Source organism: Panthera leo, chromosome B1, assembly GCF_018350215.1.
Source record: "Panthera leo isolate Ple1 chromosome B1, P.leo_Ple1_pat1.1, whole genome shotgun sequence".
Taxonomy (NCBI): domain Eukaryota; kingdom Metazoa; phylum Chordata; class Mammalia; order Carnivora; family Felidae; genus Panthera; species Panthera leo.
The window spans coordinates 112,311,503-112,383,242 of NC_056682.1; the positions used below are offsets into that span (position 1 = coordinate 112,311,503).

The 71,740-nt window shown below is 43.7% G+C and overlaps 1 protein-coding gene and 1 long non-coding RNA gene across 3 annotated transcripts; both read left to right on the forward strand.

Annotated features, from left to right (window-relative positions):
• Positions 1 to 17,445: 17,445 nt before the first annotated feature.
• PITX2 (paired like homeodomain 2) lies at positions 17,446 to 37,199 on the forward strand. 2 transcript variants are annotated; one of them, XM_042935680.1, is made up of 4 exons: positions 17,446 to 17,661; positions 21,446 to 21,501; positions 33,295 to 33,500; positions 35,970 to 37,199. In XM_042935680.1, exons 2-4 carry the CDS (start codon positions 21,456 to 21,458, stop codon positions 36,531 to 36,533), a joined length of 816 nt encoding a protein of 271 aa, XP_042791614.1. In that variant the 5' UTR covers positions 17,446 to 17,661; positions 21,446 to 21,455; the 3' UTR covers positions 36,534 to 37,199. The 2 variants fall into 2 exon arrangements, with proteins under 2 accessions (XP_042791614.1, XP_042791613.1); XM_042935679.1 differs by lacking the exons at positions 17,446 to 17,661; positions 21,446 to 21,501 and adding an exon at positions 32,227 to 32,434.
• A 3,043-nt stretch (positions 37,200 to 40,242) lies between these two features.
• Positions 40,243 to 49,797, forward strand: LOC122217949. The gene is made up of 2 exons (XR_006201776.1): positions 40,243 to 40,335; positions 49,624 to 49,797. It is a non-coding gene; the product is annotated as an uncharacterized LOC122217949 (long non-coding RNA).
• Positions 49,798 to 71,740: the final 21,943 nt, after the last annotated feature.

Consider the following 71,740-nt stretch of genomic DNA (forward strand, 5'->3'; position numbering starts at 1 on the left):
CTGCGGCTGTTATAACAATTTATCGCAAACTGGGTGGCTTAAACAGAAATGTATTCTCTCATAGTTTTTAGAAGCCAGAAGTCAGAAACCAAGGTGCTGGCAGGGCCGCACTCCCTCCCGAGGCTCTAGGGGAGAATCCTTCCTTGCCTTCTCCAGCTTCTGGTAGCTGTCTGCATTCCTTGGCTTCCTTGGCTTCTGGTCACACTGCTGCAATCTCTGTCTCCATGTTCACATTGCCCTCACATCAAATTCTCCTCTAGGTCTTCTCCTCTTCACTCAGTCTCAGATTTTTTTTCTGCCTTTCTCATAAAACCACTTTATTAGATTTAAGGCCTGCCCAGATAATCCAGGATGATTTCATCATCTCAAGATTTTTAATTTAAGGGGCGCGCCTGGGTGGCTCAGTCGGTTAAGCGTCTGACTTCGGCTCAGGTCGTGATTTCACGGTTCGTGGGTTCAAGCGCCACATCAGCTCTGTGCTGACAGCTCAGAGCCTGGAGCCTGCTTTGGAATCTGCGTCTCCCTCTCCCCCTGCCCCTCCCCTGCTCGTGTTCCGTTTCTTTGTCAAAAATAAACATTAAAAAAAAAATTTTTTTTAACGTTTAACTTAACTACATCTGCAAAGACCCTTTTCCCAAATAAATTACCTTCACAGGTTCCAGGGATTAGGATGTAGCCATATATTTTAGGGTACTACCATTCAACATACCATCAGAAGAACAAGTAAACAAAATGGGAACATAAATGGAGGAGTACGCTATTTTAGAACCTCACTCCACCCCACCCATCAAGGAAAATACTAAAATGAGAGGTTGTATAGGGATGCCTCATAGAGCATACCAGAAAAGAACAATGGGTACCTGTCCCAGCAATTTTGACAGCCGGGTGTGTGATCTTAGATGATTCATTTATGCTTTCAGAGCCTCAGTTTTCTTTCTTTTTTTTTTTTTTTCAACGTTTTTAATTTATTTTTGGGACAGAGAGAGACAGAGCATGAACGGGGGAGGGGCAGAGAGAGAGGGAGACACAGAATCGGAAGCAGGCTCCAGGCTCTGAGCCATCAGCCCAGAGCCTGACGCGGGGCTTGAACTCACGGACCGCGAGATGGTGACCTGGCTGAAGTCGGACGCTTAACCGACTGCGCCACCCAGGCGCCCCTCAGAGCCTCAGTTTTCTAATCCGTAAAAGAGGGGTTGTGTGGGATGTTCTTTGAGGACTCTTCCAATCTCACCGTGTTCTATACAAAGTCAATCCTACCCAAAAGGGGGGGAAAAAAAAAAAAAAAAAGGAAAGAAGAAAGAAACTTGGCAAAACTAATCTGAAGAAGCAAAGCGGCCTTGTTTGCCACCAGGCATACCCGATTTTCTTCTGTGCTGTAGGGAGACTCTGTGCCAGAAAAGCAAGCGCACGGGTTTCTGGAGACTTGGTTCCATCTGAAATTTGTGCCAACTCTATGAGATCTTGAAAAAGTCATTTAAGGGGCGCCTGGCTGGCCCCGCCTCGGGCTCTGTGCTGACAGCTCAGAGCCTGGAGCCTCTTTCAGATTCTGTGTCTCCCTCTCTCTGGCCCTCCCCCCCGTTCATGCTATGTCTTTCTCTGTCTCAAAAATAAATAAACATCAAAAAAAATAAAAAAAAAAAGAAAAAGAAAAAGAAAAAGTCATTTAACCTTCCAGAACCCGTCTGGCTTTTGTGGAAAATAGGAAAACCGCAAGAATGCCACGGGGAAATAGTGTAGACCCACGTGGAGAAGGTATGGAAGGCAGCTGCCTGGTACACGTCGTTTCTTTCTGTTTGCCCTGCCCAGGGGAGAGTAAATAGATCTGATCTTAACCAAAGTTGCAAAGTGTTTGAACTTCACTTTTCACCTGCTTCCCTGCACTTTTCTTTTCCCTCTTACTGGTAACCCTTCCAGGCAAGGAATTTGTCATTTATAGATGTTTATTGATAAAACTGAAATGATTCATAACCAAAATGCCACCTGTGGCAGCCTTCCAATTATTTTGTCTCTAACTGTGGAATGCATGCCACAAGATATTTGGATGTGAGCAACCAGGTGACAGAAGACCAGGGAGCAGGAGCAGAGATGCTGCTACTAAAGTCCTCGGACGTGAAACTCGGCCCCTCTGCTGACTCAAAAAAGGACTCTTCAGATATTTTAGAATTTGCATGCTAGGACTGAATGCAAGTGCACGTAGACTCCCCTCTTTCTTACAAAGTCAGGCTGAAAACTAGAAACTCATTCTAATCTGCTGTGATTTAAATAAAATAATGAGAGCACATATGCTTAAGAATAAGAAGTCTATTCCATTGTCATGTTCACCTTCCCCAAATTTACTTATCGTGACTACTTCTTCTTCACCCAAGATATCAAGATGTATGATGAATGTTTTCGGAAATAAATTTGTGTTGTGTTAATATTCTATGAGTTTTTTTTTTTTAATGTTTATTTGTTTTTGAGAGAGAGAGAGAATGACAGGGTTGGGGCAGAGAGAGAGGGAGACACGGAACTCAAAGCGGGCCCCAGGCTCCATGCTGTCAGACAAAGCCTGACATGGGGTTCGAACTCACCAGCCATGAAATCATGACCTGAGCTGCAGTCGGACGCTCAACTGACTGAGCCACCCAGGCGCCCCTGTTTGAAGAGGTTTTATTGTCCAAACCTTCCCCACAGCTCTGATTCAAGAGTACAACAAATCAGATTTCTTGTTTCTTTTCATATAAATACATTTCAAAAGAAAGTGGCAAACGATACTGAATGTAATCCAGACCGGCTAATGTTCATGTGGAACATTATATTCAGAGGTAGATCATTTTTTTCATAAAATCTAAATTTGTTGTATTTCCAATACAGTTTCAATACAGTGGCATAATTAGCCAGACCTTTTGACATAGAGCATTAAGATGAATGAAAAGGGATTAGTTTTTACCTTCCCAGGGCCAAAACAATCTAGTAATTGGAATTAGCACATGAGATGTCATCTAAGAATATTCCAACACATCATTTTTTTTAAATTGTTTTTTTAACGTTTATTTATTTTTGAGACAGAGAGAGACAGAGCATGAACAGGGGAGGGGCAGAGAGAGAGGGAGACACAGAATCTGAAGCAGGCTCCAGACTCTGAGCTGTCAGCACAGAGCCCGACACGGGGCTCGAACCCACGGACCGTGAGATCATGACCTGAGCCGAAGTCGGACGCTTAACCGACCAAGCCACCCAGGCGCCCCCCAACACGTCATTTTATGCTACTAAGACCATGTCACTTATTTTTTTTAATTGGTCTGAGACAAAGAGGTTTTCATTAACTCTTACCAACACTCTTCCGAAGAAGAGTCAGCTTCAAATAAAGCCATATACTTTTTTAATTATGTGTAACTGTGTCAAGGTGTTCTTGGGGAGAAAAAATATAAAGCTTCCTCATAACCCTTACTAAGAATCTTACCATGGGGACTTTGCTCTTACTTAAATTAAGAGTCAATCCTTTATTAAATATATCCTAACTGGCTATCACTATTATAGGAAAATCACCTCTATGAATGAGGAGATTAGGGGTAGGAGAGGCAGGGAGAGTCTGAAGTGAATTGCTTGTTCTGTTACAATTCAGCAACACTTCAGAGATTGCTTTGCAAAAATATAAGGTGTTACTTTAAAATTTTAAGCATCATCCTCTATCAAATGTAGTGTGCAGTTAAACTTTGTGCTAGAGCTTACGGATTTTGTGAGTTCACTAAGGAATGAGATATCTTTGATAAATAAATTAGAAGTATTTAAAGAATTTATATTTCAGTTCTCTATATGAGTCAGAGTTTTCCCAGTTTGGTTATTACTTATCTCATTTTTTATTTGTTTTTGTAGTTAAAATTATAAGCAGATAGGACTTACAAGAAATGTTGATACATAGCATATGTATATATGTGCATAAATATTTATCCATACATTTATACAGGGTGACCTATCTAAAATCATAATGCTTTACATGGACCTCCTACTAGGAATGTTTATATATTAGTTTCTCTATATGTGAAAAACAGAATATAGACAGAGAGAATATGCTCATAATTATGTGACTGTTTTAAACTCTTTCTTAATTAAAAATGGTGAAAAATCAAATGAAACAAAGCACCAGCATAAAGTTGAGGCATTTTACTTCTAAGTGGATAGCCCTGATTTAGCTTATGACAACTTATTTGTTATAAGCTTTGTCTTAGTTAGTATAAACTCAAATATAAAGAATAAAAATCTGGCAAGAATAAAAACCTTAACAAAAGCCCTTGTTGATAATAATAATGGGGGCACCTGGGTGGCTCAGTCGGTTAAGCGTCCGACTCGGTTAAGTGTTGGACTTCAGCTCAAGTCATGATCTCGCAGTTGATGAATTCGAGCCCTGCGTGGGGCTCTGTGCTGACAACTCAGAGCCTGGAGCCTGCTTCTGATTCTGTGTCTCCCGCTCTCTGTGCCCTTCCCCCACCCACGCTCTGTCTCTTTCTTTCCCTCTCAAAAATAGATAAACATTTAACAAAAATAAAAAAGGAAAAGAAAAAAAAAGAATGAAAACCACCATCAGTGACTTCCAAAACAGTGAGGTATTTTTTCAGCTCAACAGTAATGTTTATCAACTAATACCTAATAGTAAAATAAATAAATAAATAAATAAATAAATGCGGCTATTATATCACAGACCCGTTGAATATCAGTTGTTTTGAAGGTCTAATTTATGTCAATTTCTTAGTTTTCAGATATCTGCTTATAATGTGAGGTAGGAAATCAGACATAATAAATCAATTAAAATCAATGAATTTTATCCAGATCAGTAATTCATCTTATTTTAGAGATAATTGAATTTTTTTCATTTCACAAAGAAATGTTTATTTTTGTTGTTTTCCCTCTATTCCTCAGCCCCACATATGTCTTTGTCCTTCACTATCTATAGGTCCTAGCCAGGTAGGCAGAAGCCAATGATCCAGTAACAAGTAGAATACAGAAATAAGTTCATAGGGGGCAGTAAAGACTCTTAGACATGGTAATAAGGAGATAATTTGAGGGCCCCACTGCTTCTACCACAGCATCATGGCTCAAGTTCCTCTGCCCTGGCAGACTCCTCATTCCTCATGGGCTATACTATATGGCCCCCAAATTTGGAACTTCTGGGATGTATCCTCTTTTGAGGAACTCTCACAAATACCCTTACCTATGGGAGACTCTGGTCTGCTGGTTTGGTGGTAAAGCAAAGTGACAACAGCCTTGAACCTGAACTAAACTCTCACCCCTGCCTTCCTTCAAATCCTGGGAGCCCTTTGAGGTCAGGATAAGCTCACTGATTGGCTTGTAGCTTTTCAGTGAAATAATCCTTGGAGGGACCTGGAAATAATGTACTTTCCCAGTGTTTACAAACCTCCAAAAGATATGTTTAAAGGAAAAAATATAAGATAGCAACATTTAAGCCAAATCACAAAATTTCTTACAATACAAATGATTATAATAAAATGACTGGGGAGGTGAGACGTTAACTTAACCTGTAGTTAGAAGTAAATTTTCAATTTAAAAATGCAATACTGTTTAAATTCAATGTGGGAAACAAAAGACTCAAAAAACACTCTCCTGGGACACCTGGGTGGCTCAGTGAGTTGAGCGTCGACTTCAGCTCAGGTCATGATCTGCTGGCTCACGAGTTCAAGCCCTGCATCAGGCTCTGTGCTGACAGCTAGGAGCCTGCTTTGGGTTCTGTGTCTCCCCCTCTCTCTGCTCCTCTCCCACTCACACTCGGTCTGTCTGTCTCTCTCTCTCTCTCAAAAATAAATAAACGTTAAAAAAAATTCTTTAAAAAAAAAAGTCTCCTAAAATTAATCTGCAAACCATCCTACTCTCATCTTCCCCCAACCAGGCACATCAGTATAACCATCTCTCTCTTCTTTGATTTTTCTGTGATCATTTCAATATAATTAAAAGATTCAGTCAGTCTTTTTTTTTAACTCAGCTTATGCCCATTAAAGATTTAGAAATATTGTTTCCATCATCCAGAACTCGGCTTAACAAATGACCACAAAGTGAACCTACTAAATTAACTGAATCATCTGGTTGAACCACAATCCTAGACCCTGACTCTGCTTTTTGTTCTCATTTTAATTCATTCATTCTTTTTCCTTTCTTGATTTTTTTTTTCTCTCTCTCTGTTCAACACATTCCCATGTACTTGGAGAAGGTGGAGAATGAGGAAAGCATCTATGATCTGTGTGCCCTTTCTAACACATAAGAAGAAAATAAATAAATCTTTCAAGATGAAAAACATTACTTTCATTTTTATTGACTTTTGTAGATCCTACTTGATTTTTGCAAATCAGAAACCAGTAGAATGACATTAATGCTTTGGGGAAAGAGGGAGGAGTTGTCAACGGTGGCAAAAAAGAATAAAGAGCTATAAGAATACAGTTTTAACTCCTACAACTCACAGTACCTCTCCTGTGGGAAAGGAAGAGAATACAGAATATTCTCCATAAATGCATCCTTGAGAGAAAAGACTAGATACTTCAGGGGAGAATACAGAGGGCAAACATAAAAAATAAAAAAATTTTTTTAAAAAGTAAGAATCCTATTGCTTTTGATTCATAAATTGCCTGCAGGGAAAGGGACTTTTTCACATATTCAGGTGGAAAAAAAAAAGTTGCCATATGTGAATTTGTGTATATTTACACTCAGATAAGGACAATGATGGAAAACCATACTTGTTCCAGGATTACTCCAGCAGGACATTTAAACATCTTTCAGTGAGTCAGTGATTTTAGTTTCTTGGAAGTTGGGCTTGGGAAACACACTAAATACACCTGTCTGAACAAAAAGGTAGTTATTATAACTTCAAGAGTGACATAAACAAATGATCCAACATCCTCCCAAGAGACAGTGTAAATATCAAAAGCGCTAATAAGTGGAGGCTGACCCCTCATGACAGAAGGTGTGGTATGTGTACAATTTCAAGATAAGAATGAAATCATGGCACTTAAACAGCAACAGCACTGTTAGCTACATGTAATATTTGAAAAATATGACAACCATCTCAATCTGCTCAAGTAGCTCTCATAGTAAGGGTGAAATTTTATCAACATTGGTTAACTTATGGTGTATTAGAAAACTAGCAAGGAGATAAATTGATGGATTAAAAGATAAACTACTCACAGGCAGACAAACAGAAGGACAGATAGAGTTACAATCAAATGTGGACTTTACTCAGACGGAAAGATAATAACTTGCCCCAAGAAGTGATGGGTCTGCTAGGAAAACCTTGAACACAGAATTTTCTGACTTAGTTTTTAATTTAGTTCTCACAGTGTCATGCTGCATAACAGAGAAAAACTCTAAAAGACTCTATGACACTGTTTTCTATCTGTTAAATGAGGCTAACGGTATTTTCATACAGTTTTTTGAGGGCAAAAGACATATGAAATATTTAAAAGACTCTGGAAGAGATGCCCTCTATTTTTTTTTAATGTTTATTTTTCTTTTTGAGAGTGAGCGCGAGCTGGGGAAGGGCAGAGAGAGAGAGGGACAGAGGATCTGATGCAGGCTCTGTGCTGACAGCAGAGAGCCCGATGAGGGACTCGAACTCATGAATGGTGAGATCATGACCCAAGCCAAAGTCAGACCCTTGACCAACTGAGCCACCCAGTCGCCCCAGAAATCCCTTCTATTAATTGGAGCTATTTGACATGACATCATTTTATTCAGTAATGGGAGTTCAGTCAATAGACAAGATATACAGAATGAATTATGAAGGGTCCTCAGGGGGCTCTTTGTTGAAAAGTGTAACTGACTATCTTCCTAGATTTCAACATAAGGTGAGAGAGGGGGTCACCCTCCAGATCCTTTCCAATTCTTATTGTATATTGATCCTAATTTCTCTTTTTTTAATTTTTTTTTTTTTTTTTTTTTTTTTTTTTTTGAGAGAGAGATAGAGACAGAGCATGAGCAGGGGAGGGGCAGAGAGAGAGGGAGACCCAGAATCCGAAGCAGGCTCCAGGCTCTGAGCTGTCAGCACAGAGCACGACACGGGGCACAAACTCATGAACCGTGAGATCTGGACTTGAGCCAAAGTCTGACGCTTAACCAACTGAGCCACCCAGGCACCCCTGGATCCTAATTTGTCCTGCACATTTAGAAAAGTGCTAACTATGAGATCCATGGGATAGAGATGGAAAATAAGACAGTGTGTGCCCTCAAACTTTACTTTCAAAAATACCATAGAATTCTCAAGAGATTGTGTGACAGCACAGATTGAGAGCCCTTTAAAATAGGGGTGCCTGGGTGGCTCAGTCAGTTAGGCATCCAACTCTTAATCTCAGCTCAGGTCATGATCTCCAGGTTTGTGAATTCCAGCCCCGCATCGGGCTCTGGGCCTACAGTGCGGAGCTTGCTTGGGATTCTCTCTCTCTCCCTCTCTCTCTCCGCCCCTCCCCTGCTCTCTTTTTCTTTCTCTCTCAATAAAAAAATAAACATTAAGAAAAAGTTTAAAATAGGGGCGCCTGGGTGGCTTAGTTGGTTAAGCGTCCGACTTCAGCTCAGGTCATGATCTCGTGGTTTGTGAGTTCAAGCCCCGTGTCAGGCTCTGTGCTGACAGCTCAAAGCCTGGAGCATGCTTCAGATTCTGTGTCTCCCTCTCTCACTGCCCCTCCCCTGCTCACATTCTGTCTGTCTGTCAGTTTGCCATTCTCTCTCTCTCAAGAATAAATAAACGTTAAAAAAAATTTTAGGGGCACCTGGGTGGCTCAGTCGGTTGAGCCTCCGACTTCGGCTCAGGTCATGATTTCATGGTCTGTGAGTTCGAGCCCCACATCAGGCTCTGTGTCGACAGCGCAGAGCCTGGAGCCTGCTTCCAATTCTGTGTCTCCCTCTCTCTCTGACCCTCCCCTGTTCATGCTCTGTCCCTCTGTCTCAAAAATAAATAAACATTAAAAAATTTTTTTTTTTAATTTTTTTAAAGAAAGTTTAAAATACACTCAACTACCATTTTTCATTATACGAACCACTCCTCATGCTACCTTACTCACATCACACAAAGAAATAAGAATTTTTGCCAGAAAACAGGAAACTGTATTGATTCTCCCATTTCTTCTTCTCCTGTGCTTCATAAAATTGGGAAGCTACACATCAACTTACATTTATCCTTCCCTTCTGGAAAAGGTCAAAATGAGCCAATTTTAAATCATTTTTGACAATGAGACAAACTTGAATTGGGAACAACCTTTTGGATCAGTAAGTAACTGGTCTGCTGTGATGAAAGGGACCTTGTAGAAGGTTCCCTGGCATTCTTCCCTGGCTCACATTCTACCATCAACAACTAGTATACGGTCCAGCATTGCTACCAACAGACTGTGTCCTTGGGATCATTATCTTTCCCCTTTGTCTCCTGACACTCATCCACCCAGGGTTTCTTCTTCAGCACGAGAAGTCATCTTCCTTAAAATTTCAAATGACTTTACTATAATAACAAAGGCATGAGGGTGCAAACTAGACAGGTAGGTAATGATAGGTAAAATTTCATTTCTCCTTTGAGTTCAGCGTGGTTTAGCACAATAACCAGATTCCTAACAGGTTTTCTACATTTTGCTCCTCACTCCATTTGCATGTTTTTACAATGTGGATGTCCTTGTCACTCAGTCCTTACTCGCATTTCTCTTCGGTTTCAAGATAAAACTACTCAAACCTCAATTTCAACATCTTATTCTCCCTGGGAGTATCTAGGAAAGAGTTCTTGTAAACTAGATTTCCGAGCTCTTATACTGGGCTTAGGTCAACCTGACAATCTGAGCATTAATTTTCCTACTGTTCAGAATGATCCCTGAATTTACCTTCTCTTTTCTAGAATGACCCGCCCAGGACAAATAGTAGAGCTTGGTTTTTCCGTTCTCTTTAATTCAATCATTTCCCTTTCCTTCTCTCTAGCAGGTAAAACATTTCTGACTTTCTCCATCCCCCATGTAATATATTTGCTTTTCTTATCTCTGCATTTTCCTCTCGTTTTTTTTCAAATCTTCCACATGGACATTCTATATTTCTTTCTCCAGAGGATTCTAACCCTGTAGTTATGGTCACCACCAGTTCAGTGCACTAGTTAATATTTGGAGGTAGACACATCTAGATTCAAATTCCGACTCTGCTACTTACCACCTATGTGATCTAAAGTAATTTCCCACTCATTCTGCACACCAGTGGTTAGAAGCTAGATGACCTCGGGCCCACGACATAATCACTCCAAACCTCACTGCCCCCGCATTTGTAAAATGACAGTTGCCTACCTCATAATGTTGTTGTAAGGAATGAATGTGATGATCAATACAAAACTGCTTGGCATAATTGCTGAATAAACTAAGCAGCCCATAAATATTAGTTATTATCGTTATCACTAACGTAGACCCATACTGTCTACACTTTGTGGTCACTTTGTTCTCAATACAAATGCTATTATTTCTTCAACCCAGACTTCGGCATACCTCATTAGCCAGAGGCTTTCTCTCATGGTCCATACAAAGTTTAGAGTAGAAAGCTGGGGGAGCTGGAAGGACTGCCAGACTTTTTACGCAGCCAGAGCCATTGAAACACATCTGAATTTGAGTTGTGATGAGTCCTCACTTGTCCCAGCTCTTCTGTACGTCACAGCTTATGAACACAGCAGCTTTCACCTCCGGACACCAAAACCTAAACACTGAGATTATGATAAGTAGGAGAGCTACAACTAAAAAACACCATGGAACCAGAGACCTTCTATAAAACCACATGGTGAAGACTACAAGGGGACAATCCATGTACACATCAAGTGCTTCAGGATCCCACTGTGTGTGTGTGTTTGGGGTGGGGGGAGGGGGGTGTCAGTGCTCCAATTAAAGAGAAATGCAGGATGGGAGATCTGAGCCCTGCATCAGTCACTTCACTGAATTCTGGCTTGTTCCAGCTGCAACTTCCAAGGTCCCCATCCTCCTCCATTGCTCTAAAATCCATTCCTCCAGAAATGAGAGCCCATCAGAGAGAATATTTTCTGTGAGAGAGGTGGTCCAGTTGCTGCAAACTCTTGCTAGAAATTCCAAGGAAGTTTACCAGGTAGATCTATAGGATGGTGTTGAATAAAGCATTTCAAGTACCGATTATTCTACAGGAAAGAGCTTAGCTTTTAGAGTTTGTTGTTTGTGGCAGTGGTAATGATGAAACCCAATGCACTTCCCTGAAAAGTAAAGGGAATACATAGAGTACTACAAATTATTTGTCGTAACAATCGAAATGGAAGTTCTGAAGTGAAAACCGGGAGGTCTATAAATTAAACTAAAAATTTTTATTTGAAAACCAAGATTATGCCGGCAGAAAGGCCATTTTAAAATCAGCACAGTAACTGGACTTTTCCTATAATGAATGTAGACTCAAACAATGATGTCTGTTAAGTGAAGTCTGTTAAAGACTTGCAAACCCTCGCAGATTATCTAAAACAAAAATAATACTATACTCCTGAACTTACAAGAGCAGTCAACCCAAAGGCTTTACCCAGTTCAGGGTGTCTCTCGATGGCTTTACTTTCCGAAATTGCAATCAGAAATTAAAAGAAATTCCGTGTAGCTACTTTTGATGGAAATTCAGATTAGTCAAACTACATAAAATATATAAAGCCGTTTGTGTCTCAATTCCTATTATAAATGAAGTAAAACCATTGTAGACTTTGGGGGTCTTTTTCTCACTGATGATCCCAAGGTATTTATTATCCTCCCCAACACCAATAACCATGTTGACATACCCTTTCCTGTCCAATTCTGCGTGTACTAAAACCATACGGTTATAAATAAAACTCCGAGTCATCACTTGCATTTGAATGAAATAATCCTGAAACGATTCTGTGTTTTACTGTGGCCTTACCTGTTTTGGTCCCTGTGGGCCTCCCACTTGAAATGATTCAGTGCAGAAGATGGCCAGAGCGGACTGAGGAATCCTGAAATTGGGGGTTCTGATTCCTGATGCAATCTCTATCCCAATCTACTGCATTAGTTCCTTGCTCTTTATTCCCAGTTTGGTAAAGAATGTAGGTGGAGATGCTGTGGGCACATTTGCACACATGTTCCAACTGATTTGGAAAAGGAATGGGCGAGAGAGGGGTATCCGAGTTAAAATCAGGCAGGCATTTCAGATTTCAAGAGACAACTGAAAAGGGAACATCTGTTAGACCCCTGAGTTGGAGGGCAGTCTGTGTTAGTCTTCCTAACTCTGAGTGTGTGCATGTTGTGGAGAGGGTGGAGTCTTCCATCCTCAAATTTGAAAAGATTGAGAGATTTTGGAAGGCCCAGATGTGCCAAAGGTCAGAAGGATCAATACACAGACCCTACCACAGGAAAGGTGGTGGGGAGAGACGCGGATGGAAAACCGCTGCAAAAGGGAAACCAATGAAAGGTAAGGAAGTTTCTGAATAATTAGAAAGTTAAGAAGAAGCAAACTCAGTAGCCAAGGGGGAAGGAGGTGGGGGTGGGGGATAAAAAAAAAAAAAAAAAAAAAAAAAGCAGTTGATGTGGTAATTAAGATTTTGGTGAGAGCCTGGGCAGGTCACCTCCTTTCTCAGATCAGAGCCCCATCAGAAATTCTTTCAAGTGTCCTTCTGCGTCGCCAAAGATGACAACAGCAAATCAATAAGTGCTTGAAATGAAAGGGGTTGTTGGCGAGCCCCCAGGCTACAGATTTCCCGCCGCCAGCCTTTTCTGAACTCCTAGCGTGCCTTTGCACCGCCTCTCTTAAGAAGAGCTACCTTTTATTCTTATTCTCAGGACGAAGGTAAGTGCTCAGTTAGCATATCTATTAAATGTCGGCGGTATTTCCAGCTCTCCGAGCGCGCTGAGAGCGCGCTGCCGCAGCTGGCCAGCCGGTCCGCTAGGCAGGAGGAGAGGGGAAGACTGGCCAGGCGGCCAGCGGGTCCACACACCTCCGGGGCTGGCCCAGCTTCTCCCAGGATTTAGCACTGCTGGGTTAGGGCTGAACAGTCTCTGCCAGAGCAAAGGGCCTGAGTGACCGCGGCCACCAGAGCGCTCCTTCTAACTCATTTATTTACAAGCAAGCACAAAATCATTACCCACAGGAAAGAACCAATGCTCCAAAATTAACGCTTGCAATCACCGGAAACTCTGTTCTGAGTTCCAGACACTGGTCTGTTACCCTTCCAATATTCATCCCTTCCCTAATATGTCTCGGTTTAACAATCTTTCCAGAGCCCAGCATCCCCGGGACGTTTTAATTAGGTAATTCATTAGTGAGTCAATACAGACATTTATATATTCTTTTAGCTCGAGTGGTTAAGTACTAATTTCGAAATGATTATAAAACACAGGAATAGGCAACGCATAGTAATTTTAATTTATATGCAAATCAATTGGTTCATCTTAATTCCTTAAAAAAAAAAAAAAACAAAAACAAAAACAATTATTGTATTGTAGCATCGGGGGTATGGATCAAAGCGCCCGAATGGACAATTCCGAAACCGGACCTGGACTGGGGAGGGAAATTCTAAAACCGCCAACAAATCAATAACGTTTGAGGCAGTTAAACATCTCTAGCCATTGGTATTTACATACTCGCTTGTTGTCAGATAAGGAGCTGGGGAAATTGCTTGCCTGGGTTGAGATCATAATCCAAAGTGAAGAAAGTAAATGATAGCACGCACCCCGTCAGGGCGGGCTCTAAAATAATACTGTACCTTTCCCAAATCCTGACTCTTGGGTGAGAGTGAGTTGGCGGAGGTCATCCTAAATTTGTCCTCGGTTTTGCCCGCTTTGCTCACAAAATTGTCTGTCCTCCCTATGCTTTGATTTTTGTTCTAACAGTTGTCACCCGTCTGAAAATACTAGAGGGAGGGGTATAATTCAGAATCTCACTAAAAATTCTACGAATCCATTTAGCCAACACCGCTCTTCTTATGCTGATTTGGGGGTGGGGGGGAGGGGACGCATATGTTTAATTCCCTGTGTCCTCCCACCATTAAATTAGATGACCAAAAAAGACAGAAAAAACGGCTGTGAGAAATTATGTAGTGCGTTGGCTTACTGGAAGGTTATTACCTTTAGATATAGTTTAAATGTTTGGAAAAGTAAAAAGGGGGTATTGTTCCGGAGGACAACAAAAAATTGAGATATTCTAGAACAGTGACTCTCACTGGGGATCACCGGGAGATCCACCGGAGTTGTTTACGTAAAAGTGTAACATCCTTGAAATTCACAGATACATAAGGTCAGTGTCTCCCCACCCCCGGCTCCCGGCCCAGGCGATCTGGCCCTTAAGGAGCTGGTACCTTTGATGCTACAATCTTGTTTACATCTGCCGGGCAGGGAATTGCTTGCTTTGCTCGGACGCTCCCTCCACCCCCTTCTAATTTGAAGTAATCGGAATCTAAATACAATCGCCACGGCCCACTCTTTCATTTCTGCTCTGACGAGGGAAAAACCTGAAATCCGTGTCTTAAATCAGCTCGGTGGTTTGTAGCCCCCCAGCACCCTGCCTCTCCGCTGCATGCCTAATGTATTCCCTAGTGGTTCTGAGCATTAATTAGTTGTTTAATAGGAGTATGACTAAAAATGTAAAAGAAGGATTAGGAGCGTGAAACGTATGTCCAGCTCCTTCCGCACACTCGAGGAGGGAATGAGAATCATTCTGTATCTTCTATTTCTCCAGGAGCCATTAGCATTTCCCACCAGCTGCTCACTTCAGCTGCACTGGCGCTGGGCGAGGCGAAGACCCAAAAGCTCAGCGCGATGTCTGAGGCGGCCGGGACTGGGGTTAACCAGCCTCTGGCGGACGAGACTCCAGACAGAAGGAGGGGGGTGGGGAGGGGAACGTGAGCTTCCCGGAGCCCCTTCATCCCAGCCCGGGTTTGCAAACCTCCGAATCTTGAAAGGGGGTGGGGGGTTGCACGCGCTTATCTGCGCGTCTCTCCAGCGCTGCCCCTTTCTCTTTTCTTCGTCTCTCTGCAAGTCTCTGAATCTTCCCGTCTCTGATTTTCTCACTCTTTTCCCACTTTTCCATGAGATTCCTCATCTTCGCCACCAGATGAAGGGAGGTCGTTCTGCTAGAAGCGTCTCCTAATCTCTATAAAATGAAAAGGAAAAATGGGGAGGACATTAACCCATTACTCAGGGGAGTGGGGAGACAGCAGAAATCGTTGATGGATACAGATGAAAATGTCTTTCTCAGACCACCTTCTCTGGTTTTCAGTGACTTTAGATTTCGGTTGTGGAACTTGTTGAAAGAATTTGATTTTCTTGATTCAGCAAGAGTTCAAAAACCAGAAATAAAAATTCTCAGGAACAGAGGGGAAATAAAGATAAAAACAGCACGTGAGCTGTTCCTCCTCTCTTCTCTCCCTTTAAGTAAAACGGTCTTGACTCTCCAACGGGTAGAGAGAGAAAGTTTGAGTTTTCATGGATGTTATGGAGAGGTTAGAGATGGCTTTAAAATGTAGATCTCTCAGTCAGTTTTCTTCGTGGCTGAAGAGGCTAGCCCTTTCCATAAAATGAGTCCATCTGTCGACTGTTAGCTATTTCAAAGTGAAGGGATTTAGCACTCAAAACAAATTGAGCAAGTTTGTTTGCCTGTTTTTACTGCTAACTCAAATGAATTCAAAACACGGAGTAATTCAAGAAAACACATAACACGTTCTAGACAGCCCCCAAATGCAGGGAAAGCCCAGCACCTATAGGGTGACCTGGGTTATTTTAAACGCCAAGCTTTTTAAAGATGTATGTATTTCACACATGCTCTCCCAACAAGTCATTTATTTCCCTAGAACTGAGAGAATTGGTATCCTGATTGAGGAAGAGCAATACAACTTTTAGAAGGAACTTTATTCTCTATTGAGGACAAAAGGGGAGGGCTTTTTCATGGCGCGCCTGGGCGAATTTTGTTCCTATGCAGAAATTAATATTGATGGGAAAACCAAACCGGAACCTATGACTGCTTTCCGACACTTTCCAAAAACATACATTAACAGGACGCCCTTGAAATTGAAAACAAACTTTGTCTAGTATGCCTGGCAGAAGCCTTCACACCTGGTCTTCCAGACGAATCATATTTATAGTCCTTACACCCAAAGGCAGGACGAAGCAAAAACACCCTGCTGGCTACCAAAATACACGCCTTGCTCCAGTCAAGAAATCGGAAAATCAGGGCTTAGAAGTAAGACACACTTTCCGAGTGAAAATGACTCCTCTAACTTCACGTGTTCTTCGATTTTTAAGAGCAAATGTGAATTTGAGAGTAGCTTCCCCTCCCACCCCCACCACCATGCCTTGCAATTTAATACCATGCTCGCCAGGAACCTTAACCTCGTCATTTTAAAAAATGAGATATCCGTGACCCGGGGTGAACTTGTTGAGTGTAGGTACAGCAGAGGAAATTCTAGACTCTATGAACGCCCGAACCTCGTCCAGAGCAATCCTTTCGTGTACACTGGTCAGTGCGCGACCGTGCCCACCTGCGCGCGGACAGCGGGTGCAGCGTGCTTGGTCCACCCGCCTTGACCTCGGGCGTGGTGTCCCGGCCGGCGGTGCTGGGCCAAGTCTCTGGGCCTTCCCCGGCTGACTAGTCTCGGTTGTCGCCTTCCCAGCCCTCTTCCCCACCATCCCCCCTCCCCGCTGGCCCCACTTTTCCAGATTACTCCTCAGTCATCCTCTCTCACCCCCACTCCGCCTACTTTCTCTCCAGCCTCCAGTGCGTCCCTCACATCACCACCACCCCCACTCCGCAATCTCTCGTTTCTGTGAACTCGTCTCTCAACCCTGCAGGCCTGAAAGAAGGTCACATACAGGCACTCTCGTACTCACACCCTACATGCCTCGCCCCAAACAAAACCCATGCACACAGTCCTTTGTTCCATTTCTTGGGCCACTTTCCCTGGCCCTTCCTCTTTCTCCGTCCTGGTTTGCTCCCCAAGAGTACGTTTCTGTCTCTCGGACGCTCCGGTCTCCTCCCCACCCCCACCCCCACCCCCACCCCACCTCTGATTTATTAGAGCTCCCGGTTCGGCGCAGATTCCTAGTTCTGCTCCATCCCACCCTCCCCTCCTATCCTCCCATCCACAGTGGGAGTGCTTGCGCCTGCTGCTCTTCTGCTCCAGTCTCAGCGCCCTGCCCGGTCCCCTAAACCCTCTTTCGCTCTCCGGGCTCTTCCTCCGGCCCCCGAGTCTCCGGCCTGCCGGCCTCACCTCCCTGCCCTGCCTCGCTTCTCGTCGCCCCTGCTCGCTCCCCCCGCGCTCGCCCGAACGCTGTGCTCGCTCCTTGAACGCCCGCCGCGCAGCCGGGCTCGGCCGCCCGCCCGCCCGCCACTGTGCAGTGGAGTTTGGTGGAATCTCTGCTGACGTCACGTCACTCCCCACACGGAGACCGAGCTGAGGGAAGAGAGAGGGATGAGAGCGAGGGAGGGGAGAGAGAGTGCGAGACCGAGCGAGAAAGCTGGAGAGGAGCAGAAAGAAACTGCCAGTGACGGCTAGGTTCCGGCGGCCGCCGCGCACCCGTGGACTCCCTCGGAACTTGGCACCCTCGGGAGCCCCGCAGTCCTCTCGGGCTTGGCTTTCCGGCGCTTGCGGTGCAGCCTGCGCCTCGGATCGCTGGAAGGCTCCCCGGGAAGCGGTGGGACGCGGAGACAGCAGCTCTCTCCCGGTAGCCGGTAAGTGGAGGTCGTCTCTTTCCGCAGGGATGTGAGATAATGCGAGTTTGGAAATTTGTTCCACTTTGGAGAATCTTCACCGTAGGTGATTTGTGGTTCTTGGGGCTGCCTTCCCCCCCCACCCCCCCGCCCCGAAGTAACTCAGTTGGCAAACAGACCTCGCAAAGCCCTGTTCCTCTCGTCCCCAGTCGCAGACACTAACAATCTATGGGGTTGCTGAAGTCGAGTGGGAAGCGAGACCACGGCTGGCATTTAAAACGAGGTATCTTCCCTTAAATCTCGGTGCCAACACTGCAGGGACAAATCCTCAGGCTGAGGATTAGCATTCTCAAGATAAAGGGCAGGGTACAAAGTTTCAGCTACTGGAAGATTAGCCCCTTTCCCATTGTTACCAATTGGAAAAAAGATTCCATCTTAACTGGCAGTTAGTGACCTCTCAGGCCCAAGCGAATTACCTGGGAACCAGGCCTGGATGCCAAGCTTACACAATTACTTCGGATTATAAATCCTTTAAATTGATCACCAGTCAACTCCAATCTTGCACTTCAGGAGATACATTTTAAATGGGTAGAGAGGAGAGGACTATTTTCCAACTGTCGAGTAAGAAAAAAATTATGATTCTAAATCTGAGAAATATGGTTCTCTTTTCATTCCAATTCAATGACTTTACTTTCCTAAATAATTCAGAAATCAAGCCACCATAGGGCAGTGTGATTTTTACTCCTTTTTGTGTGTGTATTATGTCTTAGTAAAGTAAACTAAATGAAAAAAAAAAACTTTTACTATTCTGAATTAAAATAACACAGGCATTCATATATTCTAAAATATTTTTATGAAAACTAATCTGACTTACAGAGATTTCCTTGCAGTTCTTAGGCCATTAGTAAGAATTAAAGGTGGTTTTAATATAAGTTTGGAAGAAATTTATCTAAAATTCAAATACCAATTATGTCAAGGAAACAAAGCACCGGCACAGAATAGATGAGGATTTTTACTAGTGTAACATAAAATAAGCGTACAAGGTTTTAATAATCAAACAGTCCCTAAAATGTGAATAGCTACTTCATTTATGGAATGTTTTACTTTACCTCAGCAAAACTACACTTAAATTATTCAGGTGCTTTGTTCCTCAAGTTGAGCATATTGTCTTCAAGTGTTCCTAAAGCATCAATATTAATTGGTTTAAAAGAAGGCTTAAACTGGTAAAATACAGAATTGTGTTAAGCAGTATTTTAATTTCCTTAAACGATTACCCACTGCAAATTAATTTAGTGGCTAATCTCCTTAATTTAGTTCATTTAAAACATATGTTCTTGTGCTGTTTATTTTTAAACTTTCCACTAAAGATTTTGTTACGGGGTAACAGAAAATGGAAAGGGGGGGAATGTAAAAGAATTTGGAATTATTAGAACTGTATTTTTTTCCTGCAATTTCCTCTTATGGCAATCATCAGAAATTACTTTTAAGAAAATTGTTTTATTTCTCAGGTTTTTACTGCCTGCTTTGGCCAGTGTGGTTCAGTATGCTTCATTAACTATGTGGTGCTTTTTAGCATACTCACAATAGAAAAGTCAAATTAGGCAAAACAAGATTGCCTGGCATATACGTTCAAACCAGGACTTGAACTTTTGGGGTGAGAACAACTTCCCATCAAGAAAAGTTGCGCATCTTAATTTGTGAGATTAGTGGTGGAGGCTGGCCCCTAAATCCTGCAGCCAAATTTGCCTAGTAAGACTTGTCTTGCTTGACAGGGCAAGTTTAAGGATCAGCAGGCAGGAATTGGAGGTTATTTTTAAAAACTATCTCCCTCAGTTATTTAGATTCAGTTCATCCAGTAGGCCTGGTAATTATATGAAGAAAAAAAAATGCAGGTCTCACGGCTCATTTTGACTGCAAAATAAATCCCCAAGTCACAAGGACACTTAGGAGTGAGCTAAGGAACACGCCTTGACCTTCTTTTCAATCCTTAGAGCAGAGTTCTTGATTTGTTTTGTATTGCTTTGTTTGGCCTTCAGCACTGAAGCTTGGGAGTGGAGGGGTGGGGGGGAGAATGTGTAATAATTGGCTGACTTTAATATTGAGCGACCCCATCTTTTTCTTTTGTATATTTCATTTCTTAAAAAAATGAAAACTATTTGCAGTTACCATCTGCAATGCTTCGCCTACCCGCTAATAATGCAGCCAGTTCAGATGTTTAAAAAAAAAAAAAAAAAAAAAAAAAGATTATCGAATTGATGGTGACATGCAAATTTCCCCCGAAATTATCATAAGTAAACATTTGAAGTCTGGACTAATAAAATCCCATCTGTGTTACTTCATATCGAGTTAGTAGAAAGCTGTGATAATGAATTTTGTAATATCTCACGAACAGACATCTCAATCAGGGACTAATCCTGTGATTTTACTGCAGAATCACTAAATCTGGAGCCGCCAAACTGCTACTTCTGGGTCCCCGGGCCTGCAAGGATCGGCAGAGCCCCCGCCCACGTCCCAGCTAGCGGGTGGGGGGGAACCCCTGGACACCCACGCCGCGGCGCCGGGCAGCCCCTCCTCTAAGCGGCGACCTTGGCCAGAGGCTCCCGGGGCTCGGCTTGTTCCAGCAGAGGCCAAGGATCGGGGAAACACTACCCAGACTAGAGCCAGACCCGCAGCTCCCTGCCCCGCCTCTGCTCTTGCGCCAAAGGGGCAACGCCCGCTCCTCCCCTCTACCCTGGACCACAGAGAAGTGGGCCCTCCCGCCGCCGGCATACCCTGGTTAGCGTGGAGAGAGGCAGGCACCGAGATTCAAAGGGCCTGGGGAGCCCGAGACCTTCTTTCTTTCCTTCTGTCTTTAAAGCTGCCGCGGCTCTTCTACCCACCCGGACAGAGCCTCTCGCCACCCACCTCTCCCGGTTTGCCTGTGGCGGAAAAAGGGGGCGCGCGTTAAACGCTTGGCTCGCTGCGTTGTGGTTGGAATTTTGAAAAAGATTTGGTTTGCCGGGGTTGAATCGGGGCAGCCGTTCTCTGAGAGTTATTTCTACGTTCTCGCTGGGTAGAAAACCCTCCGGACTTTTGCCCCGTTCTCTTCTGTCTCACTCAGTCCACTTCGTTTCCCTCCTCTGCGATCTTAAATCTTAGTTTAGGGTAAATAAATGGCCGGGTGAGTATCTCCAGGGAAAAGTGTGGCTAAATATGGAAAAGTGGCTCCTGATGGATGAGAGGCCCGAAGCCAGCTCGCTCCTGGAGTACCCTAGGCCAAGAGCTTTGAGAGTCCCGTTCATTTCAGAATTACAGAAAATCGAGGAAAACCGCTGTCTAGGGCAGGTACAAGTTGAGTCTGATAGTCTACAAATGTTTACTTAGCGTCTACTGACCGAAAGTCCTGTGCTGAATGGTGGTCTTCCACACAACCTCTTACACAGAAAAGTCCTCTCCACTCACCCCCAAATTCTGTAGCTGCTAAGGTTGCCCCCGTGTTCAGACGGGCTCTTAACTCCTGACATAAACACCTTGAGAGTAGTTCCACAGCCTAAGTCCCCCAGGACGTGATGGATTTATCCGTCGAGAGCCCCTGCGCCCATTCACCGCAACTCTGGAGGGAGATCACCCTCTTGGTAAACATTCAGTTGTTCTGGACCAGGGGCTAGGGTGGGGATGAGGCTGAGAAGCACGCCCGAAACCCAACCCAGAGTAGGCACTTAAGAGCGAGTTTGCAGTTGTCCGCCCTACAGGTAGCGTCCACTGAACCCTGCACGCTCGGAGACCCCGCTGCTTCTCACGACCCTCCTTCTCTTTTATTTTGCAGACAACGGGGAATGGAGACCAACTGCCGCAAACTAGTGTCGGCGTGTGTGCAATTAGGTAAGAACGCGCTTCTTCTGCCGGGGTCACTCGACGGGACACCGCACCATGCGAGGGCGGCAGGAGGGCACCGGTCCCTTGGCGAGGCGGCGGCGAGGGGCTCTTCCCAGAGAGACCAGCCGGGGCGGAAAGGGAATCAGAACCGGGACACCGGCAGCCTCTCCCGGGGGTAGGAACTGGGGGGTATGGATAGGGAGGGAGCCGCTCACCGCGTCCCGATGCCCGGGGCCTACTCCTCCCTCTGAGGGAGCCGCTGGCAGCCTGGGAGGCGCGGAAAGAATGTGCCGCCCTGCTCCGGGTTGCCAGAGGGTCCGGGAGACGCGAGTGACCTCCGCCCTTTCCTCTAACTGGGTCTTTGCTCTTTGTCCCTCTTTCTCTTCTTCGTCCTGCCTCCTACCCCCACCCCCAACACCCTCGCTTCTTTCCACCGCGGTCCGGGGCGTCTCTCTACCCGCTTGTGGGGCGGGCGCGCGCGGCCCAGGCGTGCAGCCGGCGGCCGTTGAATGCCTCTTCTCCAAAGACTCCGAAATCAAAAAGGTCGAGTTCACAGACTCTCCCGAGAGCCGGAAAGAGGCGGCCAGCAGCAAGCTCTTCCCGCGGCAGCATCCCGGCGCCACTGGTAAGGCCGGGAGCGAAGCGCAGGCCGCGCGCAGGTCACCCGCCTCTGGGCCTCTGGGCTTCGGGTACAGCGCACCGAGGCTAGGCCGCCAGACAGGCGCGCCTGCCCCTTGACTTAGACACTTGGCCCCTGTGTGGGACGGGAAGCAGCCGTCCCAGGGACGTTAATTCCTTTCCCCAAAATTATACTGCACTCCTGAGACCCAACACCTCTCCCTCTTGCTCTTTTTCGCTCTCTCCCTGTGGCCTCATCTCCTACGCACACCCCAACCTACCTCTGCGCCGCTAGCTGGCGTGGAAAAGTAGTCCAACAGCGACCTCTGTCGCCCGCCATGTCCCACTGCGTGTAGCACCACCAAGGGTGCTCTCCGCCCCGGCCTCTCTCAGCCTTGCCCCGCCCAGGCTTGTGCGCGCGGGGTTTGCCGCGGAGGGCATGCACCAGAGGCTTGCGTAGGGCGAAGATTCGCCCGGCCGGGAGTTGGAGGAGCTGACTAGAGCCCCACAGAGCCTGAGGGCAGCGACTGTGCGCCGCAGCCAAGGGTGTAATGAAGTGTGCGCCCCTGTCGACGCGAACCTACCTGTTGTGCAGGTTGCAAGGCCTCGGGTTTTGGTGGTGTCGTTGCTTGATTAGCTGGTTTCACTGTGGACGAGTCAAGGGGCCCTGCTGCTCAAAGGCTTGTGTAAAAGCCAGAATGTCTCCAACTCACTGCACAGGCCTTTGCTAAACGGAAACTTGCCCTTTAGGTGTGTGTGTGTGCGCGCGCGCGTGTGTGCAAGCTTTCCCTTGGAATACATTAAAAATTCAAATTTAACAACTGTTCTATTCTCCGGGTTTTCCAGGCTACTGTAATAACAAGTGCCTAGCCTTAGGAAGTTGTTGACCTTTGATAGTGTGAGGAGATAAAGCCCCCCCACAGCCCTCGGCCCCTAACCCCCTCTTTCCGGATTAAAGTGTAAGGATACAAATGTAATGCGTGCCGGAGGGGGGCGAATTGGGACGCCCCGCCAAATAAACAAACCGTGTTGCTAAGAAGAAAACAAAGGCCCTGCATTCGTGCTTCCCGGTAAACCTGAGAAAATTATCATTTGCATAAGTAAAACTTCTAAAATGGTCGGGAGCGAAGCAGCCTGGCACTGCACACTATCGCGAGTCCTCCCGCTGGGCTAGTTAAACGCTCACTTGTCCGGGATTAACCCCATGGGGTTAAATGGGGCCGTGCAGAGATAACGTCGGGTGATTTCTGTCATTAAGATTGTGTTAAATTCTTCCTCTGTTTGATAATCGGTCGTAAAAAATAAATTATTAGACCGGAGTATGTTTGGGGTATGGTTAAAAATCAAGAACAGCGATGACTCCTGGAGAAATGTTTCGTGCGGGTTCCCGTCTGGCCAGACTAGGGGAGCTCCCCAATCTCGCTTCGCGCGGGGCGGGCTGACAATCGCCCAGCGGAAGCTGACGTTTCCCGATGCGTTGGGAGCTGGAGAGCTGCCTAACGTCTCTTATCCCCACCCCAACCCAGGGCTCCTAGACCTCAGGAATGGTTTCTGAGGACAGGTGGTCTCCATGGGAGCCCGTCCGAGGGGAAGCTAGAGATGGGATGGGAGCCTCTTAACGTGGGCAAGAAGCCGTGGTCAGCCGGGGAGTCCTTTCTGTTCCTGTCACAGTTGCCACTGGGCATCCACTTTTGATAATTAGTAGATAAATAAAGAACTAGAAATAATGAAGGACTGTTTCCTTACCCATTAACTTTCAGGTCCGGATTATTCTAGTGCACTGATCCTCCACATTGGCAACAATCTGTTTTCTACCTTTTGGACAGAAGAGGAAAATTGCTGCCTAAACATGTTTAATACCATTAATTAAGGAGAGGCATGCGATAGGGAGAAATGCTGAAAATCTTGATTTTATTGGCTTTTAGGGATGTAATAGACAAAAAAAAAATGTCACACATGAGTAAGCAAAACTACAGTGCCTCCAAGGAAGGTTGCCAGAGTCCCCTTTACTAAATATAAGTAAATTTAATTTATGTCATATGCAAACCCCTGGCCACAGCCTGCTTTGGAAAGAAAGATTTTTCTCCCTTTTTTGATAGCTTTTTTTTTTCTTTCAGAAAGAAAAAAAATGTTTACAATGGCATGTCTTTTTTCAAAAGGGGCCATGGTACTTTATTATTGGCACTACCCTCTCCTCAACCCCTCCAAAACACCGTGTCTTCGTTAAAGACTGAAAACAGTCCCCAAGTAGACAAGGTTAACCTCTGGAAGGCTGGGACTCTTGCGTTCCTTTCCAAGCGAATCTTTGTCCCCTTGATACCCATTGGGCTGGCCCACGGCCTGGCTCAAACCCTGAAGCAGGTGGAGTAGGAGGTCGGCTGGAGACCCCTAAATCCAGGGGTTTGAGAGAGTGTAGAAAAAGGACTGGCTAGGCATCCAAGTGGAGGCGGGAAGAGTTGGCAAGTTTAGCTGTAACCCAGAAAGAAGGCTCAGAGGTCTGCTGAGAACGTCCCCCTAGAACAGAGATCCTTGACTTCCTTGCTTTGAGTGTCCCCCCAAAAAAGCCTGCTTGCTGAATTCAGAAAGCGCTCTTGACCTTCAGGAAGGCGGGTGGGGGGAACGATCCTCCCTTGTCTGTAACCCTTAAAGTTTCGGGGCGGTGGCTCTGGATTCCGGGCTGAAATCGGACAGAGCTGCCGCCCCGCGGTCGGGGTGCCTAGCTTCGGTGACCAGACTTGGGCGGGTACCTTCTCCAGAGACGCCATTAATTTTTAAGTAGCCTTGGCTAAATGGGTGAGCTGAAAGAGTCTCACCAAGGTCTCTGGCGTGTGCCGACGTCCTTCCCTTGGGAGGGGGACCCCAAGGCCCCTTGGGGCGCCCCCAGCCGAGACACACTCTCTCAGTGGCAGCTTGGCCCCAGTCTTCTTCAGAGAACCCGGGGTAACCCCCCGCCGCCTTGGCGGCAGCAAACCCTTCATTCATTCAATCAGCAAATGTTTGCCGAGCACATACTACGTGGATTCCTAATGTACCCCCTGAAAGCAAATAAGCCGGTTTCCCTTCACCGTTATGAAGCAGCTTTAATGTTAACAAGGAACTAGCTAGAGCAGGTTCAGACCATCTCTTGCAAAACGCGATGTGGTGGTACCTGCGTCTGTGCTTGGGGCCTGAGCGTTGTTAGAAAGAAAGGGGATGCTTAGAAGGGTAGAGGGCCATTGGTGAGGCCCGGGGTAAGGGACAGGGGCTTGCAGAACGGGCAGGAGGTCCGAGGAAGAAGCCAGGAGAGAGGGGAACAGGGTTAAGGAGAGGGATTTCCATTTTCTTTTCTACCACCCCTGCCTCCCCACCCCATCCTACTCCACCCGCCACCGAGTCTAGCTTATTGTCAGCAGCTGCCTCTGCCTTTTGTGGGTTTTTTTCCCCGTCAGGGGAAATTGTACCAGTTGTGCAATAGGTAGTCACTCCCTGTGGATCCCCGCCCGCAGAGGTAGTCTTTTTACAGGTCGTGTTCCTTGCTACTGACACCAAGTGCGCTCAAAGTTTCATAAGGCTGGTTGGGTTGTTATTCCAAACCGCCTGCTGTTAATATATGCAGCAGTTGTTAGAGCGACTCGGAGGGAAAAGGAAATGTATAACGAAAGCTTATTCGTGAGCAGGAATATACTAATGGAACAATCTGATGTCTTCTTAATCCTATGTAAAAAGCTTTGTCGTCTTCCTAATATTGACTGAATGGGTAATTAATGGCTCTTCATCTAGGCGAATACCCTATAATCCAAAGATAGGCAAAAGACAACAAGCCCAAGGTAGAAGACAAAAGGCCCAACTGTGGCCGCCACCCCCCTCCCCCACCAGGGACTCCAAATAGCAAAGTTTCTTTTCTGGAGAAAAGGGCAGAAGTGGGAGAATACAGGTACCTTTCCTAGGCTGGGCTTAACCACTGAATCTGGTCACCCAGCTCAGTTCTCCACTACTCCATTTGCCCCCACCAGTCCTCTCTGCATTTCTTCTCAGTTCCTCTAGGAAGTCACCCTCGTTTGGATCCTGACCAGAACCTTTTCTTCCCCAAAGCCCCCATCTTTCATTTGGGGAAGTGATTGATAACAGAGGACCAATACACAAGGTCCTCAAAAGGCTCAGGCAGAGGATTGAGCTCCTTCTGATCCAGGTGGAGACTCCTTTCTTTTACAACCTAAGGCAGAGTCTGTGCAGACTTAGATAGTTGAGAGGGGTGGGAAGAAATTAATGGAGGGAGAATGAGCAGCAGAATTGGGTATATGTGTTAAATAGTGATCAGGAGCAGTGGAGTCGACTTCCTTGTGAGGATCTGACATGAAGAGTACCCAAAATTCTTCCACCATGTTTTTAACAGGATGGCATTTTAATTTAAACCTTTAGAAGTAATATATTACTTGGGTTACTACGATGAGGTGGGTTCCTTTTTTTTTTTTTTTTTTGTCAGCTGACAGCTTTTAAAATATTATTTCGCTAGGGAAATAAAAGCTTCATCTCAGATTATAGGTGGGTATTTTTGGATTTATGTGATTTATGGTCACCATGACAACTAATGCTGAATGTTAGCTACCAGCATGTCTGGGAGAGGGAAGACAGAAAGAAGGGAGAGCAAGAGAAATAGAAAAGGGAAACAGACATGAGCTAGAGAGGAGAAATAGAGAAAAGAGAAAAAGGCGAGTTTTAATCCAATTTTTAAAAGTGACTTTAGTTAGTACCTTTCCAGTTCTCTCTGGACCTGGATATTAGTGTCTATCTCATTTTCATCCCCCCCCCCCCCATTGCTAAGACATATTTATACCACTCTACTTTTACTAGTTTTCTGGGATTAAACGTTCTCGGAATAAACCTGTTGTGTTAACAAACTAACGTGAAAAGGCATTGTAGCACGTGAGTTTAATGATTTCAGCAGCATCCCCCACCAGTCCTGACTCTGCTAATCCCCGATTTTCTCTTCACCTGCCAGTGTGGGGGTGCCTCTCCCACCCCGACACTGAGCACCCCCAGCTAGTTACTCCGAAGCTCAAGTGTGAGACTAAAATATGGGTGCCGTTGGCAGACACCCAGAGAATGTAGGTGCTGCTCAGTACGTGCACAGACTTTGATTCAGAAAACAATCTGCCCCTTTTTACAAACCAGCACTTTTTAAATCCATTTAGAGAATGGGGTAGGAGGGGATCAACCACAGTAACGTTTAAATGTCTGGGTGCTTCCGCTACGTGCCTGGAGCACGGGGTACAGCGAAGGGGGCCTTTCCAGATTGGTTTGTGTGCGGAGAAAAGGCAGGCAGAAGAAGAAGGAGGGGAGGAAGGGCCACTTCTTGAGCGGGGTGCAAGGTCTCCATCTGACCTCTGCGCCTTATACCACACGCGCACGCACACACACTCACGCCTGTCACGTGGCTCTGAGCTGAGTCTGGGCCGCCTCGGCCTTGAACTGGCCTGGGCCAGAGCAAGACTCCCACCCCTCTAAGGCCTGACAGCCAGCGCAGGGAGACATCTAATGAGCGATCTTACAGGTGAGCTTTGAAGACAGATTCCACCCCACCCCCCCAAAAAAGTTGTGGATTGCTTGGTTGGATTGAAGTCCATACTTGGACCCCGCATCCCAGACTTTGGAAGCATAACCCAACCAATCTCCTCGCGAAGGCCAGAGGGGCTTTGCGCAACTAACACTAAAGAGTGTGAAATTAAATAAGACCTTAAGACTGGTAATCGGTGGCAAATACCAGCAGCTCAAAACACGCCTGACCCCGTGTCACACATTTCCCTCCTCAAGGGTCTGGCTTTGCAAGAATAAGCAAAGAAAACCCAACTGAGACAATTCTTGAATGTCTTCGGACTTGAAAACCTAAACCCGCACTGGGCTTCCCTTCCCCCCACCCCTGCCCTCCGTTGGGGCCTTGCAGCACCTCCAGCTTCCCTGAACTGACCATCCTGATATTTCTCTGGATTGGAAATTTCTGTGATGGAGGCTGAAGTCATAGTGATTTCTAGAACCAGTTAAAGAAGACTGTGCAGAGGTGGGGGGTGCAGAGGTAGTGCTCAACCTGCAAAATACATAGGATTGCTTTCAACCCCTTCCTTATCTATACTACCAATATCTGTGCACCCACAATATTAAGTGGATTAAGTTTTTGTAGACTAAGTCTCCTAAATTGCCGACCATCATCACCACTGTTTTCATTGAAAAGTGTTTGTTTGTTTGGGGTTTTTTTTTTGTTTGTTTGTTTCTTTTGTTTTTTGGGTTTGTTTTTTGTTTGTTTTTTTTGGGGGGGGTTCCCATTACTCACTTGCTTTTCTCCATCTAGACTTTTCATGTTGGTGTGCTCCCACCATCCATGGAACTGGGTCTGAGAAGGGGGTCAGCCGATCTCACCATGTGTGAAGTGATTAGGAGATTAGGAGAGAGTTAAACTCTGGTTGGAAAAATGCAAAGAAATGCCTTACTGGCTCAGTTGAGTTGGGGGGGAGGTATATATTTCATATGTGCATTATCTAGATAGATGGTAGATAGATACATAGACATGGTTATGTTATGTTTTTTTTTTTATTTACTTTAACCAGATATCTCCAGATAATTGTCTTTATTCTCCACTTGACTTTGCAGTGGATAGGTACAGTTTAAGATTCCTCATCTTTTTAGGCTTTTAGGCTGCCTGAAGATCACCAGCATTTCCAACCTCTACTACCCTTTAGCACTATGTTGAGCTGTCACTCGCCCTGGGGTTTTTCAGCCGCTTTGGAAGCTGGTTTGGAGACTAGGTCTTCCCGTTTGTGTACCTGCCCTGATGAGAGTTGTTAGTCAACAGAGCCACCGAGTTTAAATCAAAATTCTGTGGGTTTAATGAGAGATGAGCTTAGAAATCTATATGTTTCTGTGGAGCTCCTCAGCTCTCCTGAGTAAGGAGTTGTGAGAAACACCCAAAGCCTCCACCAAAAATTGCCTCTCCGGGGTTTGAATCTCAAAGAAACTAATACCAAGAAAGAAAGTATACTCACTATAGTTTATCATTTGTTCATATGATGGAATCTCTTCATGAAATTAAGCTTTATGGGGGTGTTATTTTGGGGACTGGAGCTATACTGAGGTTTAAAAAAAGAAACTGGAATATGATTAGTAAACACATTGGGCAGAAAAGAGCTGAATTCATATTGACTTAGTTATAGGTCATCGGCTGGCAGTGCAATGGGAGGAAATATTTACTTTACACATACACTTTATGATCTTGGGGGAATTAGAGGAAATTCAATAAGAAAACGGCTAGAAACATTTAAAACCCTTATTTAAAAGACTTAAGCAAATTAGAGTCTTATCAGATTAAAAACCACTACAAATGTAAGAGCATTGTCTTCGGTGAAACGCTGTGGGGTCTGAGGAGATTCTCCGCCAAATCTCAGGGATAAAATGCGTCATTTAAGCACCAGATAATGAGCAGAATGTAAATTAATTTAACCTTCTTTACCAACAGGCTGCTGGTGTAATATGTATAATTTAGTGATAAGATTGCAGGACCTAATATAGCTGGATGTATGAGCCTCAGCTAATGCAGACTTGTCACATGAGGATGTGTTCTGCTCTGAGCAGGTGTATGTATGCTTGGAATGGGGTGAACTGGAATAAAAGGTTAAAACTAGAAATGCTGCTTTAAAGCTTACTATAAAGAAAATTTCTCCTTTCAGCTAAATTTTTCTTAAAGTGGGATGATACTTCTGGGTAGAAACTGAAGAACAAATGTCATTTGCTTCTTTGGATAGCTCTCAAGCATGTTTAAAATGGGGGAGGAGTTGCAGATAGGGTTTGGCAGAGAGAGCCCGGCAAAGTAGAGACACATAGGTTACAAACATAATTTGCAGTCTGCCTCATCCACTCTGCCCCAGACTGAGTAAGTTTCCCAATCTTGTGAACAAGGAGAACAAGGACAAGGAGGGAGTTTTCTGAAGATACCTCATACTGATGTTACAAATCATTGACTGTAATGTCAAACAAATACACATTCAGGGATGATAACACTAACTCCACAATAAAGCAATCACCGATGCAGAAACCCAGAAGAGATTAGTTTCTGCTCTCCCCATGACCTAAGTAAGCAAAGGACAAAAGGACTTTCAAAAGTTATTTTGAATGATACGTTTGTATTTCTTTAATTCCTTTGGAAATTAATTTTTTTTTTTTTTTTGGAAATAGTGTTGTAAAGAGTTGTATGTCCCCAAGGTGTTTCTTTTTTCTTTTTTAAAAAATAAATAAATAAAGCTTTGGTTTTTCTGAGCTGAGTGTTCTCCTAGCTTTTGCCCTTCGCCCCCATTCTACTGCCTCTGCCTGCTTGGACTTTAAAGATTCAGCAGCCTTGAGTTCTCTAGGAAAAGAAAATGACTTAAAAAAATATCCTTGAAAGTGGTTATTTGGCAACATTCTTAATTGTATGGAAATTCATTAAAGCACATTTTATATATAATTAGCTCAAGGTTGTTGATTCTGCAGGCTTTATGGATTTGAATCTGATTGATAATAAAGTAAACAAGAGAGTCGAATTTAAAGCGGGCTCTCTCTAGGGTTAGGACAAGCTTAATACAGTGTACAAGGAATTTGAAAGATCTTGGATATGTGTCTTAATCAACGCTAAGTAGAATGGATAAGCTTTCAGCATTTTGAAAATGCTGGGTTAGGGTTTCTATTCTATTGTGTATTTTCTGTCTGGGGTCTAATAAGCATTACAGAGAACGTGATCTGAGGCGACTTTTTATTCTTGTATAAATCCAGAGTGAACCGCCAAACAGTTGTTCGTTTAAAGTCAAGGTAATTTTCTTTTGACGGGTCCATTTGCTTCTCGATTTCTAATTTATTAGCCGGCCTTCTCAGGGCTTTGTCTTCTTTGCAATTAAAATAAAGCTTCTTCAGATTAGCGCAGCATTCACTTGACAGGCTGTTTGGAAAATTTAAGATCGGAGAGGTGATGTGTTGCTGTTTTTCAATTTTTTCTGGTTTTAAGTAGCATACCCCCTTTCCACACAAGGGGGATAAAAAGGCATCTCTCGATTGGAAATGGATGTAGTGAGATACAAAAAGGAAGGGGTGCGAGCCATGTTGATCCTTGTACCTTTCAGCTCTGGACCTTTCCGCTCCTTTCTCCCGAGCCTCTTACTCCTAGCCTCATCTCTCCGCCTCCCCGCCTGAACTAAAAGCAAGATCTTCTTCGGCTGGGCCGGAGCAGAATTCCCGGGAGCCGGCCGGTGTAGACTTGGTGGGCACAGTGAGGTATTAGCCCAGCCCCGCACAGCTGATAGGTGCAGACAGGGCTGTCCCTCCGCCGGGGCTCGGGGCCTTCTGATTGGTGCGGAGCCACGTCACTCCCGCTGGGCGAAGGGTCTGGGAGGAGGCGGAGGCGGGGAGCGTTGGGAGGGCCGCGGCAAAGTGACGTCTGGGCACCAGGAAGCCCGCCTCTGGTTTTAAGATGTTAGGCCAACAGGGAAGCTCGGAGCCGCAGAGCTGGTCCGTCGCTCGCCTGGGTGCCGGGAGCTGAGCTGCTGCGAGGCCGCGCTCGAGCTCGACGGCCCGAGGGGAGTGTGCGTGTGCGTGCCACGGAGGGTGCGCCCAGAGGCCCGCGTCGCTGCCGCAGCCCCTGCCGCCGCTGCGGGGGATCTAATATCAGCTACCTGTCCCTGTCACTCTTGACACTTTGCTGTCAGGGCTGCCGCGCGGGGGGCGGGCAGAGCGCGATCGCCGTTAGCTTTCCTTATTGGAGGGGTACGTGGGGGAGGGAGGGAGGGAAGAAAGGGGTCTTTGCCCACTCTTGTTTCGCTTTGGAGCTTGGAAGCCTGCTATCCAAAGACGCTCCGAGCTGCGCCCGCCTACTTACATCCCCATGTCTCCGTTTGCCCGCTGACTTTCCGCCGCCGGACCCTAAGGCTTGAGCCTTCCGAAGGAGACGGGGGCCGCTCGGTTCAAAAAGACTCAGCAGGGATTGTGCTCCCTGGCTTTGCCCGCGGCGGCCACAGCGCGGAAACTCTGCGCGTGTAGTGCCAAGCGGAGCAGGCGGCGGCGGCCACGGGGCTACGGCCGGGCGGCAGCCCAGGACTTGTAGGGCGGCGCGCTCCTTCGTCCATGAACTGCATGAAAGGCCCGCTGCACTTGGAGCACAGAGCAGTAGGGACCAAGCTGTTGGCCGCCTCCTCGTCTTCCTCCTGTCACCATCCCCAGCCGCTGGCCATGGCTTCGGTACTGGCTCCCGGTCAGACCCGCTCCCTGGACTCTTCCAAGCACAGGCTGGAGGTGCACACCATCTCTGACACCTCCAGCCCCGAGGCCGCAGGTAAGGCGCCGCGCGGCCCCGCGGACACCGGGGTCCAGCCGCCCGTCGCCGCTGGGCTCTTCCAGCCCGCAAGGAAGTCGACCCCTCCAGGGGGAGGCGTAGTGGGAGTGGTCGTTTAGTTTGCCTCCCGCAGAACTTCCGGAGCCGGGATTCTTTTGGCCCCGAGTTTCTTTCGCCCTACCTCGACCGCCCCGCCGGGGTGGGGCGAACTGCGCGAGCCATTCCCTGCCCTATTCCTATCCTGGCCTCCCTATGTTTGTTTTCTGGGTCACAAAAATCCCAGCATCTCCATTCGAAGACGTTCAGAAGCCACCACCCCTGACTCCCCAACCCAGAGTCTGTTCTCTCCGCTTTCCGCTCCCGAAAAGCTCCGCTTGTTAGAAAAGTATTTCTGAAACGATGCCGCAGAAGAGGCGGTATTTCTAAAGGGTAGAGGAACTTGGGTGGGTCACCGAATCCCAAAGTCTACCTTTACTAGTCTCCTGAAACCGCATGGAGATCTGTGGGGGTCTGAAAAATGCGCGCGTGTAGGTGTCCGGAAAAAATTTGGTGTGTCTGCGCAGAAGAGTATAAATATACTTGAAAGAGGCTGTAAAAATGAATGTGCCTTCACAGTGAGATAAACATGTAAATAAAACGTGCGGCGCTGGGGGAGGGGAGGAGATGGGGCGCTCACACCCACACTCACGTCTGCACGCCCCACAGTCGCAGCGCTCGCCGCGGCCCGGAGAGGCCGCTCGCACACTCCTCCCCTGCCTGGCAGCCCATCGCTTCCGCGGCCTCTGCAGCCCGGTCCATTTGGAGTTCACGGGTAGCAGGTGGGACTTGCTGACGGGAACCTCTCTGTGTTTCGTTTTCAGAAAAAGATAAGAGCCAGCAGGGAAAGAATGAGGACGTGGGCCCCGAAGACCCGTCCAAGAAGAAGCGGCAACGGCGCCAGCGCACTCACTTCACCAGCCAGCAGCTGCAGGAACTGGAGGCCACTTTCCAGAGGAACCGCTACCCGGACATGTCCACGCGCGAAGAGATCGCCGTGTGGACCAACCTTACGGAAGCCCGAGTCCGGGTAGGACCCCTCACGGAGCCTGGGAAGGCTAGGGAGGAAGGCATTGTAGAAATGCGGGCCACTTAGAACCGGAGGGAGTGTGGAAGGCAGTCTCCCGAAAGGCACGGTGTGCCTTTGCACAGGCAGAAGGCCTCTCCGCAGCCCCAGTCGCGAGGTTACAGCTCCCCCTTACAGACCAGCGGTTGCAGGCCGGCGCAGGCTCCGCGAGCGGCACCCGCTCACTGCCCCGCTACCCTGAGTCCTTTCGGAACTGGGCCGCGTGGCATTCCCCTGCATAGGGCATTGTGTTCCCGGCTTGCGGTCGCCGGAAGAGTGCTAATAAAATCCCTCCCAGGCCAGGAGCCGAGAACAGGCTCCAACCTGTGCGCCTTTTACAAGGAAAACCCACCGGAGACAAGCAAGGCTTGGCCCTCCTAGGGAAACTTTCTCCCCCCAGGCTCGCCCGGCCCTTTCTCTCTACTCGGCTCATCCTCCTTACACAGTCTTTTCGGTTTTCGGCCATTCAGGTTTCTCCCACACCCTATCCCTTAGTTTTGTGATACACAGAAGCATTTTGACACACAACTACTATCCTGCTAGTCCTCTTAGAAAGAAAAAAGAAGAAAGACTTTTTGGTTCGGTTTATTTATCTTTCTCAGGAGATTGTTATTCACACCCTTCTTCTCAATGATAATAGTTTTATTTTTTAAAGGTGGGGGGGGCTTACCTTTGTAGCAAATCTGTACTTTATGGATTGGCAAAAGTGAAGTTAAATAAATTACCCGGTAGCAACATCCTGGTTTATGCTGGTCAGTGGAAAACTCCAAATGTGTTAGGATTCTGGAAGCAGAAACACCCATAGCAAGATCCAGAGGCTTTGCTGTTAAAAACAAAAACAAAACAATTCTGGATAGAAAAATAGAGCCTCCAGTTAAAGCAGAGACGAAATAACAATAAGATGGCAATAATGATGAAAAGAATAAAGACCAAAATGCATTCCCAAAGCAGAGGGAAGGAAGGTACTCTCTGGGTTGCATTTGTGTAGGGTATGAGGCTTTGCTGGTGGATAAGAGCCGGGATGAAGTTGGAGATGGTTTTAGTTTAACTGCACAGAGCTAGAGCTCTGACTCTGGCCGCGTGGTTTTGAGCAAGGTCAGGCTTTGATTAGCCCTCCCGTGCATCAGGGGAACGGGCCTTGCACGTACTCTTCTTGCCTGAGCAAAGTTTACACGGCCTAGGGTAGAAATTAAAACTAATTAAAATAAAAACACAATCAGTGGGTTCTCTGGAATCCTTCTGAAAAGACCTCTCCCACCCCTCCAGCTTTCCAGGAGTCTCTCCCAAGTCCCCCGCCTCTACCACGCTGGGCTGTCGCTCCTTCTGGCTGCCTCCTTCCAGGCCCGCTGTGTGTCCAGCCAAGTGGGAGTGAAGCGTGCTTTTTTATAGCAGTCGGGTGCAAAGAGGAAGGAGGATAAAAAGGAAATCGAGAATGAAAGGGAAAAGGGGGGGGAAAGAGCGGATTAGGCGTCTGGGCCCGGCTGAGATGTGTAATGTGAAACATCACCGATGTCAGCTCTGAAATCTGGGGCCAGGCCTCGCTCCAATACACAAAAGCCGCAGTCTGCGGCGACGGGCGGGTCCGATGTGGATTGAGAGAAGGGTTGCGTCGGGGCCACCGGACGCCGGGTGGGGGCTGACGGGCCAGGCGACGGCTTGCAAAGCCAAGCAAACCCGCTGGGCCCGGCGGGAGCAGTGCTGGCAGCCGGGGCCTATACTGGAGAGGGTGGAGGATGAGTAGGAGCGGAGGAAGGGAGGGGGAGGTTGCAGAGTGACCCATTCTGGGTTCCCAGAGATTTACAAGCCAAGCTTTTGGAGTTTGGGAGACTGAAGGCCTTTTGCTTTTTAATTCGCTATTTTGCTAGGCGAGGATAGGGGTCGCGGCCTGGCGCCAGTTGTGAGAACGAGTTCTGTGGTGTGGGGGCTGCAGGGAAGGTCTGAGACTGGAGGGAGGAGCTGTGCAAGAGAGCGCGGGCCTCTGGTGCCCTCTTAGCCACTAGTCCTGTGCCTGTGTCTGTGGCTTTGGAATGGAAGCAAGTTTGCAAGGTGGCAGGGTAAGAGTTGGGCAGAAAACCTGCTGCCCCGCGTTTATTTTACAGTAAGTGAGTTTGGATCCTGAGGAGGGCCTGGGTTAGTGAACAAGCCGTCCACAGGCTGCCAGGCGTTGGACTGGGGTTTGTGGCGCAGTTCAGAGCCTGGGCCTCAGCCGGCCAGGCCTCCCTCGCTTTAGACGCGGTTCAGGCAGCTCCCGCCCGCGGGGCGGTGGGGGTTGGGGGAAATTATGGTGTGTGTGTGTGTGTGTGTGTGTGCGCGCGCGCGCGCCCGCGCGCGCAGGCGCGCACTGGACATGGGTGGCCTCTGGTGCTTCCTGTGATCAAGGTTTTACTAATCCGATCTGTGGCATCTGTTTGCTCCTTTGCCGTCCACCCCCAGGTTTGGTTCAAGAATCGCCGGGCCAAATGGAGAAAGCGGGAGCGCAACCAGCAGGCTGAGCTGTGCAAGAATGGCTTTGGGCCGCAATTCAACGGGCTTATGCAGCCCTATGACGACATGTACCCAGGCTATTCCTACAACAACTGGGCCGCCAAGGGTCTCACGTCAGCCTCCCTGTCCACCAAGAGCTTCCCTTTCTTCAACTCTATGAACGTCAACCCTCTGTCGTCGCAGAGCATGTTCTCCCCGCCCAATTCCATCTCCTCCATGAGCATGTCGTCCAGCATGGTGCCCTCAGCCGTGACCGGCGTTCCGGGCTCCAGCCTCAACAGCCTGAATAACTTGAACAACCTGAGCAGCCCGTCGCTGAATTCCGCGGTGCCGACGCCCGCCTGTCCTTACGCGCCGCCGACTCCTCCGTACGTTTACAGGGACACGTGTAACTCGAGCCTGGCCAGCCTGAGACTGAAAGCGAAGCAGCACTCCAGCTTCGGCTACGCCAGCGTGCAGAACCCGGCGTCCAACCTGAGTGCTTGCCAGTACGCCGTGGACAGGCCAGTGTGAGCCCCAACCACAGCACCGGGATCCTAGGACCGTGCCGGATGGGGCAATGCTGCCCTTGAAAGACTGGGAATTACGCTAGAAGGTCGTGGGCACTAAAGAAAAGGAGAGAAAGAGAAGATATAAAGAGAAAAGGAAACCACTGAATTAAAGAGAGCTCCTTTGATTTCAAAGGAATTTCCTCAGTGTCTGACATCTTTCACTAAAAGTATTTCCAACAGTTGCAAGGACATACACAAATGTTTGACTGGATATGACATTTTAACATTACTATAAGCTTGTTATTTTTTAAGTTTAGCATTGTTAACATTAAAATGACTGAAAGGATGTATATATATCGAAATGTCAAATTAATTTTATAAAAAGCAGTTGTTAGTACTCTCACAACAGTGTTTTTAAAGGTTAGGCTTTAAAATAAAGCATGTTATACAGAAGCGATTAGGATTTTTCGCTTGTGAGCAAAGGAATGTATATACTAAATGCCACACTGTATGTTTCTAACATATTATTATTATAAAAATGTGTGAATATCAGTTTTAGAATAGTTTCTCTGGTGGATGCAATGATGTTTCTGAAACTGCTATGTACAACCTACCCTGTGTATAACATTTCGTACAATATTATTGTTTTACTTTTCAGCAAATATGAAAAAAATGTGTTTTATTTCATGGGAGTAAAATATACTACGTACAAATTGGTCTGGATTCTTTCTGCCCTCCTCTGTCACCTGGCCAGGGTCTCTCAGTCGTTGCTTCCTAAACAAACCAGTTTTCCTCTGCCCGCCTAGTTAAACACACAAGGCAGCAGGCCTTATTTAAATTTGGTAGAAATAAATTATAGTCATTCATCAAAAATGAAAAAGAAAAAAGAAAAGCCACTCCCAGGGGGGAAAAAAAAAAGCCTGTAAAGTCTGGTCTTGTCTCCCAGATTTTTCTTTGGCTTAAACCCAGAGGATTCCATTATTGCTAGGAAATAATATAAGAGAGAAAGAAGAAAGGAGAAAGAAATTTAGAAAGTATGCCAGCTTTCAATGACTCTCAAATTTGGTGGGGGTGGGAGGGCGGTTCTACACATCCAGTAAATTGTTCTGGAGAAGCATGTGTGTATGTATACATGTACAGTTTATATACATTCCTCTCAAGAGGAATACATCTATAATAAGTTTACAAGGAAACACCTCCAGTTCAAAATATTTAGGCCTCCACGTTTATCTTTCAGGCTTAAGTAGAGAGATTCTTCATGTTATATTGCATTCTATTTCCAAATCCTTAGGAGACATTAAAAGAAACAAAGACCATTTCTAATAACTACAGCCCCTTAGTTTCCCGAAGAGCCCAGGGGGTGAGAGGTGAGAGTGGAGTTTCCTGAATCTTGTCGAGCAATATGTAGTTGAGGCAAAGGTCATGCTCCCCGTGTTTTGTTTTAAATAATATTGACCCATTAATTCTAAACCTGCTTGTTCCTGAAATTATACAGGATTATAGTTTGCAAACTGCGGGACAATGAAGCAAATCAAGATGAATTACAACCCTGGCCCTCCCTCCCATCCTCTGACATCTAAACGGGGAATGAGGTCCGTGTGAGTGTTTCAAAGAACTTTTAAGCACCCGCTCTTCCTTTGTTGGTGGTTTTCAGCTTTTTTCTTTTTAATGTGAAATTCGATTTCGTAACAAATCGTAGCAAATACGACTTAGTCCGAAGGAATTCATTACCGAGGCGCTGGGGGAAGGGGAGTGAGGGGTAAATCCTGAGGTCCTTTGCTATTCTGGTCACCGTCCTCCCCCCGGCGGGTGAGGATAAACACAACCCTAGGGAACAAGGAGTGAAAAGTAGCCCGGAGTTTTCTGGAGCCGAGAAAACCTATGTTTTTGCGCTTAGGTTACTTTTATCTAACTGAAACTTTACCTATAAGCTTTTGAGCCTCGGACACTGAGTCTTTGTTCTGCATAGGACTGCTGCTGCCACTTAAAGAGATCGCAGATAATGTCCCCGGTTTAAGATCAGTGCTCAATGCACATTAACTTTCTTTCTTCTTTCTTTTTTAAGCTCTGCCTCTAACCTACGGAGGGATCACGCGGCAGTGGGGGGCAGATAAAAGCCCTTTGGCCGAGGGTCACCTCCGTCCTTGTTGTTCACTTGAGAGCAGTGGAGAGGAAAACGGTCCCCACGGGCGGACTTTGGCTTCTGGAGCCGCGGAGCCCAGCGGTCCGGGCCTCCCCGAGCTCCGCCCGGTATGGGGGGAGGGGCGACGGGGGAGGGGGAGGAGGGGACTGGGAGAGGGGATTTGGGGATGGGGGCTGGAAACGCTAACGAGACCTGCTGGGAGGACTTGCGTCTCCTGCAGGTCTAAGAGTGACTTGGGAGAGCGGGATAGAGGAGGCGGACCTGGGCCTAGTTTGCTGGCTGAAATAGAACTCTATTTCGAGGAAATCAATCAGTCTGCAAAAAACAAAAATGGAAGTCGAGGTTTGGGAAGAGTTGTCTCATCCCCAACTTGAGTGGTGCGGGCTTGGGGGCGGAGACTCGGGACTGAGGAGAAGCCCTTTTTCCCACCTCAGCTCCTTTCCCTGGACTTCCAGAAAGAAGAATTACCCTCCTCACCCCCCCTTCTTCCCCACACCCATCCCCGCTCGCCCGCCAACCTTTTTCTGCACCTCTTTTTCCCTTCAAGTGAGAAAAGCCTAGTTCCTGAGCCAGTGGAGTCGGTCCTCTCGCCCCTCCCGCTCCCACGCGGGTCCCCCCTTCAGCCACCGCTACTGCCACCACCTCGGTTCCACTCAATCGATTTTTGCTGCATGTCAACACTTATTACCGGTGAGTGTGAGGGTCTTTTTTCTCCTTCTCTAGGTCTCTTAATGATTTCTGAGCTAGTTGTGTATTAAAGCGCTTAAAGGAACCTTTAAGGTAATCTATAGCATGAACACCACCAGCCTCCGCTAGGGACCAAAGATGGCGAGCCGGAGGTCTGGCCCCCAGGAGCCCAGGCCTCGCAGGCCTAAGCCCTCTGCGCGCCCAGAGGCTGGGGCGGGGGGTGCTTGGGGCAGGAACCCCACACTGATAGTTCGCGGTCTCGGGGCTTTCCCCTCCCCCCTCCCCCAAACAACCACCCCTCACCTGTTACTCTAACCCTTTCTCCCGCCTGCCCTCGGTTTTTAAACTTTTAAAATTCCTGAGGCCTCAAACTCTTCATTCCCCTAGTAGCGAATTCAGACTGGCGGAGACCTAGGAAAAGGTGTATGTGCCCCACGTTTGTCTCAACTTCCTTCCAGGTCCTCAATCTGAGTTTTACTGCCCGCAACTTGGTTAGAAATCTAATTTTAAAAACAATGTTGGGCAACCTGAGCCGTGTAGGCGTCTTGATTTGTAGGTAAATCCTCCCTTCGCCTCCCGGCCCTGCTCTTTCTTCCACCCCCCACCCCTGTCCCGCGAGGTGCTGAAACCCGGGAGTGCCTTTAGGAGTGTAACAACAACAAAAAATAATGAGAAAAAAATGAAGAGCATCTTAAAAGTCCCAGTATTCCTCGAAAGCCCCATAAATTAACCCTGTGAAAAGCAGCGAACTCTTTTAAGGAGAGTCTATAAAAACCTGGCGCGTTCTCCAAGGAGGATAACCTCACCCCCACCCCCACCCCATCCCCCCACCCTCACCCCCACCCCGCGTCGCGAATGTGACCAAACAAAGGTCTGTCCTGCAATCCACATCCTAATCCACGGGCGCCTTCGCCGCCGTCGCCGGGGCTGGCCAGCCTCCCGCCCGCCGCTCTCCGTCGACGCAGGCAACTTTGGGAGTCCCAGGCTAGCCGATGTAAATTTTTTAGAGAGGGGGAGAAAAAAGGGAGAGGGTGTAATCAGATCAGAGGCCTTTATGAATATAGAGTCCCTATTGATTGATTTATAAACCCCCCGGCAAGCAGCAGTTAATCTAAGCACAGGGGGAAAGCAAGAGACGTGGCTGATTGAGAGAGGAGAGGTCTTGAAGTAAACGGGAGAAATTTCTTGTAGCAGATTTTCAGAAGGAATTTTTAAAAACTATCCTTCCTTCCCCAGTGTCCCTAATCTGACAATTGCATTTTAACTGAACTTGAGAAAGTGATAATTGAGGAAGAGATTTTTAAAAAATAATAATGGGTTAAGTAGAAATCTGATTTTAGATACATAACTAATTTTCCTTTTCAGGTTTTAGCAGACTAAAGCAGGGACATTTTACTCTCATCTTAAAAGTTTATCATCCTGCTTCCCAATCCCCCCACCCCCACCCCCCACGAAGGGAGGCCTTCTCATTGTTAACTTTCTATTTGGAAAGATAGAATCCAGAATTTACTGTGTTTGGGAGGCATAACTCCATTCACTTCTGAGTATTTTATGCATTTTATGTAAATGTTGATATTAGATTTTGTTTGAAGATTAGAGAAGGCCTGGAAAACATAAAATATACCATTAAAGATGTATTTAATTCTACTTAATTGCCTTTAAAAAATCATTGCTACTTCTGTTGTAACAACGTATGAACAGTTCAGTGGCAATTGTGGAAAACAGGAGATAGTTGAGGCTTAAGTTACCTAGCCAAAAAAAGTGACTAAAAGAACTATCTAAATTCCTCTTTATAAAAACATTAAAAAAAAAAACCATTTAATGGATGTATGGTAAAGTTGTTTGGTTTTGGAAGGTTGTGTGGGGGGTTGCATTTTTTTTTTTCCCTCTCTCTGAAGGGCTAAGAGAAGTTGAGACTCATTGATTTGGTCCTCCCTGAGCCGGGTGTGTGTCTGCACCCTCTGACTTTGATGGATCTTTCCAGACCTAGTTCTCCTGTTCTTCCTGCAAAAATGTTTAAAGTGTCCCCCACCCCAACCTTGCCCTGTCTCTTTCTCCTCCCCCCCCCCATCTTCTCTCTCTCCTTTCTTTACCCATTCTAAAGTTTTTTGTCCTTGCTTTTTTCCTGTTCTATCAACTTAGAAAATGGTCCGCTGATGCTGGGACCTCATATACTAAGCAAGGCTAAGGCTTGGTTGGGGTGGTTTCCTTAGAGCCCCAGGACTCTCGACCAATGCTTCCTCTGTCCAGAAGTAGCAAGGCCTTTCTGTCTTCTGCGACAGTTTGCGGCAGGGCAGCGCGGGACCCCCTGGCACGCGGTCCTGGGCAGGAACCTTTATCCTCGTCCCTCTGGGGAGATGGGACCTAGAACTGTCTCAGCTGAGAAGGCAGTGGGGCAGCACATGCAATGTGACGTGGATCCCAGACTAGTGGCAACCCACTTCTTGGACTCTTTCCCCGTTCGGCTTGTGTCAACAACCCCCTCAACTCCGCTTCTCTGGGTTTCGGGGTGGGGCTGCTGAACCCAGTTGAAGTTTGATGGTATCTTTCTCTGTCCTCCGGGATGGACTAGCGGGGCCTTCTCTGTCGTCACTTAACGCGGCTGCTTGCGTTTGGTTACGGACGAGTATATCTGGCTGATTTCACCAGGAAGTGTGCGGGCACCGGGTAGTGGGAGGGTAGGGGACGCTGATGTGGACAGAGGTAGAGACCCTGCAGGCCATCCCCAGTGCCGAGGAAGGGGCTTTGCCGGCCAGAGCCCAAGGCTACAGACGACAGATCACTTTGTTAGAAAATAATATAATATCAAACAAACCAATAAAAAAAAAAGGAAATTAAAACCCTTCTTCTGCGGGCCTCGGGCGATGTTCATTCGCAGTGTTCTACTAACCTTAGCGCCTCCACCCCTCGCTTAAAATCCGTGAAATCTTAGGAGCCACTCTTATCTGATGAGGCAGGGTCTTGTTTGTTTCTTTGACAGAAAAAAAAAAAAAAAAAAAAATCCCGCCTGCGGAATTCTAGGCTGCTGCTCCACGGCATGAAGCTCCCCTCCCCAGCTCGGAACCTCCTTTTCCCGTGCAGCACCCCTCCCCCCCCACCTCTGCCCGGTCCACCTCTGAGCTCCAAGGGATGGCAGTCTGGACATCTGACCAGGACTTTCTGGACCCATGGATTCCGCGGGAGCCACGTGGCCCAACTCTCAGAAGGACCCTAGGTGCCGCCGCTCTACCTGAACTTGCCCCCAAGGGTAGCTTCGCCTTGGGCCTCACTGAAGCGCCTGAACTGTGGATCGGGGACAGCCGTGTCCTACCGCCTTCTATTGACCAGAACAGCTGCTTTATCTTAATGTTCTTTTTTATTTTTTTAAATTTTTTTTGGCCCTGCAACAAGGGGAAAAGGGCGATGGCAAGTCGTGCTGCCTCGCATTACCCTGACGATATTTTCAGAGGCACCCTGAGAAGTGGCGGCCCAGAAGGCAACCTACGCACCTCCGGGGATCCCTTTCGTGTCGCCGCACTAGTGTTTGCACGTCCCCTGGGACAACAAAACGGAATCTAATCCTCAACTGCCGCCGCGCACCCACCTCCCTCCGGCGTCCCCAACCGGCAGCGGCAGGCTGGCGAGCGTCGAAGCCCGGACGCTGGGGCAGCACAGACTCGCCCCCGGGGTCCTTCTGGGGCAAAGTGCCCGCCCTGGCTTCCGCGCACTCGTCGCCCCCGCACGCGCCGCTCCCGGCCCCAGCAGCGGCGTCGTGGGCGGTCGGGGCCCAGCCAGAGCGCAGCCTCCTGGCTGCGCCTCAGGGACGCCTGCTGCGCCTCGGCAGCGGACCCGCTGGTTGCTCTGAAGTCTCAGAGGCGGCCTAAGGAGGCCCAGGCCGGAGCAGCGACCCCTCCCGCACCCCCACCACTTCTCTCCTCACCCTCTCTTGGGCTTCTGTGCCTTCATTCCCGAGCGGCCATATACCTTGAGTGGGTCATTCCTGCCTGCCTCCCTAGAGCTGCCTTTCGAAGCCCTAGGGTTGAACATTAACCAGCCGGAGCTATAGAGTGGGGTAAAACGTTACATATAAAAATGAATCATCTATCCGATCCTGGGAGCGAGGACCTATAGAGAGCTCCGCGCCTGGAGCTGCCCGGCTACGTCCCCGGCCCAATGCACAGACCCTTCTGGCATCCACTTCCTAGGGACCATTGAGCCGCCCGCGGCTGAGGGTGGGTGGAGGCGGGGAGAATGGGGGTTATCGAACCTGCCGTTCTCCTTGAGTGGCCTGATGTTTAAGCTTTCTAACGCAAGCGAATTTCCTTTCCTTTTACACTTGAGGTATACAGGTCTGGAGCAGCCTTTCCTATCTTAGCAAAGTTAGTGGGAGTACCTGAGGTTCTAGGAGGGGACGCTGCCCACAGGGTCGAGAACCCAGGCTGGTCGGTCGACTCTGGGAATCGGCCGCCAGCCCTGGCGCTCCCGATGAACCCTGAAAGGCAGGCTGGGCGGGTAGAGAGTGGAGCGGGAGCTCTGCAAGCCCAGGTTGGAGCCCGAGGGGCGGCGCACGGTGGGCGGCGCAAGGGGCGGGGGTGGGGGGTGGGGGGGTCTGGCCGGGAGGCTGAGCCGGTGCGCTTGCCCCGGCCAGCTGTCCTGCTGAAATCCCAGGCTCAGGTCGCACTCCCATCCCCCCTCGCCTGGGCCCTGCCTGTTTCCGATTCTGATTTTTTTTTTTTTTAAACATAAGTACTGACTAAACCCACTTGCCCAGTCAAATACACAGAATTTATGAAAAGATAACAGCGGGGAAAGAGTTCAAGAGAGCGCACGTCCTCAGTTCTTATGCCCTCACCTGGAATCATTAGCAACCGTGGTGCTTGGTAAATCCCTGAATAGAAAGGTGATTCCGTTTGTGTATCTCTCGCTCCCTCTGTCTAACCTCTCCATTCCCCTCTCTCCCATTCAAGAAAAGAGATAAAGTTAGGTGCTAGCAAGAGAAAGCTGTAATGTTATAGAAAGCTTTCAGGAGTTGCCAATCAACCTGCAGAGTAATTGTACTTCTTAAGATGATTGGTTTATTTCTATCCATAGTGGCTGCTTTACTCAAAATGTGGTGCCTGGCCCATAATAACCTCTGAGTAAAGATTTCTTTAACAGGTAACACCCCCTACTTCTTACCCACACCTTGGAGTCTATCTCTAACCTGTTCATTGAAGCAGCGTAATTTTTACTGAGAGCATTCACCCAAATCTTTGTACTTAGGGGTGTGAGGAAGTGGCTGTGGTGGTGTGCATATTTGGTGTGAGCTGTGCATCATGCCATTACTCTCATGGTCATGCTTTAGCTTCTTAAAAAACTACTTCTTCTCTAGTGTGTTTATAGCCTGTACAGCAATTGTGAGAATTTCTGGCAGGAGGTAGAGACCGACAACAGTGACATTCAGGGGACAAGATTTCAGAGACTCAGCAGGCATCAAGCATGTGATGAATACCATATATTTGTATTAGTGGGATATTAGTTCCAGGAGAAATGACTTTGAGTGTAGGATGTAATTACAGAATGTTCCTCACTTCATGTAATGTCAATGCTCTGCCTTCGGAGCACACAGTATTCTATGTGATTCCCAAAGAGCAACACAACCCAAGATTGTCATCACCCAACTGTGTGCTATCCCACTTCTCCAAGAAAAATAGAATGGACTCAACTGTTCTACCAGTTAGCTCCCCAGAGGGAATGAACACATCAAGGCAAAGAAATAAAAAGAGAGATGAGTCACACTCAGTTGGCCCACAGTGACTTACAGACACAGAGAAACATAGGTGGAAAAAGGACATTTACTTTTAAAGGTGCAGGTAGCTGGGGAAAGGGATAAGATAGAGAGTATTGCAGTGTTCACTCAAACTGTCTTCTCCCCCATCAAATTACCATGTTATCTGACACTCTCAATCTATTTGTGTCCTGGGTAACAGACAGTTTGACCAAGAGGTCATAGACGAGAGGGCTTGGGTGATTGGAAACAAGTTTGACAAGAAAGGAATCTGGGTGGGGTGCCACCGTGGAGGTGGAAAGATGAGGCCACCGTGGCTGCAGCAGCCTGGGAGCCCCAAGTCTCTGCTGGACTCTGCATTCACATGCAATGCCTCATCAGAGACCAGAGAGGAAGAGCTATCCACACAACTTTATGGACAGGAGAAGCTTATGTCTCTCTCTTCACAGCCCTTGTCTTTACCTTCTCTTTATTTCCTGTCACCCTCATTTCCTCCTTCTCCTTTTGCTCTTTTCCACCTCAGCTGGCTCTCTCCAGAATTCTGGCTGCTCTTGGGGTTATCCTCTACCTGGCTCCTCTTTTGAATCAAGGCTTTAGATTGTTTGTAGTGTTTACAACTCCAGATATGAAAAGTTGTTTTATCCAATCAATAGCCTGCTTGTAAACTATGTGTATTCATAAATATAGGGTGCTTGTATGAACAATAAAGGTGTCAGGGCCAATAAGTAAAACATGCAACATTGGAATATGTCTTTTCATAGCAACAGAGGGACTGCGAACATTCTTTTACAAAGCCCCATTGAAGACTGGATATCCTGGAAGGGTCAGTGAACACACTCCTTTAATCCCAGGAAGCATCACCCTTGGCATTATGACCAGCAAGGTGGTAAATCTCAGTTCAGTTTACTACTCTCAACTTGGAAGCTCCTCTTCTGCCTGAAACCACCACCTGTAGGCTTGGACACGTTCTCAAAATTATGTGTTCTAAAAGAGCAAAGATACCGTTGGGTGTGGAGTTTATGTGCTAACATGAGTTTCTTTCTGCATCTTTCCGTATAAAGGTACTTGTTTTTCTTGTACTATATCCTATTGTTATTGGCTCAGCAGTATTTTTTTGGTGATTTTCCTGACTTTTATGGTTGGAAAGCACCTTCATTGTCATCCTCCATTTTCAGATTAGAACTTAATAGAACGTTGTCTTTCTCCATAGAAGATTTGTCCCATTACCATCCTTCTTTGATTCCTTTTCCTTTGTAACTTCTTCCAACATCTCTTTTAGGGATAATTCTAAATCTCACAATTCTCTTCCTTTTTACTTTTTAAATTTCATTTCTGGGCACTTAGTGTTCCCATACCTTAAACCTCTAGATTACTCCTTTGTCAATTACCATGTGGGATGTATTACTATGAGTTGAGATTTGGGACTTATTTTCTTTTAAGCTTTTTGTGGGAGCCTGGAACAATACTTGCTAAGTAGTAGATGTTCAATAAATGCCTACTGATCAATTGGTAGAATTAAAACTTTTGTCCACAAAAATTAAAGTTCAAAGATTAAAATCTATAGAAATAGCATGAATTAAATCTCAGATTATTTCTAATTCATTTCTTTCTTTTTTAATGTTCATTTTTGAGAGAGAGAGAGAGAGCGTGAGCTGCAGAGGGTCAGAGAGAGAGGGAGACACAGAATCTGAAGCAGGCTCCAGGCTCTGAGCTGTCAGCACAGAGCCCAACGTGGGGCTTGAACTCATGAACCATGAGATCATGACCTGAGCTGAAGTCAGCGCTTAGCCAACCGAGCCACCAAGGCACCCCAACTCTAATTCATTTCTAATTTTCTCTCAACAAATCAGATATGTGAAAGAATTCCATAGTAGAAATTTCATCGTGATCTTTTTTTTTTTTTATCATCACTACTATCATTTTTATTACATCAGAGCATTTTTAGGATAATGAATCAAATCATTCATCATTTTTAGGATGATAGTCAGGGCTTGTAAGATACTGGAAAAATTTTAATGTTTCTTAATAAATAGCATGGAGAATGTGTGTGGTGAGGGAGACACTAAGGAGATGTGTATGTGGTGGTTGGAGGAGGGGGGCACATAGATGACGGATGTATCCAGCTTATAATGTCAGGAAGTAGAATCATGTTACTAGTTAAGGTATTATGATCTCCAATCTTCACAATTACTTAACGCACTTAACAATTTCACTCTTTATAATAAATAGTAAAACATAGTGCTTCACAATATACAATAGACAAATTTCTTTTTTTCATTTTTATAGTTAGAGATAAGGAACTTGAGAAATTAAGTTAAACTGTTAGTCAACCCCAGAACAACAAAAAAGTATTAACCCGATCAGACTCTCACTAACGTCATAGACCAAACAAACCACAGTTATTTTTATTTCTGCTAATTGTTGCCCCCACAAACCTCCAATATTTTTGATTAATTTATTGGTGGCAAAATATTCCCTAGATCACTTACCCTATCCACTCCCACTTGCCAACTGCTATCGTAAACAATAAATACATTTCGCCAGAACAGTAGGAAGATTGTCATTACCTTTGATGAGACAAGTATGAAGCATTTAATAATTCTTGTTACATACAAGAAAAAAATGTTTTACCTTATTATGCTAAAAAAAAGCAAACAAACATACATATGAACAAACAAATATATAAATGGGGAGGCTGAAATGACAGAGAGTTACAATAAGGTGAGTTTTACGGTGCCTATATGGCTTTCGAAACCACCATCTCTACGTCCCTGCCCTGCTGTTCTTTAGAAGAACGCTCTAGACTAGATGGCTGAAGATTCAAAAAATCAAGGGGGAAGATGACTGGGAAACTATACGATGTGATAGGCAAATTACCTTTGATTGGTTCAGGCACTCTAATCATCAATTAAAAAAATGATCTATACACTCAAGAAACAATGGGCCAATATTATTCTCACAGTACTTTAAATATATTTTTTCCATTATATTTTGACCTGATTTTATATATAATCTTTTCTAAATGTAACTATAAGGTGATGCAAAAGATCATCTGAGTTATTGAATATTTATAGGAGCTACGTACTGCGCTAAGCGTTTTTCACATATTATCTCAATCAGTTCTCATAACAATCCTATAAAATAGATACTGTTATGTTTTTATTTGTCAGATGAGGAAACTGATGCTCAGAAGTGACTTGATTCAGGATGCCTGGCCAGTGAGTGGCCAGGACCAGGCCTAGAATAGGACTCAAACCAGGCACAGTCTGACAAATCAGGCCAATCTAAACAAATGACCACTGTAAAAGAATTCAGTCTTCTGTACCACTTTCTGTTGATGTCATTAGAAAATGTCATTCATAAAAGACATACAGATTAAGGAAATATATTAAGAGTGCTATGAAAATAATGTTGCCTAGTTTATGAAATGATTAGTGTTTGAAAAAAATGATGATTATAGTAACTGAGACCATTAATGGTAACGTTATTCTACTCTTCTGTGTGTGTCTCAAAGCACGTTTCTCAGACTAAAGTAATAGGTATAACCTCTTAAGCTATTTTGAAGTGTGACATTTTATTATTTTTAATTTTTTAAAAATTCTTTATTTATATTTGAGATTGACACAGAGTGTGAGCAGGGGAAGGAAAGAGAGAGAGGGAGACACAGAATGTGAAATAGGCTCCAGACTCTGAGCTGTCAGCAAAGAGCCCAACACGGGGCTCGAATTCGCAAATCGTGAGATCATGACCTGAGACGAAGTCGGATGCTCAACTGACTGAGCCACCCAGGTGCCCCTATTATTATTATTATTAAAGTAATCTCTACCTCCAATATGGGGATTGAACTCATATCCCAACATCAAGAGTTGCATGTTCTACTGACTGAGTCAGCCAGGTTCCCTTGAACTATGACATTTTAGATATGATAGGAAACGGAGCAAACTGTTGCTAATATTAAAGAAAGAATTTACACACACACACACACACACACACACACACACACACACACACCAGTTGGCATATGATGAAATGATTTTTCCTTGGTCTTGTACGTTATGACCTGCTTTCTCCTTTCTTGCCTCTCCTCACCCTCCATTGTCCCTTTCAATGCTAACTCTAGGTATCAGCTTAGATATCCCTGGAAAAGGCTTCCCTGACATCTTAGCATTGGATTAGGTCAAGGTGCCCCTCCTGTATGCTCACATACCTGTAAAAAAGCATATAACACACTTCCATGAACTTAACACTTTTGAAGATTATAGGTCAGTTACTTTGTAGAATGTTTTTCAGTTTAGGGGGTGTGTGTGTGTGTGTGTGATATTTTCCTGTGATTAGATTCCAATTACATATCTTCTATGATATTCAGAAATATCACAGAAGTGATGCTGTGTTCTTAGGCACACAATGCCTGCTTAAAATTTCATGATGTTACATTGCTTATTTGGTTTAGGTGACATCAGCTAGCTTCTCTATTGTATTATTACATCTCCTCTCTTTGTAGTTAGTATTTCACAAGCATGAAGTGTTTCTTTACAGTGAGAAACTGAAGCCTCCTGCCAACAGCCATGTATGTGAGCTTGGAAGTGGATTCTCCAACTCTCTAGATGACTGCAGCCCTGGTCACTAACTTCACCCCAAGCCTGAGCTGCTCCGAGATCCCTGACCCTCGAAACTGAGTGAAATAAATATTTATTGTGTCAACAAGTTAAATTTTGAGTAATTTGTTACATTGCAATATGTAACTAATCCACTACATACAGACTTCCTATCTTCCAAAAGTTTCTGTCACTTTTTATCTTTTATAGTCCTCCCACTTCTTTGCACTTAAGGGTTCTCTCTCTCCCCCCACCCTACCATTTTAATAGCATTTGGGGGGGGAAATAGAGATACATCTATTTGATCTGCCATTTTTTTTGTTTATTTATTTATTTTGAGAGAAACAGAGGCAGCACAAGTGGGGGAGGGGCAGCGAAAGAGGGAGACAGAATCTCAAGTTGGCTCCATGCTGCCAGCATAGAGCCCGATGCAGGGCTCAAACCCACAAACTGTGAGGTTATGACCCCAGCCTAAACCAAGAGTGGGACACTTAACCAACTGAGCTACCCAGACACCACTTGATGTGACGAAATTTTACCAGAAGTCCAAGGAGGGGAATCTTAAGCACAGCTTTGAAGGAGGGAAAGGATAGGACTCAGTGATGCTGTTTAAGAAAAACATTTGAGGGGCGCCTGGGTGGCTCAGTCGGTTGAGCGCCGACTTCGGCTCAGGTCACGGTCTCGAGGTCCGTGTGTTCGAGCCCCGCATCGGGGCCCTGTGCTGACAGCTCAGAGCCCGGAGCCTGTTTCAGATTCTGTGTCTCCCTCTCTCTGACCCTCCCCCATTCATTCTCTGTCTCTCTCTGTCTCAAAAATAAATAAACGTTAAAAAAAAAAATTTTAAAGAAAAAAAAAAGAAAAACATTTGAGTTAGAAGAAATATGAGATAGACACTCTGAGACAAAAAAATAAACTTACAGAAAATAAGAAGCAACTGAAAATGATATTTTACTTCATATTTAATAAATAAGATTCTGAGTTTTAAAAGTATAATTTAAGAATATTTCTTTTGTCTGCCCAGCACTGCTCTCCTTCTGGAGACAGAAGTGTCTTCTTTTTGGAGGAAATGCTCTTTTCTTTACTTAAACTGTATTGTTCTAGTGGAGGCTGCCAATTATAGAAATGGTCTCTCTCTTCACAAGAGGAGGCATACGACCTAGGCCAGCCCTTTGGTCCCTCTCTGGGAGTTTTCAAGTGGGATTTAGAAAGAAGTAGTCCTTTCATAAAGAGATATCAAAAGCGAGGTTCTCAAGGGCAGAATGTTGCTGTCTCTGGTAAGACAGAAAGCTGACTCAGAGAGAAGCACGGATGACAGCTGGGTGGAGAGAGAGTCTAGCCTGTCTAGAGTCCCTGTTGCTTGTTCCTTGAGGTCCGTGCCCTTCCTGAGATTTTGGTACTCAGGTCAGTATTTACTTCCTGTTTTGCCCGTCTAAAATTGGGTTTCTGTTACTTGCAGCCAAAAGAATTCTTGCTTCAGTAGAGTGTCCCTTTTCCCACCCCCATAAATGTCTTCTTCCTTGAGGAGAGCAGAAGAAAGTGCTTTAGGAACCATGATTTAAGATGGTTTTGGGGGATCCTCAGAGGCATCAGTGTAAGAAGAAAACTCTCATCTTCTAGTGCCCTCTGCTAACACTGCCTGTAGAGTATTGAAGTGGTGAAGGAGAATTGGGTACACACACACACATACACACACACACACACACACACACACACGTTAAGTTTTTTTGCCAACACGATAATATTTATTGAAAGTCTATTATATTTCAGGCACTTTTACAAACATCTGTTCTGCATTAGTCCAAGAAACTAGATTTTTCATACTGTTCCTAATTATAGATGAGATAATACCTTTAAAGGTAAAAGATGTCAAATATTACTTTTTCCAGAAAGAAAAAGCTATGAGCAAAGACTCTCATTCTGTTCACCTTTCTAAACCTCCGCCAGGTTTAACCATTATTTGGATGTCTCTTTCGCTCTCATAGTGAAAGGCTATCCCAAGAAACTTAAAACAAGATTTCAAATGTAAGTGGTATCACAGTACTACTATTTGATTTGTTTCTAAAGACATTTTGAAAAAGATTATAAAAAATGAACAAAAACCCAAATCAACTATAACTAAATAGTGTGACTTGCCTTGAAACTCTAGCTTTATTCCTATACGTTTGTTTTCTCCAAAGAAACTGTCTGAAACAAGTCAGTCCAAATCTATATAAACAGACTTAAGTTTGGGAGAGCTGTGATGCTAAAGGCATTAATTCCACATTTGATTATTACTTTGAAACTTGGACAATTAGTGCTTGTCCAGTAATTTCTCATGTGTTTTCACCCCACCTTGTTCTTCCTGGGGGAAAATGGTTACAACAGTTTAGAGCTCTTTTCTGAAGAAATTTCCACACTGGCAAAGGTACCAACTTTTCACTTTCATAGTGGGTGGTCTGGCACAGAAACTCCCCAGTGGCTGAGAATCTGGAGCCTGGCTGGGCCTCCCATAAGCTACAGTATTAAACATTTTTATATGTAATTTAAGATGTGAACTACTATAATTAAAAATAAATAATTAGGTTTTTCCCATTAGAAAATTGTAAGAAATTCTCAGTGTATTCTGTAGAGTTAAGACTGTAAGTCTGTATCAAAAATTAATCTTTTTCTTGCTCATTTAAAAAAAGTACTATCTTGATTTCTTCCTTTGTTCTTCCATTTTTTATCCTGTCTTCTATACCCTTCTAATGTTTTTCTTAATTATTAAATATATATGCATATTTAAATTACAATTCATAATGTTCTTGTGTTCTAAATAGTTCATTTATTTAATAAAAAGTTATCAAACACTTCTTCAAACACAATAGAAGATAGGAAGGTAATAATTATTTATTAAGATAAGTGCATTATACTCAACACCTTGGGAATGATGACAAATCTGTGAGATCGGCATTCATTTCCACCTTACAGATAAAGAAACTGAGATGCCAAGAGATTAGTTGATTTGCTGCAAATCATGTACCTAGAAACTGGTAAAACCAAGTTTAAATCTGGTATCATTTGATTTCTAAAGGTTTTTCTCTTGACCATACTATACTGTTTTCCTATTCACCACCCCAAATCAATGTATACTACTTACCAGCTCATTCCATGATGGTTCCAACTCAGGAACAACCACGTCTAACAAAAGTAGATTTGCTAAATACTACACATGGAATGATATAACCTATGCTCTCAGGGAGCTGAAAACATGTAAGAAGAGATAAATCATGTAAGCATATAACTGAAACCTAACTTAGAATTCAGTAGGTACCTTAGGAGTGGTACAAAGTAACTGAGACTTTCAGAAAAGAGTGAGAATACTTCTGGCTGGGAGGATTGAAGCATCATGTCTGAGATATCTTTTGATTTTTGTTTTGAAAGATGGGCAAAGCTTTAACAGAAGTGAAAGGAGAGCATTTCAGGTACAGGAAAAAGTGCAGTAGAGATTTAATGGTAGATCTGTGATGAGTTTAGTGGACAGAATAATCTACTGTGTCAAAGTAAAGGAAGTAAGACTGGAAAGCTAAATTTTGTTTTATTTATTTTTTTAATATATGAAATTTATTGTCAAATTGGTTTCCATACAACACCCAGTGCTCATCCCAAAAGATGCCCCCTTCAATACCCATCACCTACCCTCCCCTCCCTCCCACCCCCATTAACCCTCAGTTTGTTCTCAGTTTTTAAGAGTCTCTTATGCTTTGGCTCTCTCCCACTCTAACCTCTTTTTTTTTTTCCTTCCCCTCCCCCATGGGTTTCTGTTAAGTTTCTCAGGATCCACATAAGAATGAAAACATATGGTATCTGTCTTTCTCTGTATGGCTTATTTCACTTAGCATCACACTCTCCAGTTCCATCCACGTTGCTACAAAGGGCCATATTTCATTCTTTCTCATTGCCACATAGTACTCCATTGTGTATATAAACCACAATTTTTTTTCAATATATGAAATTTATTGTCAAATTGTCAACACCCAGTGCTCATCCCAAAAGGTGCCCTCCTCAATACCCATCACCCACCCTCTCCTCCCTCCCACCCCCCATCAACCCTCAGTTTGTTCTCAGTTGTTTTTTTTTTTTTTTTAATTTTTTTTTAACGTTTATTTGTTTCTGAGACAGAGAGAGACAGAGCATGAACGGGGGAGGGGCAGAGAGAGAGGGAGACACAGAATCGGAAGCAGGCTCCAGGCTCTGAACCATCAGCCCAGAGCCCGACACGGGGCTCGAACTCACAGACTGCGAGATCGTGACTGGAGCTGAAGTCGGACGCTCAACCGACTGAGCCGCCCAGGCACCCCTGTTCTCAGTTTTTAAGAGTCTCTTATTCTTTGGCTCTCTCCCACTCTAACCTCTTTTTTTTTCTTCCCCTCCCCCATGGGTTTCTGTTAAGTTTCTCAGGATCCACATAAGAGTGAAAACATATGGTATCCGTCTTTCTCTGTATGGCTTATTTCACTTAGCATAACACTCTCCAGTTCCATCCATGTTGCTACAAAGGGCCATATTTCATTCTTTCTCATTGCCACGTAGCACTCCATTGTGTATATAAACCACAATTTCTTTATCCATTCATCAGTTGATGGACATTTAGGCTCTTTCCATAATTTGGCTATTGTTGAGAGTGCTGCTATAAACATTGGGGTACAAGTGCCCCTATGCATCAGTACTCCTGTATCTCTTGGGTAAATTCCTAGCAGTGCTATTGCTGGGTCATAGGGTAGGTCTATTTTTAATTTTCTGAGGAACCTCCACACTGTTTTCCAGAGCGGCTGCACCAGTTTGCATTCCCACCAACAGTGCAAGAGGGTTCCCGTTTCTCCACATCCTCTCCAGCATCTATAGTCTCCTGATTTGTTCATTTTGGCCACCCTGACTGGCGTGAGGTGATATCTGAGTGTGGTTTTGATTGGTATTTCCCTGATGAGGAGCAACGTTGAGCATCTTTTCATGTGCCTGTTGGCCATCCGGATGTCTTCTTTAGAGAAGTGTCTATTCATGTTTTCTGCCCATTTCTTCACTGGGTTATTTGTTTTTCAGGTGTGGAGTTTGGTGAGCTCTTCATAGATTTTGGATACTAGCCCTTTGTCCGATATGTCATTTGCAAATATCTTTTCCCATTCCGTTGGTTGCCTTTTAGTTTTGCTGGTTGTTTCCTTTGCTGTGCAGAAGTTTTTTATCTTCATAAGGTCCCAGTAGTTCATTTTTGATTTTAATTCCCTTGCCTTTGGGGATGTGTCAAGTAAGAAATTGCTATGGCTGAGGTCAGAGAGGTCTTTTCCTGCTTTCTCCTCTAAGGTTTTGATGGTCTCCTGTCACACATTCAGGTCCTTTATCCATTTTGAGTTTATTTTTGTGAATGGTGTGAGAAAGTGGTCTAGTTTCAACCTTCTGCATGTTGCTGTCCAGTTCTCCCAGCACCATTTGTTAAAGAGACTGTCTTTTTTCCATTGGATGTTCTCTCCGGCTTTGTCAAAGATGAGTTGGCCATACGTTTGTGGGTCTAGTTCTGGGGTTTCTATTCTATTCCATTGGTCTATGTGTCTGTTTTTGTGCCAATACCATGCTGTCTTGATGATTACAGCTTTGTAGTAGAGGCTAAAGTCTGGGATTGTGATGCCTCCTGCTTTGGTCTTTTTGGTTCCATATGAATTTTAGGATTGCTTGTTCTAGTTTCGAGAAGAATGCTGGTGCAATTTTGATTGGGATTGCATTGAATGTGTAGATAGCTTTGGGTAGTATTGACATTTTGACAATATTTATTCTTCCAATCCTTGAGCACGGAATGTTTTTCCATTTCTTTATATCTTCTTCAATTTCCTTCATAATCTTTCTATAGTTTTCAGCATACAGATCTTTTACATCTTTGGTTAGATTTATTCCTAGGTATTTTATGCTTCTTGGTGCAATTGTGAATGGGATCAGTTTCTTTATTTGTCTTTCTGTTGCTTCATTATTAGTGTATAAGAATGCAACTGATTTCTGTACATTTTGTATCCTGCAACTTTGCTGAATTCATGTATCAGTTCTAGCAGACTTTTGGTGGAGTCTACCGGATTTTCCATGTATAATATCATGTCATCTGCAAAAAGTGAAAGCTTGACTTCATCTTTGCCAATTTTGATGCCTTTGATTTCCTTTTGTTGTCTGATTGCTGATGCTAGCACTTCCAACACTATGTTAAAAAACAGTGGTGAGAGTGGACATCCCTGTCGCATGGAAAGCGAAATTTTAGCTAGAATGTGTAGGACATTGAAAATTAGACTCAGAAGTTTGGAGTTAATTGTGTAGGCACTGAGTAGATGGGAGTGAGGTTTTTGAGCAGAGTAACGAATGGATAGATGCTGTGCTTTAGTAAGTTAATATGTACCCACACTGCAAGAAGAACTAAAAGGTTTAAACTGGGGTATGGTAGAGATAAAGGAAAAGGTAGAGTTGAGAAAGCTAGCCAAAAGACTACTTTGGATGAGAGGGATAAGGGAAAGGACAAATTCAACAAACTTAAAGTTTTTGAGTTTATGTGATTGACTGAATGATGAGTCCATTAGCAGAAATAGGGAAATGCTATTCATTTAAAGAACAGTTTCCTAAGTTAGGAGAACAAGAAAAGGAATCATGGTAAGGCACATAGTGAGAAATACAGTTTTGGAATCTCAAAATTAGGAAGAACAGATTTTCCTGGTAGAGAATTCAACAGTTGACATATTCAACCAAGATTGATCTTACTGAAAAGGTGAATTGATAGCCATCTATCATGGTTGTAAGGCAGTCAAAAGCTTGCTCAAAATTTTTTATTTATTTATCAACTGTATCAGAAAATCCACATTATTAGATGCCCTAATATGGATTCGGACATTGACAACAAAAGGTCCGTAAATGTTTTAGATAGTTCAACTTCTTCCTTACCAAAAATAGTTAAATTTTGATTGAATAGAGGGAGATTGAAAAAGATTCTCATCTTGGAACATTGAGGGAGGACTTCAGTAGGGTAGTTGGTACAGGCAAGAGGAACTGCGTACCAAGAAATTTTGGAGAGGGGAATTCATGATCTGTTAATCATTTATTAACTAATTCACCAGTTAAAAAGTATTTGTTAAGGATCTATGAGCTTGGAGCATTTTGCTAAGTCCAGTGAGAGAAAAAAATTACAAATACATTGTTTCTGTTCTTAAGGAGTTTAGTGAAGAAAGGATAATGAATTTATCATACCTCATAATTTTGCCAAAGGTTGATAATTTGTGCACAGTAAGCTATCAAATCACTTATATTTTTCAGGTTTTCAAACTAGAGAATTTAAAATATTGTACTCCTCAGTTCTCACTTCTTGAGGATTTTGCCTAATTGGTCAATCTTTCAAAATATATTAGAACTCCTGGGGCGCCTGGGTGGCTCAGTCGATTAAGTGGCCGACTTCGGCTCAGGTCATGATCTCGCGGTCCGTGAGTTCTAGCCCTGCATCGGGCTCTGTGCTGACAGCTCAGAGCCTGGAGCCTGTTTCAGATTCTGTGTCTCCCTCTCTCTGACCCTCCCCCATTCATGCTCTGTCTCTCTCTGTCTCAAAAATAAATAAACGTTAAAAAAAATTAAAAAAAAATATATTAGAACTCCTGATGAAGTTGGAGCTGCCCACTGTTTAGCATACTGCACAAGAAAAAATGGACCCCTATTTATATTTGACAGAAAAGGAATTAAATGTATGTGTCATTTCTATAACGGTGCAGGTGAAGATATGTGTACTTATTTTATCAACTGAACATATAAATAGGCCTAGAGACACGCTTAGTAACATTTTTATCAGTGAATTACATCTTTAAAATTCCATAATCTATCATACTTATCAAGAATTCAAAGCTGTGGAGTGTTGTTGATATGGCAGAATTAAAATTCAAAAAAGATCTGAAAAGGTTGGAATACAGAATTGAAACTACAATTGGAGTTTAATGATAGATATAGGTAATTTTTGGATTAAAAAAATCAATAAATGTAGGGGTGCCTGGATGCTCAGTTAGTTAAGCGACCGACTTCAGCTCAAGTCATGATCTCGCAGTTTGTGAGTTTGAGCCCCACGCCGGGCTCTGTGCTGACAGCTCTGAGCCTGGAGCCTGCTTCGGATTCTGTGTCTCCCTCTCTCTCTGCCCCTCCCCCGCTCACACTCTGTGTCTCTCTATCTCTCAATAATAAATAAATGTTAAAAATTTTTTTAATCAATAAATGCCCAAATGGATGAAGCTGGCTTAATAGAAACTCCTAAAAATTAAATTATCAAAGATTTTAGTGGATGCAGTAGCCAGCCTTCATGATGAACCCAATGATTCTAGGCTCCTATAATTGCCATCTTCTTGCAGTCCCCTCCCACAATGAATAAAATTAACCTACATAGCTAACAGGATATTTGTGGAAATGATGATATGTGTCTTCCAAGGCTAGAAAACAAGGATAGTTTTAATATAGTGGCAGAAAGTTAAGTAACACTGTCACCTGAAGTGATGTGGGAACTAGAAAATATATCTAACACACTGGATGACCTAGTGAAGGAATTTTCAGTCACAGTGTTCAAGGTGCTGCTTGATTTCTTCTTGCTGTTTATAGTCAAATATGAGGAATGAGGGGGAAAAGCTAAAGGCAGGGCTGTTAAGCAAAATAATAATAATAATAACAATAATAATAATAATAATAATAATAGCCAAGACTTGTTAGTCTTGGAAATTGCCAGCTTCTCAAGATGGGAAACTGCTAAAACAAAGAAATTATTTCTTCTTCTTCTTCTTCTTCTTCTTCTTCTTCTTCTTCTTCTCCTTCTTCTTCTCCCTCTCCTTCTCCTTCTCCTTCTCCTTCTTCTTTGTTTGTTTTAATTTACTTAAGTAATTGCTACACCCAAAATGGGACTTGAACTCATGACTTGGGGATCAAGGGTTGACTGTTATTCCAACTGAGCCATCCAGACACCCCCAAAGAAATGGTTTCTGAGCAAAGATCAAGTCCAGGCACTTCCAGGCAATTGTGGAAAAATTGAGGGTAAGGTTGTAAAATTCTTTGCTAAGATCTTAGAAAGATCTAAGGTTATGCCTCAAGACAGCCATCCAGTCAGACATGAGGGCTTCTAGATTAAGTCCCTAGAAATCTCAGTGATGTCAGTCCTTCAGCAATCTCAGCAGAAACCCTAAGTAGAGAAGGGCTATCTCAAATACATCTGCAGGTGTGGCTTTTGATAATGGAGTAAACCTCAGGAAGATTCATAGGAGACTCACAAAAATTTTAAAAGTATTTAATTGTTAGAAACATCAGCACCTTGGACTGAAAAGAAGACAGATAGAATAAAAGGAAAAAAAAAAAAAAGATTTTGGACCTGAAAACTATGGACAGAAGCCAGACTCAGAAAATTACACAGCTACAAACCTAGGCTACCTTTCATAAAAAAATTAATTGACCCAGAAGGCAGAACCAAAAGCCTAAAGGTCAGATTCAAGAGTCATGGAAAATCATTCCCAGGAAGCAATAGGAATAAGTTCTAGTGAAGGAACTTCTAATATTTGCCTAGCTGGACTACAGAATTACTATGGACCAGTGATTCCTGTATTCCTCATTTCCCCCCGCTTTGAACAGGAACATCTAGAGTGGTTATCCTATTCCTTCCTCACTACTGTATGTTGAGTGTGTGTCCGCAGGGAGTGGCGGGGGCTGGGGAAGGCAGATGTCTTATTTCTTTAGTACACAGCTCTTTAGATCAAGGAACTGTTTGCAAAGAGCTATGCTCAAGGAACCACACCCAGAAAGCCTCATCCACATCTGGGCCTGGTTGACAAGATTCTAGACCTTGAGATGATGCTATGATGGGATGAGACTTTTGGTGGACTTGAGAAGGTGACAGTATAATTTACCTGTGAGAGGGAGTTTAGTCTTTGGGGGATAGAAGATGGACTCTAGAGTCAGCCTCTGATATAACCTCCAAATAATCCTTGCTTCCTGATATTCATGCCTCTGTGTAGTCCCCTCCCATACTGGGTAGGGCTAACCTGTGTAATCATTAGTATATTATGAAAATGACAAGGTAGCTTTCAAGACTAGAACATAAAAGATACTGTAACTTCTGCCTTGCTCTCTCTTGGATCACTCACTCTGGGGAAGTCAGATATCATGTCACATCATGTCATGAGGACCCTCAAGCATCTGACCCTAAGGACAGATAGCTCCATGGGGTAAGGAACTGAGCCCTCGTGAACTTCACTGCCATATAAGCGAGCCATCTCACAAGTAGATCCTCCAGCCCCAGCCAAATTTTCAGAGGATTTTAGTCCTACCTGAGATTTTTAACTGTAATCTCATGAGAGACATTGCACCAAAACTACCAGTTAAGCTACTCTCAAACTCCTGAGCCACAGAAATTAAGATAATAAATGTTGTTATCTTCAGCCACTAAGTTGTTTTTTTTTTTTTAAGGTTTTATTTTTAAATAATCTTACAACACTCAAAATGGGGCTTAAACTTTCAACCCTGAGATCGAGAGTTGTATGCTCCACCAACTGAGCCAGCCAGGGGCCCCATTCAGCCACTAAGTTTTGAGGTAATTTTTATGTGGCAACAGATAACTAATGCAGTGAACTACAATCTTGTTTTGAGACAGTAATATGAAATGACTGCTTAAAAATGTTACGTGTTTTTTGACCTCATCAATGAAACAAAGTTTCCATACCAACCATGGTAATAGTCCATTTCTAGACTTGTATTCATTTATAATACTGTATATAGTCTGAGTCACATACCTTGAAAGACATTTCCAAAGTCCCTGAGAGTACTAACGGACTATCAGAATAGTGCAAAGAACAAAATACAACATAAAGAGGATCTGAGAACAACTGGTGATACCTTGAATAGACTTAGACATGACACAGCATCTGTACATGTGTTTAAAGCAGTAGCATGGGAAACATGTAATAGATATACCTTGCATAGACTGTGTTTCTTCAAAGGGGAGAAAGGGAACAAAAGGCTAATAATTATAAAATGGTAGATTTTATTTATTTATTTATTTATTTATTTATTTATTTATAAATGTTCATTTATCTATTTAGAGACAGCGCATGAGCATAGGAGAGGCAGAGAGAATCCCAAGCATGCTTCACTCTGACAGCATGGAGTCCGACTCAGGGCTCAATCTCATGAACGATGAGATCACGGCCTGAGCTGAAATCCAGAGTCGGATGCTTAACCGACTGAGCTACCCAGGCTCCCCTAGAACAGTAGATTTTAAATAGCATATGAAAGCATTTTTTTTGGTGCTTCTAATTCTCTAAAAAAAATAATGATTTCCTCATTGGAAGAGGTGAAACACAGGCTAGATTATCAAATAATGATTTCCTCATTGGAAGAGGTGAAACACAGGCTAGATTATCACCTATAGAAAAATGCAGTACAGAAAAATCCTGGGCTAAAATGTTGGATAAACTTTGCAAAATGGTTCGAAGCCTGCTTTCCTACCTTATCTAAAATACATTTGTTCAGTTACCTGCAATAAATAACAGATTTTTAGTAATTCCCTTCAATGAACCTCCAAAGTCTTACAGAAGTTTTGTCATAGATGACACAGTGGGCATGTTGCAGATCCGTGAAAAGTAATTAGTGTTTTCCCAATTACATGACCATCTAGAAACAAAGCAGAAAGACAATGTAAGAGTAAAGATACCTCTTGTTCTCCTTATTTTGTGTGAAGATTAAAAAAAAAAAAAAAAAGACTTCCCTGGGATAGATTTATTATCTGAAACTAAGGTTCAGATCCAGGGGCACCTAGGTGGCTTGGTTGGTTAAGTGACTTTTGGTTTGGGCTCAGGTCATGATCTCATGGTTTCATTAGTTCGGACCCCTAATCGGGCTCTGTGCTGATCATGTGGGGCCTGCTTGGGATTCTCTCTCTATCTCTCTCTCTCTCTGCCTCTCGCCTGCTCACACTGTCTCTGTCTCTCTCAAAATGAATAAACTTAAAAAAAAAGTTCAGATCCAGCTTTGGCCTCATTTTAAATGAGATTAGAATGATTTATAAGATTTAAAGTCAACTTGCATATCATAAAATAAAAAGAATTAGATAAGCATAAATCATTTTCTCCACTGGGAGTCATTTCATTGTGTGTTGTTTGAGATTCACCTAGAGGGTCCATTACATGCCATACATGTAAGGGTTAAGCTTTTAATCATCTAAACAAAGTCTTATAATTGCTGATGACAGAGTTGGGGGGAAAAAATGGAGATTTCTTAATTCTTTTTTTTTACCATAATTTATTGTCAAATTGGCTAACGTACAGTGTGTAAAGTGTGCTCTTGGTTTTTGGGGTAGATTCGCGTGGTTCATTGCTTACATACAACACCCAGTGCTCATCCCAAAGAGTGCCCTCCTCAATGCCCGAGGTTTCTTAATTCTTAATCTAATACTCTCAGAGCTATATTATTATTTTTTCTTGAAAAATAAAAATACAATTACACAGAAGATGAGCTAGTGTCCTCATCCTTAAAAATATCTTAGGAATTATTGCTATGATAATATCTACAATTATAAAAACAATATGTCGGTAATACTTTACTAACTAGATAATTGTGTCTAATGTAACAATATTTTTGAATAGAAATGTGGAAAACAAAACCATAATATTTTACCAATTATCTCTGAAGTTATGAAAGAAGTCTTTCTCAGTTTTACCATCTACAAATTGGGATTGATACTTATGAACAACATGAAAGAATGTTATACAAACATTGATTTATCTATTGTGCTTTGAAGATGAAGATTCTCATAATGGTGAAATATTCTTAAAGAACAGTTTCATTTCTCAAATGTATTAACACAGTAATCACATTTCTACTAGAATAATGTATATTAAAATGCCAACCTTAAGTCTGAAATAAACTTTTTTTTTTTTTATGTTACACAGACTCAGTGTTCTGAGCTCTTTCCCAAGAATGTAAAAGCCCATTTGTAAGTTGCTGTCTTAGAAAAATCTTATGTTCAAGGTCTTTTCTTATCATTGCTCTCCCAGGCTAAGCCTCCTAAGTTATTTTTCTACCATCATTATTTTCATATTATGTTACCAGTTAGATTAAACAGAAAAATATATAAGGCAAAGTAGTCATAAATACATCAACATTCACACATGAATACTTACCTTTCAAAATGTTAGTTAATATGCCAAGATTTTTAGATTGTAGTTTAAAGTTCTTAAGTTCTTCACTTTATAACTGAGGGGGAATGACTGCTTTTTTCACTTCTTACAAAATATGTCCCCAGTCTACGAGTCTTCACCAGTCCCGGGGATTCTCTGGGATTAACATTTATCAACTGAAAATATAAAAAAGCAAAGGGCCAACTCTTTCCAAATAGGTCTAAATTTGTGTTCCTTGCATTAGTAAAATGAAGTAATCTTAATTATTATTAAGGAGAAGGGAGAACACTCATTTTCAACACATGCTGCAATTAAATTCAGTTTCCTGAAAAACTGAATTGGTCTGGGTTTAGAATCTGGAAAAGTTATAAGAAAGTATATTTCCGGTAATGATAGGAGTATCCACTTTTAATATTGGATGGCTATTTATATGTGTCAATATTAAATATTTAAAATTCTGAAAGTTTAATGTATTTGGTTTCACTCTCAGAAAGGCTGATGGCTTTTTATTTCTAAAGCCACTGTTAAACTATGTTGCAGGTTTAGTTTTAAGGACATTATGGCTTGGTCAGAATGTCTCAGAATATGGAGTATAATTTTTTATTGCTATTTACTTATTTTCTATAATGGGAGCTAACCTCATATAACTTTAAAAAGAAAATTAATTTCACTTATTTTTTGATGAAATTAATCCTAAAATGTAGAATGAATGGATTCCTATTTTCTCAGCTCTCTATAAATTATATGCCAAAAACAAAATATCTCATTGTTATTGGGATATAGAATATTTATGAAAGTTCAATATTCCTGTTCTTTAAGTCATAGCTTAAAGTGAATTTTTCACAGTGTTTGACTTCAAAAAAAATTAATCCATTCTCAACTTGTGTCATCCTTAGCCATAATCTATTTCAATTATCATTCTTCCTTAGTGACTCTGATATTTACACTTTCATTTATTGCATGATAATATTTGAAATGATGCCATCAGTACACCTTCATATTTTAGAATATAATTTCATACATACTTTGACACATTATTATAGTTCATAAAAGCCTATGGTTAACCCAGTACATTATAACAGTGTAGAAACACACTATTTTAGATGGTGCAGTGGGAAAGAGAGATTCAGTGTGGAAAACACTGATCATTACCAGGCATTCATTCATCACCTATCCTTTTTCTTCATTCTTAAGTAGAAACAAGATCAAAATCATCAACTCAACAGCACGAGTATTAGGGTGGCATTTTTGGGGAGAAGTGTTTTAAGGAAAAGAGTTCGGGGAATGCAGTTTGGAACATCTGGCCCATCTGCATACAAATAAATAGTAGTAAATACTTGACTTGGAGCTGCCAGAGTTGACAATTTATATTCTAAACATGCCTTACATGTTGGAAGACTCTAAAACTTTTCTTTAAACTTTGAGCTCCTATGATGGTTTTGCAGAGATTTAAAAAGAAAAAAGAAAAAAAAAAAAAAAAAGGAAGACATGCCACTCCTTTCAGTAAAAGACTTTAGCTTTTTAAATACATAGTTTTCATTTGAAACATAAATATAATTAAATTATTGTGGAAAATTTTATTTTAAAAGGATCAGTATTTGTGAACTAACTTGGATCTTATTCTTATTTACGTTTGTGTCCCCAATCCTAACAGTATTCAGTACCAGGTAGAAATTCACTAAATAGTATTGAATGAAATATTTCAAAAATAAAATAAAACTACATTTTAAGAATACAGCATCTTTGATATTATTAAAATACAGAATTCAATGATAACAGTAAAGTTTATTTTATCTTCAAGGGCAAATCTATATCATTAAAAATCAACATTTAACAGGCAATCAAGACGAAAACACTTAGGCACAATTGTATAAATACTATTTGTTAATTCCACATTAATTGTTGCTTAAAAATGCTTTTCTGGCTAAAATCCAAAGTATTAAATATAGCAGATAGGAAGCAAATCTAAATGAATTGAGGTTAAGTCACAAATAGCCAAACTATAGAAATGTGTAGAAGTGTGAATTGGTCTAAACATCTGTCACTTGTGTTGCTAACTAGAATAAGTTAGCTTTATTTCATGGACTCTGGAGTTTATTTGCATTTATACCAGACACTTGGAAACCAGCTCTTAAACTGTGATTGGTGATGATGGATAAGATACTGTGCCAATTTAGTAGGCAGTAATTTCTTGTCTAAAAGTATAAATGTGTGAAAATTAAAACAGAATGGGGATGCTGATAGATGTTCAGCTTCAGTATTACTACCTTGGACTTAGTCTGTTTCCAAATTCTCTTTTCTTCTCAGATGTTTGAAGATAAGTTCCGAATAACCCTTGAAATGACAGTACGTCTTTACTGAGATCTCTCTCCTGAATTCAGCATATTTTTCTTCTCAAATTATGTTGAGTATCCAGATCCACTCTAGGACCACTGACTATATAGAGCTAAGTAATACTAATTTACTAAAAAGAATTGCTCCCTCTAGTGAATTCACAATATTACTTCGCTTTTTGGCACTGCTGCTCCGTGTAATTTAATAAATGATATAAATGATGATGACTATTAGGTTGATGATAGTGGTCTGGCCTTCTTTTGTGATATTAAATTTTTATGTTTTCTGTGCTTGAATATAAGGAAGTTTTATAACGATTGATTGGAGCTGCTCGCTGGATATTTTAGAACATGACATTAAAAAACCGTGCATTGAAAAAAACAATTTTCTTCTAAAACTCTTCAGAATACTTTTGAAACACATTTGGTACCATGTTATTTGATGGCTATGGCCCTGTTGGCATTAGCAAAGTAAAGAAGGGGAATTAAAGCAGTTGTCCTAATAATTAAAAGTGGATCCTGGTGGAAATAAGTTTAACTGGTAATCTAAGTCTAGATACAATGTTTATCTTTGCTCTGGTTGTCCTATACCTCAGAAAAGTAATACACTATTAACCTTATTTCTCTCTACTAGTCAGATATGCTGTGTAAGTAATGATACAGATATTAAAATATTTGAAATTTTTTGGAGTGTCATTTAAATTTCTATTACAGTACCTGAATATAAAGTCAGTTAGCTGCGCTGCTATGAACGGAAAAACATTCTTTAATTCCCAATCTATTAATGCAGACCTTGCTTTCAGGAAGGAGGAATTAAAATAGAGAAGGTGTCCAAAAGTGACTATATTTATACAACTGATTCACAGTTGTATATAGGCTCATTATTGTTTATACAACAATAATGATTGAACAAAACAAACGAAATCAGTCAAGACTCACTTTTTTCTTGAAAAGCAGGATTCCATCTGCTGGGGAATTTGAGTTACCTGGATAATTATTTCTGTACTGGACCACTTTGCCTTTGCAAAGCCTTTTCACAATGTAATTTCGGGTAAGATAGCAGATGGCATGGGTTACCCATCCCACCAAGTTATTATCTTTTTTTCTGTATCAGTAAGAGTAACTCCATCAAGTTTTATGTAGTTTTCACCTTTCAAGTGCTTAGCAAATACGAATTCAGCACTGCAGCACTCCTATGAGGAGGTAGCAATTTTTAATAAATAAAAGATAATAAAGTATACTCTAGATTAATTAATTTACTTGAAAGCACCTGTGAGAGGCAAGCAGAGCAACTCTAAAAAAATTAAATGATTATATTAACTATAGGAAAGAAGGTAATATTGTTTTCTGATTCACTCTCCCTTGAAGTAATTTCAGGAGGAACTCATGGGAGTTTGGGGCCTGCCAAGGTTAAGAACATTTTGTCTCCACCCCCCTTTCTCAAGTGAAGGAACAATTAGCAGTATTTCCACGGGGCCGTGACTAACTGCAGGCAGAGTGCAACCCTCGCCTCACGCAGCACCGGGCCGCCCCTTCCACTTCCCCTTCCCCTTCCTCGGGGTCCCGGGCCCTCCGAGAGCAGAAGCCCCGCCCCGAACACCTGGCGCGCGCCTGCGGCCCCCCCCCCCCCCCCGCCCCCCTCCGCCGCTCGCCTCGTGGGCGAGGAGGGGATTCCAGTCCGGGAATCCAGTTCGGTCCCGGCCGGGGTTTCGGTCACCTCTGCGTCTTTCCCGAAGCTTCCTTCTTCCTTTCCACGACCAAGCGGGCCTTTTATTTTGAGAAACCTGGAGCTTCGTCCTCGTGCTCTGGGCCTCGGCGCGCACCTCTCGCTCCCGGTTGCCAGGTGGAGCGGCGCTCTGGCCCGGAGAAGCGGGGCTGGAAGCCGGAGGCCCGCAGTCCCGCGGCAGAGGCCCGCCTCGAGGAACGGGGCCGGTGGAGGCGGCTGCAGCCTGCCGGGCGCGGGCAGGCGGAGGCGCGGGGCCCGCGCTGGGGCCGGACCTCGCAGGCGCGGCCCTGCTGGCGCGTCGCGACCCCAGCGGGGCCGGGCGGAGGAGGGAGCGAACGAAGGCAGTCATCTGAGGCCGCTGAGAACGAGGAGGCCGAGTCACACGCCGGGAAGACGTGCGAGGTTCCCCACGTTCCCAGAAGTGGAGCCTGATGACAGTCCGGAGAGGCGATGAGATGTGAAGCTGCGTGCGTGGCCTCTCTCGGGGAGCGACTTGTGTCTTCCTCGCAGCCCCCAGTTTGTGTTAACGGCTCTCGGTGATTTTCCCAATTCCCTGGCGATGTCTTTCGTGGGAATTTAAAAAATGCCTACCCCTGGATGTTCGCGGGGTTTCTGACGGTTCCTGTAGACAGTGCGCGGTGTTGAGCGTTGTTAACCCCAAAACAGTAAAGCTAGCCACAGGGGCAAAACCTCACATCCCAGCACCACTCCAAAGGTAGTATTTCCTCCAAAGGTAATATCAGTGTCTTTGTAGCAGTAACTGATGAGGAAGTACAGTTTATTCGTTTGTTTATTTTTTAACTTTAGAAGTGGTGAGAAACCAAGGCTTGGATGAGTAGATTCGAGTTCCAAGGACAGAGAGGTGCAGGGAAGAAAACAGTTATTTGGCCCATTCCCAGCCTTTCTCTTGCACTGTTGGAGAGAGGGGTCCCCTTTGAGAAGATGACATGAGATTTGTTTCTCAGGTGGAAGACATACTTCTCTTTTCCTCTGAGAGTATTTCTGTTTGGGGTCACTCCTGACGTGGAGAGAGAAGGCTAAGTGAGAACTGGACTGCATACAATAAAATACTGCCTTAGATAATTGCTAAAGCAGCTTCACAAACTTTGGCTCTGAACTCCCGCAGGTTCCTTGGATGAAATGTATTTTCTGCTCGGAGCAAATAGTAAAAGAAATAGATACTTGGTTTCTGCAAGGTCACTTTGTAAAATCCTTAACCTGCCACTAGAGGCTGCTCTTCATTCTTATTATGTGAGGACTAACGTAGTGAAGAGGTTATTTTTTTCCCACAGCAAGTGAGAAAACTGGAAATTACTTTGGAAATTGCATTGTTTTCCCATTCACATTTTGAGGTCTCCCCCCCCCCCCATCACAGTTCTTTTCTTTCTTTGAAAAACTTTATTATTGTTATTAGGTTTGGTTCCTATCAGTTGTGTTTGATGGTTTATTTTTGGTATCCAAATAGAGGATGAAGGCACTCTTGCTTTTGGCTTATGCTTCTGTGTTTCAGCACAGTATGTGGTCCTGGGCTGCCTTAGGTCGCTGTCACTGAATTTCCTTTTTGCAGTTAGAAAACTCACTTTTATTAAGGCACAATTCATGACTAAAATGCATTGTGTCTATTGCTTTTCTTATTAGCCATTATAGTGAATTAAATGGTTGTTCTCTTTACCTACTCTCTTTTTAATAAAATAAGGGATGTTCAGAAAGGACTTTTCAAATAGGCAAGATATAATTAGATCTCAAGCAAATACTGAATGAGTACAAGGAGAAGATTTATGAGAAGTTCTAACAGCTGATACAGGCTTTATCCCTCATCAAAGGCATATTGCGTCAAAAATATTTTAATTTCTGACAAGTGATACCAACCCCTTAAGTGTCAGATGGCAAAGTATTAATCTGCAACATGAGACTCAAAGTAAACATTCAGCTTTCCTACATAATATACAAGACCTGCCCTTTTTGACTTCCAACTATTGTAATTTGCAAAAGGGACACATTTTACTGTTTATTGAGCTCCTGCTATGTGCCAGTACTTTGCTAGGTATCTTATGTGTCATTATCTCATTTATCCTTACAACAGTCTTATGAAGAGATATTAGCACCTTTTTTTTTTTAAATGAGGAAATAGGCTTAGTGAGAAGTAACTTGTTCAGAATTCAACAGCTATCCAGGGGTGAAGCTGAGATCAGATCTGGTCTGATGCCAAAGCCCATCCTCTTTCAACTCATCACAGTCCAAGAAGTGGAGCAAGAACAAAGGTGGTATTAAGAAATCACGCACAGTTTTCATAAATAATTACAGAATTTTATTTTCATTAGCTAACTTCCATACTTTATTCAGATATCCTTAGTTTTTATCCAGTGCCCTTTTCCTGTTCCATGATCCCATCCAGGATACCACATTACATTTAGTTGTTGTATGTCCTCAGACTCCTCTCGATTGTAACAATTTCTCAGACTCTCATTGTTTTTGAATTTTTAAATTCATTTTTTGTCATTATTTTTGACAGTTTTGAGTACTGGTCAGGTATTTTGTAGAATGTCCTTCTATTACAATTCGATGTTTTTCTCATGATTAGCCTGGGATTATGGGTTTTGGGAGGATGACCACAGAGGTGAAGTGCCATCTCATCACATCATGTCAAGAGTACATACTGTCAGTATGACTTATCACTGATGTTGACTGGGAACACCTGGCTGAGATAGTGTTTGTCAAGTTCGCCCCTTAAAGTTGCCTTTTCTCTACCTTAACCTGCTGTACTCTTTGGAAGGAAGCCATTGTGCATAGCCTGCATTTAAGGAGGTGGGGAGCGATGCACCACTTCCCTGAGGGCAGAGTATCAACATCAATTATGTTGGCTTCTGCACAGGAGATTTGTTACTCTTCCCCGCTTGTCAATTTATTTAATCAGTTATTCATATCAGTGTGGATTTGTGGATATTACTTTTATACTTTCGGTTATAATTCATTATGGCTTCATTTATCAAATTAGTACATCTTTAGCCATTGGGAGGCCTTCCACTTGGCTCCTGTGTCCCTCTGACATTCCCACACGCCGTGAGGTTTTTTGTTTTGTTTTTGAGCATTTCTTTACTTGCTGGCACTATAAGATTCTCCATGCTAATCTTGTATATTTTCTGCCCTAGGCCTAAAATCAACCATTTTTCCAAGAAGCCCTGGTTTCTTTTATTAGAAAATAGTATTAGAAACCAAGATATGGATGCTAAGGTGCTCAGTACCACTGAGCTGTCATTGCTCCTAGTTTTTGTCAGCTGACAGGTAAAAGAAAAAATGTATATATACTGACTTTTCTATATACACACATCTATAAATATCTTTATTTGTAACCATCTGTATCTATATTAAGCTAAACATGAGTTCATACTGATGCCTGAAACTCATTCCTTATTGCCTCAAAATAAAGACCTTCCCTTCCCCAACACCAACATGAAATATGAAAATAAAAATATCCATGTGAGAAAATCTAAGTACGACAGAACCTGAATTTAGGGTAGATTCTGGGGCATAGTTACATGAAGCATGAATTTGGTGAATACGAATAGATCAAATACCAGTTGACCACTGAGACTTTTCTCAGCTTTGTGAATCAAGGCCAGCCGCTCTAAATCTACATTTCATGTCGATCCATTCTACTCTTGTTTTATGACTGCATATTTGATTTAAAAGTTTAAACTATGATACATTATATACAGTCATTGACTAATCCTAGCTGGGTCCAGAGTATATTCTATCACTTCATATTTCTTAAAAAGGAGGGAAAAAAGCATAGCGCTTTACTTACCCCAAATTAAGCATTTATTAGTTTACCAGACATTTTGTCCAATTTTTTATAGCTTTCTTCTTGATGAACTTTATGTTTAGACTTTTCTAAAAAACCAGAGCTTATATTCTCTTTATTATTATGTTGTGGATAAATCTTTTAGGAAAAGCATACATTTATTTGAGTTTTTATTGATCCTTAGACCTAGACCTTTAATTCCTTAGATAGGAATCAGTTGCACCCCTCAGGGATAATATTCGTTATAATGTTGACATCTATCCTTCCAATTATAATACATCTTCAATTTATCTTAAAGTGTTAATTGCAAAGGTATATTGATTAAAACTATAGATTTTACAATGCTTTATCAAGAGTTGGGTGGTTTTTTTTGTTGTTGTTGTTGTTTTTCCTCCCTAAAAGGACATGGCTGAGGAGGAAGCTTGCCAGTATTTTCTTTAAACGTTTTACAGGCTGAAACAGCTGGAGCTATGTTCTACATCCTGTAATTTGGGGACCTTAATAATTAGCCTAGGTATAGAGTAGATAGATGCAAAATTATTTATTTGAGAAAATCTCATCTTTGCACAATGGTTCTAATTTTGGAGTAGACTCCTATTCAGACAGCTGGTTCTCAGCTATCATAAGAATATGTCACCATTTCCTTCAGTTCATCTGACAAAGTAACAAAAGAAAAATCTGTACTCAGACTCAGTACTGTTTACTATTTTGGTAAAACATCAAAACTCAGTTGAAAATAGTATTTCTGAAATTAAGTGAAGAATATGGCCCATTTCATTTGTGTAGAAGTTCTAAAATTCCAGATTAAGCCAGATATAAATTAGCTGTCTACTGGACACTATTATTTCTGCTTTCTATAGAATAGAATTGTTTTAATTGAGAATTGACTTTTGAGTTTAGCAAGGTGACCTCAACAAGCACAGTTTTAGTGGAAAGCCCTACTAGAATGGGCTCAAGGGAGAAATTTTAGATGAACCTACATAACTCTGTTTTGTTTTTGTCTTTTATTCTCTGATAAAAGAAACCATGCCAGT

Bases quoted from the DNA above. Each gene is read 5' to 3' on its own strand.
- PITX2 (XM_042935679.1), top strand. From the start codon at position 32,227: ATGAACTGCATGAAAGGCCCGCTGCACTTGGAGCACAGAGCAGTAGGG. The intron at 32,435-33,294 runs GTAAGGCGCCGC...TTTCGTTTTCAG, and splicing joins CTCCAGCCCCGAGGCCGCAG to AAAAAGATAAGAGCCAGCAG. The intron at 33,501-35,969 runs GTAGGACCCCTC...GTCCACCCCCAG, and splicing joins TTACGGAAGCCCGAGTCCGG to GTTTGGTTCAAGAATCGCCG.